The sequence below is a fragment of the Thermobia domestica genome, chromosome 1, assembly GCF_964235325.1.
Source record: "Thermobia domestica chromosome 1, izTheDome1.hap1.1, whole genome shotgun sequence".
Taxonomy (NCBI): domain Eukaryota; kingdom Metazoa; phylum Arthropoda; class Insecta; order Zygentoma; family Lepismatidae; genus Thermobia; species Thermobia domestica.
The window spans coordinates 331,914,690-331,986,778 of record NC_137454.1 but is presented as its reverse complement, the minus strand read 5'-3'; positions in this window follow the sequence as shown (position 1 = coordinate 331,986,778).

Here is a 72,089-nt window from a genome sequence, read left to right as displayed (position 1 = left end):
GCAACCCTGTCAGATAGGGACCAAAGGGCATTAAAACGGATTCTAGCAGCTAAAAAGAAGACCACTGCAATGAAAATTACGTCTGAACTCAATTCCGGCCTACAGAACCCGGTTTCATCGAAAACAGTGCGACGGGAACTTCATAAATTGAAAATTCATGGCAGGGCCCCTGGTCACAGAGTAAATGCAAAGAGGCGTATCCAGTGGTGCAAGGATCACAAGGCGTGGACTCGTGATCAGTGGAAACACGTAATATGGCCCTATGAATCGACCTTCACGTTGTTTCCAACAACTGGTCATGTTTACGTATGGAGAACACCGTCGCAAGCCTATGATACAGACTGTCTGCTCACAACTGTAAAGCATGGGGGTGGTTCTGTTACAGTATGGGCAGTGATATCGTGGTTTTCTGCAAGTCCCATCATAGCCTTGCATGGAATGATGAATGTTAAAGTGTATGAGACCATTTTGGAGGACCAGATTCTCCCATGGCTCAAATATTGTTCCCTGATGGTGATAGCATCTACCAAGATGATTTGACACCCTATCACACTGCAAAAACGGTGAAATCATGGTTTAAGGAGCATGACCAGGAGCTATCACACCTCCCCTGGTTCCCGCAATCACCAGATCTGACATCATTGAGCTATTGTGGTCTGAGTTAGAAAGGCGTGTTCGGTCTCATTACCCTCCACCAGCATCCCTTAAAGAACTGGAGCGTGTTTTGGAGGAACAATGGTACAAAATTCTACACATCACATTTCAGGAGCTGTATACGACCATTCCACGTAGGATCCAAGCTGTCTTGGACGCAAAAGGAGGTCCCACACGATACTAGATATGATTTTCACAGTTTTGCAAACGTTTTAGATTTTTTTTGTCAAACCCCTATATATATAGTCATAAAATAATTTAAATTTAAAATGCTATTTGTGTGGTCACATACAGAATAAAATTACAATTTGTAAATTTCTATTACTGTTCTCCAAATGGATTTAAAGAAGTTTTGTCAAATTTTACAACAACTCTTAGTTATGAAAGAAAACATAATGATCGCTTTTCGGGAGGACCGCGTTGCCTCAGTGGTAGAGCGCTCACCTCTGGTGCACGGGGACCCGCGTTCAATCCCAACTCCCGCCAAGTGAATCTTGTGGCGGGCGAACACTGTGTGCGTGGATTTTCTTGTTTTTTTTTTTTTTTCGTTTCCTTCCTCTTCCTTCATTCCGTAGATTATGCACTTTTTCGTTTTAGCTATTATATCCAATTCCAATCTGTATATATAGTATAATTTGTATATATATCGAAAATATCATCATACTCTCTTGTTAGAGGTAACTAAACCCGTGAATCTAAGTTAAAAAGAAAAAAAGCAAAGAAAAAGTTATTGGAGGAAACTGAAGAGCATAAACACGAAGCACAGTGAGGTTTTGTAAGAGTAAGAACATAACATACGACTAAAATAAAAGAAAGTAATATTTGTAATAATTAATATTTCCAAACCGATTTTAACAATGGCATATATCATTTTAAACAAATTTGTGATAGGATCGATTTTGATTGATCAGTTACACGAGAGTATAGAGTTCAAAACTATAGAAACTGTTTGTTCATAGTTGCTCATTTTTAAAAATTGGTCCAGTCAGTAGCTTGGTAAAAGATCTTGGGCCTTATGCAGAGTCGTTGTGACGCGTGATTAGTGCCTTACTAAGGAGTTCGACTAATATGTTTCCTGCAGTACTCAGGCCTTTAGTATGACGCTAATCATACGTCAAAACGACTCTTCATATTACCCCTTATGTTCATACCATACGCGAGGGTTGTCAAACTATATGTGAATAGGAGGAAATACAGTGCTACCACGCAGAAAGGCACGTGAAGCATTAATTGATATGGTAATGACTTTTTTTTTAAACAGTTGGAAACAAATGAACATGAAAGAAGGAATATAGAGCTACTATGAGCAGACGAAGATCTTGATTAACGCTTGAACATCTGAACTAAGTCTCAATTCATCCTTTTCCTGCATGGTACAACTCTAACATTGTAGTGGTATCTTAAAAATATTTGAAACAGCTTACTTATTTATTATTATTACCACTTCGGATTTTTGAGCCAAATGTCATATTCCAGTTTTAACAGGATTTCTGTTTATATATATAAATATAACTTCTTGTAAGGGGCCCAAGCAAATGCATGCTTTAAAATATAGTTTTATATTATATTGTAGTGAAATGGTGGTTAAATGCCTGAGAGGGGGGGGGGGACGCGTGGCCATCAGGAAAGTGTTCGACCCCTCTGACGTCGTGACTGTGATGGGTATAGGCGGAAGAAATCGACTTTTTGCAATAATTAAAATGAAATTTGGAAACTCACAACGATAAAAAAAAAAGAAAAATTGTTACGCGTGATTTTTAGTTTGGTTTAGAAAATTTTCTTCAGGATACACTGGTTAAACACAAAGTTATAGATAAGGTATAAAGCTCAATCTTGTGCATTTATTTTGTGTGGTACGTACGGATTTAAAGATCAATTAAATTTCAGCCGAAGTCAGCAGGTTGGATGCATGATGGCAATCGTCCTCCCAAAATCTTCTGGGAGCAACATTTATACACTGACTTTGATAGGCCTATTGTTTTTTTTTTTTTTTTTTTTTTTTTGCTATTACTATTTTTTCCTAGATTCCAGTACGTAATACGAGTATAGTTGTTAGTCACTATGTCTGAGTTATCTATCTGAAGCAGGGTCATCGTTTGAGGAAAACAGGAGAGCAATTGTTCCTCTGAGTTTGGGAAATACATATTAATCAATTGTATAATAATATACTAATAAAAAAAAATATTTTTTTATGTGAGTGAATAATCTTGCCCCCATTTAGCAAAATTTGCTGGTGTCGAAGGCAGAGTTCAGGCAACTTATTATTCTAAACTAGTTAGGTAGCAGTAGGGTAGTCAATTTCATTCCCCTGTGGTTCCAAATGGGAAATTACAAACTGGCATTTATATGCTGGAGTAGAGAAACTGGTTGAGAAATAGGATTAAAATTGAATTGGATTCTTAGTTTAGCGCCCCTTTCAGCAGCGAGGCTATATGAAACGTGGTTCTACAACTTAATGTGGAATCTGAACCACATGAGTTCCCGCCGGCAGTCGAAGCCGTGTCTTCCACGCCACAGGCGTCCGGTGACAGTCCTAATGACACTCAAATCCAAGTTTAGGCAAGAACGAACATGGCAGCTGGTCGGTGTTGCTCTTCGGCATTTCTATATTGCACTTATATTATGCTTATATATTGCTTTATTTATTTATTTCATTGATTTATTTACCTTTAAATATGGTATATTGTATAAATCTTATCTTCTCCATGCAAAGAACGGGTATTTCAGTTAGTATAAAATAATTCACCAAGTAGATACCTTGCTTCAGGAAATTGTACTGAAATTGAACTAAGCATTCTTAAGTTTAAAAAAGAAAAATGTGGTATGTGAAGGTATTTTTTTTTCTGGTAAAGTTGACTTTCATATATTCTCATTCCGTCCCTCTTAGGAAGTTTGAAGGCCTGGAGTAGTGTATTTTTGTCTATTTTACGCCGGAGGCTACGTGATTCATTTCTAACCATGGTCACACTCACCAAAGAACAATATTATTATTATTGTACGAATTTATAACTTCTTAATTACTATATAACTCATATATGATGTATAATTCAGAATAGTAGGGGAATTGTTCTATTTATTGAATTGTAACTAGCTTCCTGTATATTTGATTTATTACAGGCCTACAGGCGTTTCTGGTATTTTGTTCAAACAAATGCATTGACTGTGTTCTATGTGCATAAATGATTTAAATAAATCTAAACTTAGGAATTTCTACCTAACAGAGGAATAAAATTTAAAATTAATTTATTTAAATAAAAACTGAATTTGTCGTAGAAGATTGTTCAGAAGATTATTGTAGTCAATAGTTACGGGTTACCATCGAGGCCGAAACTTAAAATCCAGTCTCAATAGCTATCGCCTATATTGACGGCATGATACTTTGTCTTATTTCTGAAAATATAATTCAAATTTTCTAGTGATAACACACCAAATGTTCATTATCCCAGTGAATAATGAAATACAAATGTTCTCCACACTATACGTAATAGATTTTATATTAAAGTAAAATAAAATACAATGATTTTCCATATCCTGCGTTTTCCCATATTGTCATTTTCATTTAATAATTGACACTTCCCCTTTGAAAAAAAAAAATATACTAGTTTCTTTTCCATTCTTTCCAGGAACTGCATGATGTAAACAGACCCTTAAACCACCTTTTAATGCACTGAAACATCAGCAGAGTTGATAATTCAGAATGTTAATTTATGAGAACCACGTTTTCCTTTGTAACCCCTTACAGAGACCTCATCCGATTAGTTATAAGTGTAAATGAAAAATTCATTTTTCCGCTCCATGGTTTCCAAGCTACTCCAACTAAACAAACTGAAAATTAATGACAGAACATCCATACGTATGGATTATTTGTTAATTTACCTGTTTTGTAAAAAAAAAAAAAAAAAAAAAAAAAAAAAAAAAAAAAAAAAAAACCATCTAGCGACACTGCGTGTTTCCTAGTGTACTTCAATCGTTGCTTCCTGGTTTAAAAATATATGCATGAACAAGGCTTCTTTATGGTATAACCATTATTTGTGTATCTCTTCAGATTAAAAAGTTCTACTATCCCAAACTCCAGGTTGCATTGTATATTGGACACCCTCTATTTATATTATGCGAGTAAGGTAGAGCTAGGAAAAAATGCAAATCTGAGTTGATCAGTTACAGGTTTTTTTTTTCCCTCTTATATCTTAAGCTTTACGCAACACGAAAGCCACATTTAACATATGATGCGAACAAATATATACGTTCCGATTCAAAATGGGGTAAAGGAAAAAAAAACTTTGTTTTCTTTCTAGTTTAACGACCCACAATTATGCATCGAGGCTATGGGAGACGGTGATGATAAGACGAACGGGTCTAGGAAAATGAAAGGCGGAAATTTTGGCACCGGAAATTTTGGCACCAGTAGTTTTGACACGGTAATTTTGGCACCGGTAATTTTGGCACCAAGAAGCGAAGCAAACGGAAATTTTGGCACCATTTATAATAGAAATACAGAAAATGTGAGAAAATACTCTGAATGTAATAGATATTTAAATTTACATGTTATTAACTAGAACTGCTCCAGCGCGACGAATCAAACCAGTGACGAATGTACAGTCAGCGACAAAATTTCTTTCTCTTCTGTAAAATTTATTTTGCTTATAACTTTGGAATTGATGGACTGATTTGAGTACTTTTCTGAAATTTACCGAAAACTATATCTGCTTTAAGTTGCTGAATATTGCACTCAAATCTGTTCGTCCATTCGAGAGATATTCGCGGAAGAAATTTTAACATAGGAAAAGAGCTTTTGTTACTGACAGTACAGACACCGGTAAAGATACTATTGGCAGTTTCATTATATATTCAAAGCAAGTTAAAATTCCCCTCTAATGGGTTTGTATTTTACTTTCAAGTGCAAACAATAAAAGCTAATTGGAACCATGGAAATTGAAGTACAGAGAAAGAAAATTAGAAAATACTCGGGATATAATAGATGTTAATGTACCAATTTATTTTCCAGAGGAGATTACACCGAGATTCCTTCCATCGAAACTTCCGGCTCCCCTCTCACGCATATCCCAAAGCCTCATTAAAAGTTTAAGATTGAAATTGAAACAAATCCCTGAACGTGATTGGCTTGTCACACGGCGGCGCTGAAATCCGATTGGCCGGTCAACGAATGTTGTCGAAAAGTAAAAGTATAAATTCAGTATATGATTTTTACTTCATTATTTTCAGTAGTGTCATTAACTGAAAGCATGGATGTGATAAGGTCAACGCGAGGAGGCGAGAAATTGTGTTTAGAGGGGTATATGTATACAAAACATAAGATTTCGAAAGAAAGTATTCGGTGGAGATGTTGTAAAAGAGTTAGTCTACAGTGCCCAGGAATTTTGAACAGTGATTTAAATAAGTGCAATATAGTTTTGATTCACGAACATATACGGTGACGAAGATGCAGTGAAGGTTGAAAGTAAAATACAAACCCAGTGCAGTGAACATAGTGCAGTCTTCAGCAACTCAAAGAAGATACAGTTTTCTATAAATTACAGAAAATTTCTCAAATCAGTCCATCAATTCCAAAGTTATAGGCAAATAAATTTTACAGAAGAGAAAGAAATTTTGTCGCTGACTGTACATTTGTCACTGGTTTGATTCGTCGCGCTGGAACAGTCCTAGTTAATAACATATGAATTTAAATATCTATTACATTCGGAGTATTTTCTCACATTTTCTGTACTTCAATTCTAAATGGTGCCAAAACTTCCGTTTGCTTCGTTTCTTGGTGCCAAAATTACCGGTGCCAAAATTACCGTGTCAAAACTACTGGTGCCAAAATTTCCGGTGCCAAAATTACCGCGCCCCTAGGAAAATTTGGTGTAAGAAACTCGGTGTAGAAAAATTCGGTGTACAGAAAATTCGGTGTACGGAAAACTCGATGTGGGGTAATTTAGGTGTAAAGTAGATTCGGTGTAAAACCTATTGAATGTTACCACTTACGATAACTTACGACACTTCATATTGTGAAAACGAAAACCATAAAATGTAACGAATAACCTATTTCAAGAAAAGCAAATTTATTTATTTATTTTTTATTTATTTTATTATTATTATTATTATTATTATTATTATTATTATTATTATTATTATTATTATTATTATTATTATTATTATTATTATTATTATTATTATTATTATTATTACTATTTTTGCCTTGAGTCCAATACCTCTTGCATGTCTTTTGCGGGGTGTTACTATAAATTACTTTTCATCACACAATAAAGCTGACACTTTTTGTCACAATTAAAACAATTACAGCTATAAGTTCAGAGAATAGTTATAGAAACAACTAAAGACACCATTCATATAGTGCATCATAGACCATATACGGGGTGATTTGTTTTTTAAACTCACGAATTTCATTTGGGTCTAGAATTTCTAACTGAAGTCCGATTTTCATGCGGTTTTTGGCAAATGATCAAGGAAGGATGGGAGATTTATGGAATTGTGTTTACTGGTTTAAATTAATTTGGGGTAATGTAAGCCACGCCTCTAGAAAAACAGCAAATATTCGCCAGTGTACCTTATAATTGGAATTAGGTGAGACGCGGTGTGGAGATTTGAGTTTCTTCGTTAGATGGCAACGTAGCCTAGGTCAATAAGAAACAGGAAACTGGCCGTTATATTGAGAATTATGCTGTGCTACTGTATCAATGTGATCAAGACACAGTTACAATAATGTACTCTTTGGAGCAACGTGATTTTATCGTTAAAAAGTTTTTGGAGAACGGAATCTGTTGTTGCTACTCAAAGGGTATTTACAAGCACTTTTGCCTCACGTTCTGCCCCAGACAGGAACATAATATGATCGTTAGTGAATAAATTGCAAGGAACAGGACCGCTTCTGAGTGAGATAGGGAAGCATCGGACCCCCTGGTGGGTGCTGTGGAAGATGTCAGTTACCGACTCTTTAAGTCGCTCAAGAAATCTCTCTGTCGTTTGTAGTGAGAAACCGGCTATAGCTATTCAACATGTGATTTATGTGTATTACCACTAACACTTAATTTGTATTCTAGCGCTTAATTTGTATTCTAACACTTAATTTGTATTCTTCAATTTCGCTTCAAATATTCAATATCTCATTCGAACTATAAGGTACACTGGCGAATATTTGCTGTTTTTCTTGCGTGCTGCTCGATATTACCCCGGATGAATTTAAACCAGTAAACATAGTCCCATAAATCTCCCATCTTTCCTTGATCATTTGTACCAAATCGAATGAAAATCGGACTTCAGTTAGAAATTCTAGAGCCAAATGAAATCCGCGAGTATTAAAAGAATCACTCTGTATATGCCGTACACATGTAAGATGCAAAAATATATTGATAAAAAAAAAGTCTTAGTGGAACGGGAAATATAAAGCAGGATGGATTTATCAGATAATAGTTGTACAGATAGTTGACTTCTCCTCCAATCAGACACTTCAGTTTGTTTGCCTTAAGTTAAGGCAAACAAGTACTGCAACCCTATTGACTCCTTATTGACTTCTCCTCCAATCAGGCGTAGATACTTCAGTTGAGGCATTTATTTTTACACATTTCAGTAACACAAATAAACTATGTCGTTTTTGAAGACTTTAGATTTAAATATTTATTTATAAAATAGACATAAAATCATTACAACATTTTTGGAAAAACTCGTCGAAATGTAGAATTCAAATTATTTCAGGAACACAATTTTTTAAATTTCTTATAGTAGACAGTAAAAGTATGTTCTACACAAAGTTTGAATTTAAAACTAATACGTTCCTTTATCTTCAAACTTAAAGGAGCAGTTCGACTTAGAAATGCATTTTTTGCAATTTATTTCCATTTGTAGAGTTGAAAATTCTAAAAGGAATGGTGTTTGTTTGATAGCGATACGTTCAGTCGTTAGCGAGTAACAGAGGAAGAAAGATTTTGTGATGACGTCATAGGTGGGCAAGGAGCGAGAGGAGGCTTACATACTACACAGTGCCAAGCATTTCGTTTGTGAGAAGTGCGGTGGCACGTTCTAAGTGCGATTTCCTTTTCCAGAACTGATTGCAAAGACTTACAAATATCATCTGCATGTAGAAAATGATATCTGATGGTGGGCTGTACAAATGTTTTTATAATATTATAAAACGTATCCTATAAAGCATGAGTTCAGCGTTTCAAAAAAAAAAAAATCATGTAAATAGATGGCGGACGAGATTGCTGCAACACCTAAGTACCTTTTCTTTAATCATTCTTCCGATTCCCAAACATAAGTATGTTCATTTTCACGTTTTGTTACAATTTTTAACTCTGACCCTATAATTTTGTGCTTCAAAGTACGTACAAGGGCGCAACATATGAGGAAAAATGAAATAACATCTGTAAATTTTGCCAGAATACGAAAAACACTTCACCGGTTAAATTTCTTTTATTCTCATAGCTGTCCGCGGAACAACTCTCATCACCCGTTTCATCATCATTGTCACATGATACAGAGAAATTAAAAGATGAATCAATGTCTTGAGGAAAAGTCATCGTCACTGAATCCTTCTACAAGCCGGTATATTTCACTCCCTAATTCACATTGTATAGCTTATTTCTAAAGCAGTATCTTCAGAATCATGAGTGAAATCGTCTCAATTACCCTCTAATGCCTCGTCTTGACTACAACCGTCAATTGCGTCTTGTACGATATTTGAACGTTGGTAACTGGACATAGATCGGTGCTTGTTCAATAGCTCGGATTTTAAACCTTTCAATAATATACTTGGAACAGCATTCTTTCTCAGTTTGCGTGTAAATAATTCTCCTGGCATTAGCCAGAAGTGCATCTAGACGGTAAAAACTCAGGGGGGGAGTCAGAACCCAGACTATGATAGGTATATCATGTTTATAAAAACTTTCAAAAATATCTAAATAATAGCTTAAATCAATTTTGTCACTCAAAAACTGGGGGCCTAGGGCCCCGGCCCCAGCCTAGATCCGCCACTGGCATTAACCTTTCTTTCAGTATACTTCACTTCTCGAAGGCAGGCTCTTCAAGATGTTTGGAACACGAGTGATTTTATTTGGTACACTTTTTTCCCATTGATTTTCTTGAGCCATAATTTTTATCGATCTGATGATTTCTCACGACTTGGAAATGTAAAAAAAAAAAAAAAAAAAAAAAGATACTTTATGTCCTCAGCTTTAATTGCGCAAGAATTACAACCGAAAACACAGCATGTGTTAGGCATTTCTGCTTCACTTTAAAGACACAGCACGCGTTGTACTAACATGTGTTTTCTACTTCACACTAGTGTTTCTTTCAGGAAAAAAATCCGGAGGGGAGGCACTTAGTATTCGGAGAGGCACATTATTTTTACACAGTACTATTATATTATATTATAGACGTATTATTTTGGTCTCCTCCGGGGGAATCTCTCAGAGCTCCGGGAGACAGTGCCACCATAAAAATATGTCTGGAAGAAACACTGTTTCGCACAACAAACCGTAATTACCGCTCTCTCTCTCTCTACTCTTTTTTATACTAATGCTGTAGGAAAAACAACTAACAAAAACATCCCTCAAGAATTCATCACAGAGCAAGACTGCTAACAAAACCAAAACACAATCTATTAAATCCAATGCACTATTAAAGGTTTATCAGCTGCGTACAAGGGAATGGTTGCTGACTCACATTGAGTTTCTCGCGTATCCCACCCATGACGTCACCATTTACGATTAATCAAAAACAAGTGCCTGTAGAAGCTGAACGAGACGGCCTAGCAAGATATAAAAAAATACGGGTCTCTTATTTTTTGTTACTCTTTCTATTGCACCAAACTTGTTTTTAACTCGAACTGCTCCTTTAAGTTTCTAATGGATTCTACGGTCTACTACAACAAATCTTTCTTTCCACCTAGCATTCCCCACACCGAATTTTCCGTACACCAAATTTTCCGTGCACCGAATTTTCTTACACCAAGTTTTCCTACACCGAATTTTGCTACACCGAGATTTCCTACACCGAATTTTCCTGCTCCCAAGACGAACGATATTGGTGCTGTCTTGAAAGTAGGAGGAAACGGGAGAAGAAGACCCACGCAGACGGTATTTATCCACCACAAAACCCACTTGGTGGGAACTCTAATGGAAAGCGAGATCTCACTGTTCAGAGGCGAGCGATCTACCACTGAGCTACCGTGGCCCCGAATGCCATTTCTTTTGGGATTCTCCTGAACATAAGCAGAACCATAGTCTGTCATATTCTGATATATGAGCTCCCTCATGGCTGTATGGTTAACATACGCGTCTTTGGCACGGGATAGCCGGGTTCGATTAATGGTGGGATTTCGTCTTGTTCGGATGCATGTTAATTTGTAGACCCACGTCTTATATAACCTTGCTGCTGAACACAACGCTAAAACCCAATTCAACTCAACTAATATTCTCATTTATAAATGTGAGACTCGTAGTTTTTTTTTAAAGTACACTATATTATCTAAGAAGAAATGACGCATAAAATTAAAAAAAAAAAACAATTAAATAATATGTACTAACTGGGATGTTATTGTGGTTAACTGATAAAAATTTTGCTCTGTTGTGAGATCTCACAAAATTTAGATTTCATCTCAATATGTAGAATTATGTATCATATGGTTTCCTATGAGTTTTAGGCTAGACGCTGACATCCAACTATCTATTGCGCAAAAGCTTATAGTATCATGGGTACCACTACTTTATATTATATTATATTGCAATAATGTGTAAATACTGTATTAATTTGATTAAATTTGAGAGTCGCGATTTTAAACAAATTGAAAATTCTGCAACTGTGATCAAACGGTTTGTTTAGTTTCTTTGGTAAATTCAAACTTTCTTTCTTAGGTTTATTATTTGTATATGCAACAATCTTGCAAGTGTGTGCAGCTCCCAAGTTTGTGTGGTGTTCGCCTCTGTTAAGGAAACATAATACGATAGAGTCGTTCTTCAAAATTCTACAATATTGTTAGTTTTCAATGAGGAAAAAAGTTTCTCCAGCGATGAGATATCAAATGATAAATCTAAATGAGATGGACAACATAGTATGCTGGAGTGTAAAAGCTCACATATAATTTTCGAGAAAATAAAAGAAAAAAATTTAAGAATTAGTTCGTATAAAAATCATGCTACTTATTGAGATGAAAGTAATACTGAAATATGTCCTCTTCATTATGACCCAAGCAAGATTACAGTACGTACTATGGTACAGAGATGGTGTGGATCAATGAAAACTTGACCCACGACCCACTGACTCACCACTCATCGTGATCCATGAACCACTGACCCACCGTGACCCACTCTGAACCACTACCAACCATGACTACTCCGGGCCACCACCCACCATGAACCTCTGGAACTCACTCCGACCCACCAAAACCCATCATCATCTACTTTGCCCAAAGATTCACGCCTTCTTCTCTACTGACTAAAGAGTTTACACTTGTAATAAAACAAGGTTGTGAAATTATCAGTAATCGACGTTTGAACTTCTGCGGTGAATCACGCAAGTACCGCTCTGTTACAAAAACGGTGGATCTGACCTTTACGATATAAAATGGTAAAGTGTTTGTCATGGGCCAAATTACGATCAACTTAAATTTAATCATCATATATAGAAGTATTTTCCTGTTGAATTACTAATACTTTCCAGTGGAAAATTGAATGAAATTTGAGACTCCAATCAAGGTATAGTAGACCAACGTAAAGGAGTAAAAATGATGTAGTTTTCCATATAATTAAGCATACCGTACAAACTTCAATTTTCATTAACTAAGCTTACAATATAAATTTTGTCTATTTTTTTCTCACAATTTTATGGCTTAATTGCCTTGTGCTCTGAACGCTCCATATAATAAACATACGATTCAGCAATTATTATAGTAGAAAGCAGTGGATATATAATGCGAAGCACTGTATTTCTTGTTTCTTAATTAAAAATTATTTCTCAATTTATTTTTCAACTAATATCGATCATTTTCGCTTACTTTTAAAATCAACCCACTACCAGTTTTCCATATATAGAAAGATTTATAAAAAATGTTAGAACACGTTCTGTTTATTTTTAATAAAATGTTAATATCCTGAATTTCAGCTCCGTCAGTTGAACAACTTGTGAGATACACAATTTTTTGCAAAAATTCGGACCCCCACTTCCCCCTTTGTATATGTATTATAATGAAATTGATATAACATTTCAGTTCAGACTGGAGCCTAACTATATTCATTTCATTTGGTTTTGCCATTTGGTCGTGATCATCACGTGCAGATAGTTACAGTCATTTTTATGTAATAATTCATATAGTACAGCTGATTCAAAAATATATTTTTCCAGTAGTTAACACCTCTAAAAACTCACAGGCTGTATCTGGAAAGCCAGGTTGTAAGTCCTGTTACTATTATTACAATTATTACCTGTACCTGAAGTTTTTTTTTTTTTCACTTAAATATACATGTATACACTCCTCTTAGATAAGTAAACAGAAACAAATGAAAAAGGAAGGAAAATGGAGGCCTTGAAAGTAAAACATACTTAGAAATTCACCAGTGTTTACCGCTGTCTATAGGGATGCGCACGAATCGAGACAAGTCTCGAGTCTCGACTCGACTCGACTCGAATTCGAGTCGAGATTCGAGTTGAGACAAACTCTGTAAAATTCGAGACGAGTCGAGACAGACGTATTTCTCGACTCGAATTTTCGAGTCGAGACTGTTCGTAAAAATCTCGACTCGACTCGAATGTCTCGAAAATCTTTCTATAATTTTTAATATTATTTTGAAGAAAGTACTTACTCAGAAACAATCTTGAAACTAATTCAAGTGAGCACCCATGCATAGACGTAACTTAGGGGGGCAAGGGGCAACTGCCCCCCCGCATTTCTGAAGTTTAATAGGATAGTCATCCAGTGTTATCTATGAACTGAGCTGAAGCGAATACAACACCATTTTGCTTAATTTTATGTTTTTGTTTCACAGTATTAAGGTCTTGAGGCGACTAACCAGGCCAAGAGAACGGAGAGGCAAGGAAGGGAAAAGATAGCGACTCTGGCCTGACAAAAGGTACCAGGTAGAACTTCAGTCACTCAGTCAGGATGGCTGGTCGGAACAGAGTTCGTGGCCATGCTCCACCTTTAAAATGCTGCTCGTTAGGCATACACACTGCCCAGGGCTTAAAGTGGTTTCAGTGAATAGCCACCTCACCAGAATGCTTATCCACAGTTGTTTGCGAGAACGCAGTCAACAATGAAAGTAAATAATCCATGATCCATGTTCCAGATCTGGTTTGATAGATCATACTAGTCGTTTCATAGACGGAACCAAAATATTAGTTAGAAATTAATGCACAGTTTGTACAGTGACTGTTGTTGCACACGAACTAAATTCTGACAACAGGCTGATTTGCCAGAACTTTGTGCCGAGCGTTCCGGCTCACTTTAAGCCTTGACACTGCCTCTCTACTACTAGCTTAGTAATTGTCACTCACTTTCGATGCATGTGTTCTGAATTGATTTACACCTCACTTTATTGCTTTTTTCGTTTTTAGACATTACATGTTCCTTTACGACGGTAATAATAATTTATAAACTGTATTGTCATGATTTTTTATTTTTCTGTTATATCATAAATGCTTGTAATTTGAATAAATATAGGACTTATTCGGGCATTTCTTTTTTGGGGGGGGGGGAGGATCACAGAGGCAGTGTAAAATTGTGATTGAATATATATTTTAAAGAAATTTCTCATGTTCAGAGATGTTCATATACCTTCTCTCTTACTGATTCTGGCTGTTTCCTAGGCAATGGACAGTTATTAAAATTTTGTCTTACGGTACCTATGCTGATATTATTATAAAATGTTCGACTGTAAACTGTCTTTAAGTCTGAAAAATGTTCTAGAATAACAATGGGAATTGAACTCTGATTTTAATCATATCTGGTAATGTCTTGCAATAAATGTTTTGCCACATCCATCTTAATAAAGGTTAGTGAACTTTGAGCGTGCTGGAGAAAGGGAATGCGGTGTACGTTGATGGTCAAAGGAAGAACAGGTCGGTCTGTTGTCTGGGATACAGGGTGTTTTATAAGGATAAGCAGAGACATCAGAACACGGCTCTTTGTCGGAAATCTTGTGGTCCTAAATACAAAAGATATTTTAATCCTTTGCCTGTGTCACAAAAATAGCAACATCTATTGTTGTAAAGTGGAAAGGGAGAATTGTAAGGTTAAAACAACGAATTATTTTTACTAATAGCCACCCTGGCACCCAAACCAAAAATAATACACTTGAATTATTCTGAAGTTTGTGTTTGCTGTGAGCAAGAGCCCCCCAAAGCTCATATGGGCCCCCATGTATTTTTAAATATGTATATTTATATGCATTTTGTATTGTTATATGTATTTTTTATGAATATACAAACCCACGTCTGGATGGCCCCTCCCCCCAGAGTTACAGAGAAATCGGCGCCCTTGGCAGTGAGCAGTTCGTTTGTTTTTTTCTGTATATATAGCCTTCACGTGTATCGGTGTATAGTGGTTTCATTTTTTATATTTTATCTAGGGTATTTGAAGATTTCTCAAGTTTCACAGGAAGTTGTGACTAATATGCAGTGCTCAAAAAAAAAAAAAAAAAAAAAAAAAAAAAACTTTGTTGGAATAATTTAGTAAGAAGCCGAAACTTAGCAATATTGACAGTGGCAGCGGAGATAATGAAATAGTGACTAAACAATCTACTTCTTGCGTTTCAGAAGATAAGAATTCAAGTGCTAGTGTGAAAATTTTACAAGCAAACAAACAAGTTAATATTTCCATTTCCGATGATACTATAATAATTAAACAGAATAGTTAGGGATTAGCTTACGCACTTTCTTATTACGATAGTCTTGTTCGATTCTCATTGGAAGCTCATTTCGTTCGGGCCCCAAGTTAAAATGAAAGTGCATTTCCCATATAGTTTCGGTGCTGAAAAGAGACGACATAATTTAAACTAAACGATCAAGCAAAGTGATTATTCATCAGCGACCAGTCGAAACCACTCAGAACCTTGAAGTTTAGACAAGACAGCTGCTGCTTTTATTTGATATTTTATTAACAAACATTTTGTTTCTTATTGGCATTATCTAAAAAAGTTTTCTTGTCCGCTAGAAATCTTTTCAGACGAATGGCCACATCAGTTTGGCACGGATTATTCACAGGTGAAATTTTCCCACGGGATCACCCTGATAAATATGTCATAGTTCACATCAGAGTATTCCCCGAGGCGGTAAGTTTCAAACGATCCCGCTTCATGAGGATACCTTATTACAACTACAATGTTGAAAATTGACTAAATATTTATTTGAATATTTCACTTAAAGTTTGACATTTTCAATAATAATAATAATAATAATAATAATAATAATAATAATAATAATAATAATAATAATATGGTATTTTGATCTAAAAGGTGCAAAGTGTTGCAACTTTATAGTGTCCATATAGAAATGCGTGTAACTCTGAAAAGGTTAATTGAAATGTGTTTAAAATTTAAAAGGTAATCATAATTTTAGGACATTTAGGTTGTTATATCTTATTAAGGATAGGGTGGACTGTCCTCATGCTAGTGTAGTAATGAAAGGCTGAATAGTGTATATTTTGGAAAAAGTTTCATTTTAATTATTGACCCTGTTAATGTTATGTACGAATGACATGTTTTGTACCATAAAAAAATAGTTTTATTGATTTTTATCGCATGAGGATTGCTTATAAATACTAAGATTCGCACAAGTCATTCAGCTCAATGACACCTATTGATTGATGAATGTCTTATTTTGGACGTTTTTCCATGGAGCGGCAATTGTTAACTGATAGAAATTAGCGTTGATCACGAAGTATTGCTATTATAATATGATTTTATTGTTGAATCCAAAGAGGCTATATAGACTATCAATAGTAGGAGTTTTTTATACGTATATTGATAAGAACATTTTTTTTCAGTTTAAGGTAGAACTACATCATTATCCTAAAGTATTGCTGAAAATGTCCCTTAGTAAGATCCTTCTACGTTTCTTCGTGTCACTTCTACCCTCTACCCTCTATATATAGTCTAAATCTCTAAAAAATGAAAGCTAGCTCATGGAACTAAATACTACTATGCCTTCCACGCTAATTAGTGCCTAGAGCGAGCACTTGCGATTCAGAAATTTAAATGGACTACAGTGATTCGGGTTCCACTCTAAACTCCCATCAAATCAATCAACCAACTAGTGACGTACACATAATTTCATGAGGGAATAAGTTCAATCACCCAAAATCTCATTGTTTCAAACACATGTCTTAATATAGTAATTGTTTATTTTTTCATAGTATCTTGTTAAATGGGGAGTTAAAACCAGGAAATCCCACCTTTCTGTACTCCACTGCAACCAATTTACATATTACGAGTAAATGTGTAAATTACGAGTATTAATGGTAAATTTCTCCCTACCAAAACGCATTGTAGCACACTTTATTTTGTGAAACATTAAGTATTTTGACGAGATTTTCCAATTTCTTCAAAAGGTAGCTACTTTCTAATGATTGAGAAGAATGTTTGCTATTTTACCTTTATGTTGCGCGAGGGACATTCGAAATCCTTCCTAGAGATTTTATTAAAACAGGTTTCCAGAATTTTGTCTTGATACATTGGACAGTGTGACTTCTAGGTCTGTAAAGGGGAGGACATACAGACCGAATCAGAAAGCCAGTTTTAAGTCATGTATACGACATGAAACGCGCAAATCCGACGAAACTTTTGTTTTGAATTATAACCACAAGACTCTTTACTAGTACTGTTGTTCCAAAGCCAAAAGCACATCCTACCTGTAAACTATCTCTTCACATACATCGTGACGTGATCTCTTCAGGCTTTCCTAAGAAAAAAGGTATTCTATTTTCTATATTGTAGGGTTATATAGGAGAACCCCCGATGAAACACACGCACACGATTTTTGTCTGCCACAAAGTCCACTTAGCGCGAGCTGGGATCGAGGCAGGAACTCTACGCACCAATGGTGGGACGCTCCTCTGGTGTATGAGGTCACCGGATCGATCTCATTCGTGGCAAGTGGACTTTGTGGCGGTCAAACACTGCGTGGATAGTCTCATAGTTCTCCCGTTTCCTCCCATTTTCTTCATTTCTTCATTATCATTCACCTCATCATCACTATTTTCACGTCATTACCGTTAACCTTGGATTCATATTCATGGGACGTTAAACTAAACTGAGTTATCTTACAAAATGTGGAAAAATAATTGCTTGAGCCGTTTTTGAGAAAATTATCCGAACAAACTTACTTCAAGAGAAACTCAGTAAATCGACAGGGATTTCCCCAGAGAAACACTACATGAAGTTGTTGATGAAATACTTGTATATGACACAATCATAATTGTTAGAGTCATTTTCGAAGAAACAGCGATTTCAAGTTTTCAGCTGTAAGAAAATTACTTTTATACGGAAGTAATTATTAAATTCGATGCCCCTTACCCTAGAGAAACTTATACACAACCTTATGATTAAACTTAGGTCCGATACGTTGATACTGACATGAAAGACATGAACTGACATAGCCTTTTCAACATATAAGAGCCCTAAAATATGTAAATCTGTTCAGTGGCGTATTTAGGGGGAGGTGCACCCGGCTCGAGCTCCCTCATTGAGTGCAAAGGTTTTTTTTTTTTTTTTTAATGTACTTGCAACGATAAGAGAAAAACTCACGAAATTGTCACCTAACGTTCTTGTCGAAATGAAGAACAAAAGGCAGCATATCTGCAACAAAATGACCCATCCCTCTTCACCTCCATCTCCAAACACACACACCAACGAACACTTTTAACAAGCGAAAATGTAATTGTAATGGAACGCTTTAAAGCCCCATTTCAATTCGGCTCTCTCTGTTCTTGGCACTTTTCTCCTGAACAGTACAGTACAGGCAGTGCCAAACTGACAGAAGTGCGCTGATTGTTGAAACACAGCGACTGGCGGCTTGGCCGGTCAGCAGCGCCTTATGAAGGTCCCATTAGAAGCAATGTTCCGCCAGCGGTGGCTCAGTGCGGCGACTACTGTGGGAAACTTGGTTTGGGAGTGAGGGGGATGATGGACGGTAGGGTGGGAGAGTAACAGGTACGAGCGAGTACACAGTTCGGTTAAGCGGTCGTTCGGTTGACCGACGTTCGGATAATCGACGCTCTACTGTGTATATATATATATATATACAGGGGCGGATCCAGGATATGATCAAGGGATCCAGGATATATTTTGCCGTTTTATCCAGTGTATATCTGAGCGTCAAGGGAGGCTATAGCCCCTCTTGGATCCGCCACTACACACACACACACACACACACACATGCGTGTGTGCGTATGTGTGAGTGTGCGTAATAGCCATACTTGCATACTTGGATTCATGTTCAACACAAAATAGGAATGTGTTGTATATAGTTTTGCCCAAAAATTTTCAGCCCCTCCCCTTCCATTGAGAATTTCTGGGTACGCGCCTGAATCTGTTGAAATCTGTTCTTTGCACAATGACAAGATCTCCAATACTATCATCATTGGAAAGTTAAGAAAGACATATTGATACGTTAAAATTAAAATTAAAATAAAAATCCCAATAGGGCACGCCAGGCAGTGATTTCCGAAGTGCTTAGGTGATAGTAGAAATATTTACCTAAATGTATATAAAGAAGAAGTAGATCTTATACGTTTAAAAATGTAAGGCTTTTGGATCAGTAGAAATTGTCCCTTGATAAAAATCTGTTTATACTTGGAATCAGAGCCGGATTTAGGGGGATGCAAAGGTGCACATACACCCTCCTTCATTGTAAATATACAGTGCCTAAAATGAGAAGCTACACAGTAAAAAGTGGTTGTATTAATTCAACTCAATTTCAACACAGGGCAGTGGTTCCAGCGTGACTATCACTATGCGGTGTTAGTTCAACACATACCCCGCGGTGTTAGAGTTTAACACAGGCGGTGTGTTACGTCTTTAACCGGTTCATTAACGCTTTTATAGTTCTTCCATATACACTTTCAAATAATCTGCGCAAGTTCCATCTAATAAAGTTGATGCGTTTGTTGCTTCTAGTATGCAATCGCTTAGAAAAAGAAGCAATAAATGCATCAAATGTGAGAGATGAAATTTTGCGTATACCTGGATTTGTTTAAGTATTTCTTTCTACTGTGTTTGTCTGTAGCTTCAATTCATAAGCCTTTATAATTAGATGCCCAACATATTTGACAATCACGCAGAAAACAACACCGAAGATTCTACACTTGTGTTGATTTAACACACAGGCTGTGTGTCATTTCAACTACCGACATTTGACACACAACTCCAAATGGAGAGTGAGTTGTTCTAACCACTTGTTTGTGTTATATTTTAACACAATCGTGTTAACACATAGGCATGTTGTTGAAATAACACAACGATTTTTTACAGTGTAGCAGTGAAAGTAGTAACACTTTCTGAAAACTTCTGCTGCCATGTTTCCATTTGGGTTTAAAAGAAAGTGAAGTTTTGGAAAAATCAACAGTTTAAGTCAATTTTTTGAAGGTTGAATGAAAAGGATTCACCGAGAGCAGACACTTAGCACTTCCAGGGCAATTCTTAATTCACACCAAAGGTGCCTAAAGACATTTTAAAAAATCAAATTTAATTCAAATGTACTGGTAGTTATTAATACACCCCATCAGAAAATCCTGGATCCGGCCCTGCTTGGAATTGGAATGTGCACAAAACTTTACAAATATACTTAGGAATTATTTATGTTAAATATAATTTGTCAGTAGACCCTATGTAAAATAAATAAATAAATATATATATAAATAAATAAAATAAAGAAGTTCAATATGTTGTGACACGTAGTTGATACACAAAAGCTTTTACTTCATTACTATTAAAGATGAACGGGGACGTAATATGGAAGTTAATTCCTGTAAAGGTCGAAGATAACCACAACTTTATTTTCAAGGACTATCCGAACCTTTGAAAGTAACGTTTTTTCTACTGCCTTAATTTAGAACAACTGAGAGATTTTGTAGGGTCATTAAATGGGTATAGTGAACGAAATTTTTTTCATATTTTTTTCTTCTGCTCTGCATGGTAACATTAATTTTCTTATTCCCTATAGACATTATTTCATGTTACAGTGTTTTCTTTTAATAGTTTATTATATTTTCATACTTTCGTGTTAAAGCTCTCTAATGAAATTTCATATCGACGTGTCGTTACAGCCTACAAAAATATTATTGTTTATTTCATCCAAATCCATATTGTTTGTCGAGAGACAAATCGAAATTGTTCATCTAGCGAACTCGCAGCAGATCTGCAAGGAGGATGGGAAGGTGTGATCTTTTTTAATTGCAAGGCATTCGAATATATATATATATATATCACGGGTTGCCCGGTGCAGCAGCCTTTTACAAGAATATATTGTATATACATTTAAGTACAAACCCATTGCCGGCTTTGATATCTTCTCTCCTTCGAAATGAGAGTAAAGTTGCATTTCTTACATTCTCATCGGTATCTTCGTGCTCTACCTAATGACTCTCCAGCACTTTGTGGCACATTTTGTATCTTATTTTATCTTTAACCAGAACATAATTCCTGTTCAGCCTAACCTTCACAAAATGTATATTTTGACTCCGGAAAAATGTAATAGTAATTATTTTCTCTACAATTGCAGTTGCTTCCAGGGCATCTTAAGTTTCATCTACTATTTCAGCATCCCTGAAATTAAATTAACTATCGTAGATCGCCGTTAGTTCACTACGAGTATATCTATGTCGAGAATACTGACTAACTACAACTTCACCGATGTTTCTTCGCTATACAAAGGGATTCAGAGGTTGTGTATAATGGTAGTTTCCTGTATAAAAAAAATGGAAAGAAATTACAAATATAACTAAAGTGTTGTATATGAAAAAGTGAGTTAGATATAACAATGCAGTTTTATTTTTTTGACTTTAAAGCATTTCGTACCACCTATAATATTCCCTCTTAAAATATTTTTATCTGTCAACAGAATTATTTAAATTTACTTCTAGTATCAGTTTAGAAATGTTGGACCGTAAGTGCTACACCACTTAAGCACAGACACATTTAAGAAAATGCTAATAGTTAATAGGGGGGGGATGTAGTAAGGTAACTAAAACAGTTCAAATATAGGATATCCGGTCATTTCTCTTCACACAAGATAATATACTATGAATACCTATGTTTTCATTAGTTTTCTCCTGTCAAATTAAATAACAAGAATCTTTTTTTTTTCTTTTGATGCAATAATAATATTTCATAGGTTCAAAGGTCCGAGAATTTTTGGAGGGCACCTGATTCTTCTAGTTGCGAACGTGCAACTAACTAACCAGTAATGTAGTTGGCGACATATCCCTGCACCAGTGGTGGTGATATTTATTAAATTTGTTGGTCCCGGTAATGTGTGTGTGTTAAATTGTCATATATCCAAACACATACACTTAGATTCTGGGGATCCCAAGCAAAGTTGGGACGTCCATGAGCTCCCAGGACCACTTTTTTTTTTTTTTTTTTTTTTTTTTTTTTAAAAAGATTTCCAAACTGTGCTGTCCATAAGTGTGGAAAAGTGTGAACGTTCGTCTCCTTCCGTCCGTCTGTCAATATATACCAGAGCGAAAACTTTAAGATACGCAAGCGATTATTTTTCAGTCAATTTAGCGTCGCAAGAATGGATTCTATCTCCTCTGTTAACTCTCTATTCACAACGGAAGCTTCTCAGATAAACCATTTCCAGTTTCAACATTAGTACCATGTGTACATAAACAACAAACGTGTTTCTGAAATCGATTCAATGTCTCAAGAGAATACATCATCACTGCCTGCAACAGTCTACTAATACCAGAAATGGTTGAAATTTACTAGTGTTTCAGGTTTCAATATTGATTTTCCTAACACAAAAATGATGACTCAAGAAAGTTTTCTTTTCGGTCTACTCATTGTTCGACGAGTAGATTCCATTTCTTTCTTTAACCCTCTATTCAAATCGGAAGTGGTAGAAGTCAACCATTTCCGCCATAGAAAGCTACGTTCATAGCCATATAACAAAAACGGTAATAGATAGCGACAAGTGGTTTCTGTTAATCGATTCAGCGTCCAATAGAATATATCATCACCATACTCAGCAATTTTACCAAAACCGTAAGTGGTTGAAATTTACTAGTACTTCTGGTTTCAAAACTTGGTTTCGTTGATTAAAAAAAATGTGTTTTATTTCGACTTTCATCTACTTGTTCAACCTGGAAATGGTAAAAATCTACGATTTTTTGGTTACAACACTGATCACATAATTGATAAAATGGAAATAGATAACGATAACTTTTTTTTATATATATATATATGGGATACAATCCTGAACAATATGTTTCACCTCTGATTTTATTCCTCTTTTTCAGAACTGATATCAATTAGCAATTACAGTTTCAAAATTAATCTTCGTAAAACAAAAACAATAAGAAATATCGAGTAATGATTCTTTTTAATTTATTCAGTGTCCGAGGAACAGAATCAATCTTTGATGTTATTCCTCTTTTGCAACCAGTGGTTAGAGATGCATACTTCAAGGTTGAGTACTGAATTCGCAGTTTGGAAGTCTATCCTAGTGTTTCACACTGAAACGAAACTCACTTGTTATTATTATTATTATTATTATTATTATTATTATTATTATTATTATTATTATTATTATTATTATTATTATTATTAGTAGTAGTAGTAGTAGTAGTAGTAGTAGTAGTAGTAGTAGTATTAGTAGTAGTAGTAGTAGTAGTATTAGTATTAAATTTTATACGTTGGAACTGGAACTATCTCCTTGTGTGTCGGGAAAGATTAATTTATACTTACATCACATCACCTCAAAATGGACTAGAACGGCATTTCCCAAACATTTTTACAATCAAGACTATTTTCACTATTTAGAATGTTTTGTGGACCACAATACTCTTTACACTTTGAAAAGCTAATTTATCATCAACATTTGACCATGTCTGCATACATTAATAACAATATACAGTACGTTCATTTTTACAAAAATAAATAAATAAATAAATAAATAAATAAATAAATAAATAAATAAATAAATAAATAATAATAATAATAATAATAATAATAATAATAATAATAATAATAATAATAATAATAATAATAATTTTCGTATATCAATTAAGGTTCTCTTATTTTGTTTTTGTATAAATAAATACACATTCCTTTCATTTAATAATTCAACCGTGTGCGTAGGTTTTCTCGGGGTTCTCCCCTTTCCTATCACATTTTTATGCCACCATTTCATTTATTTCTCATCATAAGAATTTCCTTTAGTCTAGCCGGCATAATCGTGGGACGTAAAACTGAAATATTTCATTTCATCTATATATTAATAGCGGTGTCTGTGAACAAAAAACTTTAGTTCCAAATTGAAAGTGGCTATGATTGTGACTCTTAATTTCTTAAACCACCCGAATGATCTCGATCAAATTTTGACGTACATGCAGTTCTGGCTTAGGAATGTTTTTAACTATTCACTTTGACGTTAGAGCTTAGGCGAGGGGGAGGAGGAGGAATTATACAAAAATAAATAAAACTTAATAATACTTGAATCGAACGACCAATCTCGATCAAATTTTCAACATAGATGACGCTCGTGCCTGGGATGGATTTTACCATTTCACTTTGATGGAACAAAGTTGGCAATGGGGAGGAGGGGAGATATACAAAAATCAATAAACAAAAAAAAGTGCTCAGGTTTGTGAGTTAATAACTCTTAAACCACCCGATCGATCTCAATCAAATTTTCAGTATAGGTGAAGTTCGAACCTGGGACGTTTTTTTATTATTTCATTTTGATGGTAGAACTTAGCGGAGGGGAGGGAAGAGGAGGAGGACAAATATATGAAAATGAATAAAACTTAATAACTCTTGAATCACCCGGCCGATCTCGATCAAACTTTTAACATAGATAAGGTCCGTACCTGGAATGCTTTCATCATTTTACTTTGACGGCACAATGTAGAGGAGGTTAAGGGGGACATATACGTAAAAAAAAAAAAAAAAAAATAAAATAAAATAAAATAAAATAGAATAGAAGAAATATAAAGTAAGTGTTTTTGTGACTTCATCACGCTTAAATCACCGAACCGATCTTAATCAAATTATCAACATAGATGAGGTTCGGACCTGAGGTGGTTTTCATCATATCCCTTTGACGAAAGAACTTACGGCAGGAGGAGAGGAGGGGAGAGATATAGAAAAATAAATAAGACTTAGTAACTCTTGAACCGACCACCCGACCGATCTCGGTCAAATTTTCAACATACATGATATTCGGGACTGGGATAATTTTTATCATGCCATTCCCCCCAACATGGGAAGGGGAGAGGGTTATATAAAAATAACCGAAAATGGCCAATATCAAAGAACTCTTTATTAATAGTAAAAATGGAACATAATACTATTTTCTTAATTTAACCCAGCGAAATTGGGGTGCTTCTTGGATTCGAGGGCGTCTTAAATTCGAGTAATTATCGAGAAATTCTTAATTAAAGATGTTATTAACGTGTTATTAAAGCTACTTTGCTAGTCATAAATATTTTAAATTTTCTATTATATTCAATCATTCAGACAACAATGGTGTCCTGTGTGCGGGTTTGTCAGCTTTGTAATTGAAAACGAAGAAGAATATCTTATACACTAGAGTCACAAAGTTTATAAAATGTCAGTCCTGAAGGAGAAAGTAAATTATGGTTGCGTATGTAATTTTCAAATTATGTTTGGATTCTTAGCTGTAGTGTCTGATTTTCATATCTGATTTGTTTCAATTTTATCTTCTCTCTCTTTTTTGGACCAATGTTCATTTCTAAGAGCACCAGAAGGTTAGATCTCGAGTATCACTTTTGATTCGCGGACTACAGTTTGCAACACACTGGGCTTGAGTATATGCCTATTTACGGAAGGCAAGGGGACTAAAAGATTTGATACTTAATATTGAAGATAGTCGTATGTCCTTTGTATGTCGTATGTCGTTTCAATGTTCAGCTTGAAAAAATATATAAATGATTCTTGATGCACTGCACTATAATTGATTTACATATTCGGATGACACGGGTGAGATCTTAGATTTAATACATACATTTCGCGGATTGCCCAGAGGGAGGTTCTTTTGTCTCCAACTCCTTTAAAGACCTGTTTAGTGTGTGTGTGGTGGCGGGGAAAATATTTTGAGATGACTTGATTTTGAGTTTAACGTCCCGTTCAGCAGCGAGGCTATATGAGACGTGGACCTACTGATTAACGTGGAATTCGAAAAACTTGAGCTCCCGTCGGGAATCGAACCCGGGCCTCTCACGCCAAAGGCGCGTACGCTAACCGCTTAGCCACGGAGGAGCTCAGGAAGATATTTTATTGTTGTTACACAAAGAATATAAACTAGAATCGAATGAGCCATAAATAAACGAATGATAGGAATTCGGAATACCATGACATTGTACTTGGAGTCTAAACATGAATGAGGAGAGGGATAATGTGTCAAAAAGAATTTAACTATATCTTATAAAATAGATTATTACTGTTATTAGATTTATGGCATATCCCTCATATAATATTTCCGACTACACCAGAGGTAGTGGTATTAGAACTCCTACGTATAGTCGAATTTTATATTTCAACGATATGTACGTAAACATTTTTGTTACCATGTCAGTCACTCAATTACTTGTGTTAAAAGCATATTATTGAAAACCATTAGAGTATTGTTCATGTAATACTCATGCAACGAAAATTTTAAAGGAAGGGGGCACGGTGTCTCAGTAGAAAGGTGCTTACCTCTGAAGCATCTAGTCCCTGACTCGATCCCCGGCCACGTAAGTTTGTGGTGGACAATATTTTCGTGGATTTTCTCGGGGTACTCTCGTTTCATCTAACATTCTGATTCAATTAATTCCTCCATTATCATTAACTTGTCTTAATCATCGACTGCCTTAGTCTACGGCCATAATCGTGGGACGTTAAACTGAAAGATTATATTTTTTAAATCTTTACTTTAAAGATAGAATTGGTTTAAATAACTGCCTTGATAGTGCGAGATCATTGCACATGTTTCAAATTTGAAATATTAACAGTTGAAATGAATATTCTCATATATTTTCTTTTCTCTTTCTCCTTTCTTTGTTATTGATATACCCAAAATAAAATCCTGATCTCGAAAATAGGATATAATTTGAAAATTTTAATCAATATGTTATTGCTGATGTGTAGAACAGTATACACATCTATAAAGTATTGAACAGTGAATTCTGTGCTTAAAAATCTTAAGTCAACAATTTCCATACAAAAGTTAGTTGGTAAGCCTGATTGGGATGAAGAGACCTCGAAGCTTCAAAACGACCTGTTTGGATATCCATTTGGGGAGGAAGAGACCTTTTTTTGGGGACGAAGAGACCTTACGGGGACAAAGTGACCGCTTGTGCTTTCTGGAGAAAATTGCAAGAGGTCGATACGTCCCAAAATGGGGACCAAGAAACCTGTTCAAGATATCTTTCTATCTATCTATCTATCTATCTATCTATCTATCTATCTATCTATCTATCTATCTATCTATCTATCTATCTATCTATCTATCTATATATATATATATATATACCGGGATAATGAAAAGGGCAGGGACATAGGATAAGTCTGTTAAGATACGATAAAATAGAAAGAGAGGAGACATGTTGGAATTAGGAGGTTTTTGATCAAAATGGAATATTTTTTCCAACCGCATGAGTCATTTTGGCTCCACACTGGTAAGGCGTTCTACATTAAATGAAAAGATAACATTTCAAGCTCAGCAAAGATACACGCACCACAGGTAAGTGCTCTACCACTGAGTCACCGCGAACCCTTACACTTATACAGGGTGTTTCAAAACAATTCCGACAACTTTTGGGAAGTGATGCCTGACACCAAGGTAATAGAAAAGGTGTAGATCAACCTAGGTGCACAAATGCTTCCTTTCAGAGTTATAGGCTGTCGAAAACATGAAAAAATGTACTTTGAACACTAATATATGCGCTATCCAAAAAGACATTGTTCAAAATCCTAAGATACTCACGAAGCATTTTTTATAGAGGGAGTTTGGCTACGGGCATATAATTTAAAGTACTATCCAACTATTTCTATGAAAATTGTTGCGGAAGTATCGTAGGATTCTGAAACATGGATATTTGGACAAGACCCATACTAGTTCCTAAATGAAGTCTTGACCCGACTAAGGTAGGTCCCATAGTTTTGGAGCTATTGACTTTTAAAGTTCATTTTTTCATGCTTTCGGCAGCCCATAACGCCGAAAGGAAGCATTTGTGCACCCAGGCTGGTCTATACTTTCTGTTTTCCTTGCTGTCAGGAATCATCTCCCAAACGTTGTCGCTGTTGTTTTGAAACACCCTATATATATTCTTGTATATATATATATATGTATATATATAGGCTATATATATATAATCAATCCAGGATATAATCAAGGGAGGGGCTAAACCATATTTTTCCGTTTTATCCAGTGTAAAGCAGGATTGAAGCCCATTTTATCCAGTGTATAAATGAGCGTCAAGGGGGGGGGCTATAGCCCCTATAGCCCTCCCCTTGGATCCGCCACTGTATATATATATATAGTCTTGATTATATATTCTTGTAAATAAATGTTTTCAAGTTTTCATAAGTTTAAACTTTTCTTTAAAAGAATAATTATACATAATTCTTTCTTTATAAAAACAAAGAGAAAATAACGCAATTTATGCCTTCAAATGATGTAGTTTTTCCAGCGAGGCGTGAAAGTAAGCAACTATTGTTTCCCCACACTCTATGAGAAGTTCTGGCTTTACGTAACAAAGAATCTCCACGGAGTAACAAACAGGTTATTGCCTAACTAGTGTTTGAAAGCACAATGCTGGAGTTAGTAGAGTCTACAAGTACTTTAGAAGGGCGAATGAGGCAATTGCCTTCAGCACACACCGTAATTCTCGCGCCTTTAACCTTTATTTTACGGCTGTCAGTACACTGCCAGAATAGTAAATCCGTTCTTTCCCGCGTGGCACTGTACTGACACAGGCGAAATGTTTACTTTGACCCGCGAGCACACATATATTTTTTTAAATGATGTGCCTTATTGTATGAAGAGATAGTCCATAGTGAAAGGAACCAAAAACGTTGGTTCTCAACCGGTGTGCTCACGGGTCAAAGTAGACCTTTCGCCTGTGTCAGTACAGTGCCACGCGGGAAAGAACGGATTTACTATTCTGGCAGTGTACTGACAAGCCGTAAAATAAAGGTTAACAAGCGGAAAGACTATTACTCACCGCAAAAAATATGTTGCAGAATTTTCTTCTACATGCAACAGGTAGCGTTTTCTAAAGGTGCAATTCCTTCATCAGCCTGTGGTAGACTTCAAAAAAGGATACAAATATCTTGATATAAAGACCTTCAAAAAGGATAAAAGGATAAAAAAGGAACTTAAAGAAAATGGTGCTCTTAACTTTCTTGACACAACCATTAAAACACATAACAATAAATTTGTTACTTCGGTATACCGCAAACCTTCTGCTGGTACAAAATATATCAACTTAAAATCATCACATTCATGGCTTCAGAAAGTAAATGTTTGGAGAAACTTTTTTAGGAGAGCTCTTTTACTTTCAGACCTCTCTGAGGATCTCAACAAGGAAATACAATATTTATTTACAAATTGGACAGGAAAATGGTTTCCAAAAATCTTTATTCTTAAAATGGTACAAACAGATACAACAGGAGATCGTCGGCACCCACAATCAACCAACAACAGATGCCGTAACTGACAGATGGATTGGTGTCCGTTTAGTTCCACATTTTTCAGCAAAAATCAAGAAGATTCTGCAAAGACACAACATCAAAATTTCAGAAGTTCCTCAAAATCTATAGATAAATACGTAACCAATTTTAAAGCATTTTTACTGACCCATTACAAAGCAATGGCGTCTATCGGGTGAAATGTCAGTGTGATAAAGTGTAGGAACATTTGTACAAGAATAACTGAGATACCTCGAAATCTCGGAATCTGCAACAGTTATCCGGTCTAGAAATGGATCTTAGAGATTATAACCATTATGTCGTGGAATCATATTTAATTGAAAAAGCAAAAATAGCAACGGAACGAAAAATTAAAGGATGATAATATATTCACAAAGAAAGGCCTTCACTTAACCTAGGCAACGTAGCCTCTAGGCAAGAAGATGGTTTCATTTGTGCTCTTACATAACCTGAGTGTTGTGGCGTGATTTGCACCTCATCTCCATTGTCACACGACTAATTCCTACATCCAAGCCTTCATCTGATATATAAAGGCTAGCATCTGTATTATAAACATAAGCCCTTAGCATTATTTTCACATCATTATTTTTTTTTTACTTTCATTTGAACACCCTTGCTTAATAACATGAATAAAACATTATTCCCTTCTAAATATTTATATTGTGTGATTTTCTGATTATGTGTATCTATTACAACATATATTGTATTTTTTTTGTTTGTTTTTTTTTTTTTTCCTGTTCCATCGAACATATTAAGGCCGCAATTGGACTTAAGTCCTCTGGTTTTTGTTGATATGTTTAAATAAAGATTTTCTACTTTATACCATCCCTTAGACCAACCATTATCCTTGATCCAATAATTGTTTTGATTTCCCTTATCTAAAAGAGGGCGTGACTCTGTAACAGGGTGCTAGTTTCTTAAAAAAAAAAAAAAAAAAAAAAAAAAAATTAGAAAACTTTGGTGTTAAATTAACATACAAATAACACGGTAAAGTGGTAGTTATATTGTTTTTAACGTTGTATTGGTAGAGAACTTTCAGGATATAAATACCAATGAAATACGTTGTTGGCAAAATTGAGAGCAAAGGATTAAAGGCAGCAGTGAAGAGCCCATGTGGCGGTTTAATGGCGGTACTGGTGGTTTCAAGCCGACACTGGCGGTTACATGGAGACCATGTGCCTGTTTAAGGGCGACAGTAGTGGTTCAGACGAGGAGAAACGGTGGATTCCGCCTTATTAATGCCATGGCGGTAAAATTGCGCCATTCGTGTAATTTTATAACGGTACCGCCGCGTTAGCCGCCTTCGGCGCGCCAAATTTTCGACGGCAGGCTAAGTCTTGCACATGGGGTAGCACCCAGGTTTTAAACATCGGCTGCAACGTTCACGTTCTGACGTCTTCCTGTCCTCCTCTCTTGTGCAGACCTGACATCTCTTCTTTGATTTATTCATTAATATCCATGCTTCCCTCACGACGACGCAAAATTTCATGACCTCAGTTACTTGTTTCTTCAGGTTCAAGCTTTGGCACGTCAACCGCAAGGGAGGAAAAATCAGTTCGTTTTCCAACTCGAATAGGAAGATACGTCATTCGTGACTTACGCCTGAATGGAAGTCGGAATGTTGAGATAAGTAGTATGCATTGAGAACGCCTACATTGATTACATTATAAAAAAGAGCTATTGGTCTGTGACGTGTCTGTCTCCTGCAAGTGTGTCCATTGCTTCCATCCCGCTCCTTGTTTGGTTCTGAACTTTATGATTTCTTCTCTGAATTCTCATCAGCATGTGCATCATGATTCATAGTACTGACTGGAATTATATTCTTGTCTTTTTTCAGCATGTTGCGTATTAGGGTCACATTTTCATGGAAGGTGAATTGTAATGTACAAGCTTCTCTTGTCCTGATATTGAACAGTGACAAATCATTTTTTTTTACTCTGCCAAGAACAGTTATATTCTGTAACAAAAGTTCGTTAGCAATTCAAGACTAGTGAAGAACTGGTTTGTTGTGTTATTTCAATTTTTGCCATACATTTTAAGCCCCTTCTTCACCCTTAGAAGACACATTTTGATGAAAATAAAATAAAATGCTCGTTCGAGGTAGATATTAACTGTATCCAAAAATTCAATGTGAATTATTCATCACTTTTATCTTGATGATGAGTCAGTCAACGTTAATTTGAACGTGGAAAGAAAATTACAGAAACTACCTCCTTTATTCTCCTTAGAAGCGAATGGTAAAATCCACTGGGGCACGTGTTTAATTATTTTACATGAAAATTTTATACGCCGAGTTTCATCCTTTTTAACCCATTATCAGCCATTGTCCCTTTTTTGGGACGGTTCTTTTTACTATTTTTTGAAAGTGTTTGGAAAGATATTCTTCAAATATTTCATTTCCTTTCATTTGTTTACAGTCTCTTCTGCATGATACAGAAGTTACTTGCAAACTTTTAATAATACGATGGCCAAGATATGGCGCCACGTTATGTCGAATTTACATTTTTCAGCTGTGCAAACTTTTTTCCGTTTTAGCGTAATATTTGTACTCCATATTCAATAAAATAACGTTTATTCTATGACAACATGTATCTCAAAGTAATATGATCGTCTGCTATGCAACATAAGTGCATTTAGTTAAATTTCTCATATATTTATTTCAAGCGTCCCAAAATTGGGACATTGGCTGGTTACGTTAGTATTGTTTCCTATGTGAGTTATATGTTAGTCTTATCCAATATTGGTAATTCTAAAGATATTAGATGCTGGTGGTAAGTAACGAAGGTTGTATTTCGTAGAACACTGACATTGTATAAGCCTGCCCTCACAGTGCGTGAAATTGTGAATTTATTAGAAAAGTAAGATAGTGATGAGATCGACCCCTGCCCTTTGATGAACAGCAATCAGATGGAGAAAGAAACAAAACGTGGTTTCATGGACCATAGATTTGATAAAGAAAATGAAATTCTCATTGTGAAACGGAATCATAACGGAGATGAACTAACAAATGCATAAAGATAAGTGCAATATAAGTGTACAAACTCCTTTAGGATAACAATAAAGTAATTTAGAATTACATGTATGTAAAACAAATAAGTGTGCAAATGTGTATTCATTTGGAACAATTTCATAAATTTCCCAATTTCAAGGACGTTTGTGAAATACAAATATAAAATGCTTACGTATTCTGCCATTGTCCCAAAAATGGGACGGGTTGTATTTCCTGAACTATATCGGCTATTTCTATTTTAACACTAATTTTGCGTCTTTATATCTCACACAGTTATGAATAAAAACATTTTATGACATTAACAACGATACAAGAGTTTTGGCGGGTAATGGGTTAACTTGAGGTTCAGCGCAGATACTCTACTTTTGGTGAGCCTCGGCTCTGTTGAAAAGAGCTCACCTCTGGTACGTGAGGACCATAGTCACATTCCAGCTCGCGCCAACTGGGCTTTGTGTCGACAAAATCGTATAACTGGATTTTCTCGGGTTCTCAAGTTTCACTCCCATTTTCTTAATTTCACCAATTAATTCATGTTCACCATCTCCCTTAGTCTCTGTGCATAGATATAGAACACTAAACTAGAAATTTTATTTCATTTATTTTTTGATAAACTTTTAACCCTCTCTCCCCTTATGATTCGCATTTTAATCAAAGTGACACTGTCAGTAAATCAATTACAGATGAGGTAGTGATCATTCAAAAATTCATTTCAAATGGTTCAGCCATCTTTCCGTGGTACGATCACAAAAACATCGCTTTCGGTTTTATTTCCGGATAAAAATGAAAAGAGAATGATTGTCTTCGAGAACTTTCACAAAAATATTCATGAGTGTTTTCCCATAAAAATACTCTTGAAGAAATTTTGATGCAATATGGTAGTATATTTGGTATTTGTTTTCACGATACAAATTATGATATGCATTAACAACAACACTTAAGACGTATTGAGTAAGTCTTTTTATTGTAAGAATAAAATTCAATTGACAAGGGATGTAGGGCCTCTTGTGAATACATTAAAGTTGTGTATACACGACGAAGTTTGGTCCTACTAATATGAGGAATCTTATATTAATTTCTTCCTTCAATCAACATAGATGATTTTATACAGGTCTGCAATGTCAGAAAAACATTATCAAGTGTCTCTCTAACTTGTTAAAGGTGTTTTTAACACGTTTGATCAGGTCATTAATTATATGTATCGAAGAGTTACGTTGCACACATTATACGGAATTGAAAGAAACAAGATCCAAAATGTTTTAAATCGGGACTGCTTTTAGTTGTGAATTAAAAAGAATAGAACTGCTGCCTTTAGGACCATTATCTGTAAGTTCTTCAGGGTCATTCCATGCAAAGTGATCGAGAAAAAAGAAAAATTGCCGCTCTTTTTCATGAATGTTTAACATATATCAGAGTGCTTCAAAACCACAATTAATTATTCTTTACAACACCCCATGGCGACGCAGCGACTGCAGCCATTTTCTGTTTGTTCGATTTTAGGCGTTTACGTTGTTTTGAATATCTCAGTATGTATTTGTCCTGCCATATTGAAAATTGCTGGAAAAAATCTGACATTTTAGGAATAGTTAGTCCTTTTTTATATATCACAACACACAACAAAGCGCGTTTTGTATTTTTGAGCAGAAGGGGGTCAAAGTATTAAGTAATTACGTCATACTCTAGGGGTGTTTTGTTCATAAATTAAACTGGAAATTTGTTGTTGTGAAGTAAAATAAAGTAGGATAAATAGCATGCCCGTAATTTGTGGGGACAGGGGGGCAACTGCCCCTCCAGGGGTGCTCCCCGCCCTTCGAGGAGGCCCATTTTAAGACATATTTTTCTTACTCCATATACGATACGAACATGAAATTATAAGTGAAGCATTAAACAGGTTCACTGCATTACATAAACAAAACAGCACACAAGATGTAAATAAAATAAAAATGAGTCCTGGATTCATTTCAGTAAACTTGTCTAATATTAGGGGCCTTAGAAATAATAGACCCCTATTTATTCGTATGGCTTTGAGATTTGTTAATATTGTCAACTTAATTAATTTTTATGTATAGAACGGGCTCAAGGCCGTAACTAACGGCCCCGCAGACCTTGCGGGAGGGCCAACAGGTTCTGGGGGCCTAAAAAGAGTAAGAGAAAGATGGAAAGAGCGGGGCCAATAATTAGAAAAGCAACATTTTCTAGGGGCCCAAATATGCGTATTAATGCTTGCACCCCCCAAGGGAAAAATCTAAGTTACAGCGCCGATGAATGGTTAGTCCAGTCAAGGCTCTCAAGCTCGTTTCTTTTCTCTAGTTGTAACACTGTCTTATCACACCCACAGCAGCACTGGTGAAGAATGCCGCTATCACCAGAAGGCGAGGAAAGTCAAAATACACACTTCACCAAAAAAAAATCCGTAAGTACTCTTTGCTCTTGTTGCTTCCTATATCAATGATACTCAATCATATTTATTCTTGTTTTAACTGTCAATTCATGCAAGAGACTGTTGTTCTTTCATTTGATCTACATTCCCAAGTCAGTTAACACTTATTCGCTGTAAACACTGACTACGGAATGTAGATCAAACGAAAGGCCAACAGTCTTCTGCATGAGATGACAGTTAAAACAAGAATAAAGATGATTGCATATCATTGATATAGCAAGCAGCAAGGGCAAGGAGTACTTACGGACTTTTTTTTGTTTTGTTAAGTGTGCATTTTGACTTTCCTCGCCTTTTGCTGATAGCGGCATTCTTCACCAGTGCTGCCGTGGGTGTGATAAGACAGTGTTACAACTAGAGGAAGGAAACGATCTTGAGAGCCTTGAGTGGACTAAACATTCATCATACTTTATTTTACTTCACAACAACAAATTTCCAGTTGAATTTATGAACAAAACACCTTCTAGAGTATGACGTCATTACTTAACACTTTGACCCCCTTCTCCTCATAACCACAAAACGCGCTTTGTTGTGTGTTATGGTATACTAAAGGACTAACTATTCCCAAAATTTCAGATTTTTTCATCCAGGCCCATTGGAGATATTGGACAGTGAAACATGCTAAATTGGCATAATTCCCCTATTTTACAATTTTTTTCAGGCCTTTGGTAGCAGCTACAGATCCAGAAATTTTTGTGCATTAACTTATGATGCCGGACTACATGTATACACAAATTCAGTCCTTTACGTCAGTTTTTTCCTCTTCCCAAACATGTCTTCAATGTTCAAAAATGTTGCTACTGTATATCCTAATTTCACTTCTTTCAACTGTTTTTAGGTAAAAATGTTAAGAGATCAAAGTTTTAGCTCTGCACAAGTTGGAGACGTCCAGCAATTTTCAATATGGTAGGACAAATACATGCTGAGATATTCAAAACAACGTAAACGTCTAAAATAAAAAAAAAAAAACGCAAAATGGCGGCAGCGGCTGTGTCGCCATGGGAAGTTGTAAAAAAATAATTGTAGTTTTGAAGTATAGGATAAACATTCATGAAAATATAGACTTTTTGGACATGGTCGAGCGGTAAATGCTTGATCAGTTGGAATGGATTGACTCTTCATCGACACCGTGAGCATGAAGTTTTGCATTATGCCGTTGTATATATATATATATATATATATATATATATATATATACCTTATATTTATTTATGTATGTGTGTGTGTTTGCTTATGACTTTATGACTTACGGGAAACTTAGGACTTGATCACCGGAATTAAGTTCTCAATCATTTCTCTATATTTTGCTTAGTTTGACGGACTTCACATTTTTTGTTGCCAAGTTTACTTATTAGATCTATTTTTCGAGTTTAACTTGGCCGGTTCTTAATAAACACAAAGACATATAGTGCAGTCAAATTTCAAAAAAGTATGGAACAAATTAGTAACAAGCTGAAACTTGGTACAGATGTTGGGAATGATGTTCTAAACACTGCATTATGGTCGTAATGTAATCCATGGCTCAATGAACACTCTCCAGCAAGGTCCCCCAACCTAACTCTGTTGGATCTCTATCTTTGGGGGTACTTTAAAGCTATTGTCTACCTGTGTAAAATTATTGACATTAGCTACCTAAAATAGGAGGAAGAAAAGTCTGTTTTGTGGGACCTTGAATAAAGAGTTGAGAAAAATACTTATAAAATGTTTCGTGTGGAGTGTTTTGCTGTATGGGGCGCAAACGTGGACATTACGTAAAAGTGATGAAAATCGACTGGAAGCCTTCGAAATGTGGGTGTGGAGAAGAATGGAAAGAATTAGTTGGATCGAGCGGGAAAAAATGAGAGAGTGTTAGAAATGGTGGGAGAGAAAAGAACACTTTTAAATATTATTAAGAAGAGGAAGAGAAACTGGTTGGGACATTGCCTAAGAAGAAATTGTATCATGAGAGACGTCCTAGAGGGTATGGTGGTGAGAAAGAGAGGGAGAGGGCGAATGAGACTACAGTTAATGGATGATATAAAAGCAGGAAGATCATACGTGAAGACGAAGATGTTAGCGGAGGACCGTGGAGCATGGGAGCTTCTCAGCTGCGGCTGTGACCTGCCAATAAAGGCAGAATACCTATGATGATGAGGTACTTGAAAAGTAGAATCGTTACTGTCTATGAACAAATATCACCAACTATCCTTACGGTTATGGATATGCATGGAACAGAACATGTCATGTGATTGTAATTGTCTCATGTGTGTTCTCTCTCTCTTTTCCTGGTTATTCAAGAATACGTAATGTGAGATGTTACAAAGTTTGTTTTTTACTTTATCTTTACCCTTCAATTCGAAACTTCGCACAGCATATTTCACAGCATTTCATATATAACATATCCTATCACAACTTCAAAACTGTTGCAGGTTTAAGAGAAATAACCTTAACATTGGGTTTCTCTTCAAACGAGTATGTTGTTTAATATGTCACACGATCACGTTGCCATTTAAAATAAACAACTTGATTTCAAGATGGCGGTCACCAAGATGGCGGAGGACAACATTAAGCACGTAATAATGTTTCTCTTCCTCGCACCACCATTTATACCAATTGACTTCGGATCGACTGCATTTACAGTTTCTCAAATATTTAGCCCGGTCCGGATATTGTATTTCACTTAACAAAATATGATCTTTCAATTACTTCGGACATTTGGATATTTCCCAATATGGCGAACGAAGAAGTTGTGGGGTTTTATTATTCATTTTAATAATCTTTACCAACATCTAGGTCAAATTTTAACTTGTTAATAATTACTTTCTAAGTTCAATAAAATTTTAAATCAGCTTGACTTTAGTTTTCGGAATTTTAGAATTTAGAGCTAAATATTTCTAAAAGTATGCTTTTTATGAAAAAAATGTTTCTCTTTAAAAATGTTATCTATGTTCTATAAATCGACACTAAGATTTTGTTATTATGTTCAACCATAGCGAAGATATTGCTATTTTTATCTGGGCATTATTCATTTGAAACTTCCAGCGGCCATTTACCAATATGGCGGCGAAGGTCAGCTGGGATCTCAGTTGACTTTTAGTATGTTGTTTAAAACATCATTCCCACCATCTGTACCAATTTTCAGCTTGTTATTAATTTGTTCCTTTCTTCATTAAAATTTGAGCTTTATTTACTGCACTAATACACCAACTGTTTCACTTTAAAAAAAAAAAAAAAAAAAAACATGTTTTTGGTGTGAATCATAACGTATTCGGACACAGAAGCCACAAATATCACTTTAACTATGAAACGTTTGCTTTTACAAGTAAGAAGGATTTCTTCGTCTATCATATTAAGAAGAATGTGTGTTTTGCCTTAAATAAACCTATTTTTCGTCTATGAGAACACAATCGTAAATATCTTCAAAACCTCCATCCGGTATCAGCTTTGCTAAGCAATACTTCAATCTCTTTAACTTGTTTGATCCGTTAGCACAAGGTTAGGTGGAAGATATACGCTTTATCCCATTTTCTTGCTTAAAAATGTTAAAAATTATAGACTTAGGAATATCAACAGCACAAAACAATCGGTGAATTGACTTTCGATGCTTCTTCTTAACTTTTGTTACCTGTTCAGAATAATTCTTATGTTTCCTTTCATATCTGCACTTCGTTATTTGAAGAAACATCAAAACAAATACTACTTCATCTCACTGTTTTTGAACCACTTGACAAATTCTAGACATAGCCAAACTTTTTAATCAAAAGTGGCCCCGCGTAGCGTAGTCCCGGGTTCGATTCCCGGTGGGGATCACTTGGTCGAAAAAGTGTAACACGCTTTTCCAGGCCAGAAACCCTGAATGAGGTTTCCCTGAGTTTTCCTCATTCACAACAGGCAAATGCCGGGGTGGTACCTAACTCAAAGCTCCCAGGCCGCTTCCTTCCTTCCCTCATCCTTCTTCCTTTCCTTTCCCCGGATAGTGTGCTCGCCGAGGGACGTCATCCCTCAAATCGTGAAGGGCTAAATGGCCTTAGATGCCGAAAGCCCTGAAATTTAAATCCTAAATCCCCTTTTTAATCCAAAGTCAGTTCCATTTTTTCTTTTTAAATTGATCATCATCCTTCAGTTTTTGGGCTTGTTACAATTGCAACAATTTTTGCAAAACATCATTAGCCCTTCACTGTTCAGCAGTTCATTCCTAGAAATTTGAAATTCCTTTACAAGGCTTCATAAATTAAATGTATAGTTTTCATTTTGAACACAGGACAAGCCTAACACTAAAAGTATCAACTACAACTGCTCACATAATTTCACACAACGAGTCGCTTTGATTCGCTGATCAATTGTCTTTACTCTGTACTGAATACAGTTATCCCGGTGAGTTTTGCAGAATGTTTTAAGGCACGAACAAGTCTCCCCTTCCACATTCAAGGACAAAACTAACCCTTTATCGGGCCCTGCTCTACAACTTTCCAATCACACGTTTTTGACACAGACAAAATCAAACATCACAACTATGTTTCAACTGATTGACCAGCGTATGAATTTACAAATAAGAACACTTCATTGGATATAATTCTTTACTTATACCTCTTCTTTTTTTTTTTTTTTTTTTTTTTTTTTTTTTTTTTTTTTTTTTTTGCAAATGTATAACATATTTTCGAACGGAGGGATTCCTTTAACGTTTCCCAATCATCCCCACTCCCTGGAATTAAAGTTTGTCAAGAAGGGAAGTATAAATTCATTTTCACCTTCCGACTCGGAGTTAAGAAATATATCTTAAGATACTAATTTACGTAAATATATTCGGTTTTTAAGTAATATTGAGTGTCTTTCCTATGAGGTTTCCCAATGGTCCCCATTGGATGTACAGTAGAATCAGCGAAGAATTAAAGATATAAATTTACCTTCAAATTTAGCAAATAAAAAAATCCATGATGTTTTATTTGAAAACATGTTCGATTTTGTTGGAAAACAGCTGAATAGTACTCATTCTACCTGTAATATTTTCCGTAAGTAGAAGCTTATTTTTGTATATACTTAAACACAAACAATTTGCTGAGCAAAACAATATATTCACATAAAAAAACTACATACGTGTTACAGTTTCGCCAACTAACACTTTGGCTTCATCAGACACTATCAAGCATCAGATAGTATCTGATAGTGTCTTCACATCAGATAGTGTCTTCACAGTATCAGATAGTGTCTGATGAAGCCAAAGTGTTAGTTGGCGAAACTGTAACACGTATGTAGTTTTTTTTATGTGAATATATTGTTTTTCTCAGCAAATTGTTTGTTTGTATTTAAATCATTCTACCTTTTAAACTACGTATAACTTGAATAAAGAATGGAATCTTACGAAAACAAACCCTTATTATTACTATTCTGTATTATAGTTTCGACAATATGTCATTGCCTCCATCAAATACAGTATGAAAATACAATCTATGGCTACAGTTTATATGTTTCAGAAGTGACTCCGTCACATGTTCCTAAATATATAATTTATAACTTTAGTTTATATTTCGATAACTTCTGATTATATTTGCTATAACATTAGTTTGTACTTCAATAACTTCTGAAATATTCAAGCTATAGGCTTAGATTATACGAGGGATTAATCAAAAAGTAAAGTTACAAAGTCTGCAGTGAAATTTGTATATATTATTTTATACAACCAATACAGCTAACAGATAGTACATACCTTAGGTTATTTTTGACAGCCTTCATATTTTTTCAGGCACTTGTCGCATAGTGGGATTTTGAAGATTCACACCTTTTAAAAAAACTTGTCCTTGCGTTAGAGACCTGCACGGGCCGGACTCGGCCCGAGGCCCGAAGCTCGGTTCGGCCCGTGGGCCGGGCTTGGGCGGGCCGACTGTTATTTCCTTGGGCCGAACCGGGCTTGGGCGGGCCGACTGTTATTTCCTTGGGCCGAACCGGGCTTGGGCGGGCCGACACTGATTTCTCTTCAGGTCGGCGGGTTGGGATTAATTGCAATTCCTTAATAATTATTGACTTTCGTTAAACGATAATTGGAATAAAGCCAAACGTTGAAGAAGTGTGCCCGTGAAAAATGTTACAAAGAATGCAATAGCTATTTACTGTTTGTGTTGCTTAGCGGCTCCACTTTCACTATAGAGGATTTCAGGCATTGCGCGGCAAATTGAGCTCTGACCTTGACCTTCACTGAACCCAAAATATGACAAGAAGGGGTGGGAAAATATTGCCTGTCGCTAATCAATATTGCCATCTTCACTTTATGATAAATATCAATTAAGTTTGATTTTTGTTACAGGAAATGAAGTTTTTGTTCTCTGGATGAAAGGCAAAGTTCTAGAAGGCAATGGTATCATTCGGTAGGCAAGAGTGAGGTTGTGAACCAGACTTTAGAAAATGTTTCTGAGGGTTAAGTCTAGTTTAATACTAAATTTTGAGAAAGATTAAGGCTCGAGCTAAATTTTTTAAAAAATTATCGGGCCGGGGTCGGGCCAAAAACTTTTAAAATTTATCGGGCCCGGGCCGGGCTTGGGCCAAGAATTTAAAAAAGTTATCGGGCCGGGCCGGGCTCGGGCCGAAAATCTCCAAAACTTTTCGGGCCTGGGCTGGGCCGGGCTTAGGTACATTCGGGCTGGATTGGGCTCGGGCCGAAAAATTCGGCCCGTGCAGGTCTCTACCTTGCGTGTTCTGACACATTATCACGATGTCTGAAGCTAAGCGACGGCTTTCTAAGTGTTCCTTCAAGTGCAGCAACAGAAAAGTCTAATGTGGTCATCGTGTTGATCATTCAAACTTCAGAAATATCGGTCTTGTGACCTTAATTTCTGATCCTTCCTCGTACTTTCATAATGTATCTCTGATGAAGACAATTGATACATTGCCTGAACTGAACGCATATATGTAAGTACGTACAAGTATTTTATTTGGAAAGATTTTATTTTCATTCATGAAATACGTAGTGCATTCTTAAATTTCGCAATGATTCTCATTTCCTGGGTTAACGTTCATCGAGAAAGCGGATTTTACGATGGCATAAATAAAGGCCCCGCAGACCCCGCATTGCGGGGCCCCTCAAGTAATCAGGGACTCCAAATCGTGAAGTGGGACGTAGAGAAGGGGCCCCGCTGCACGCTGTCTGCCGGAGGGCCCCAAGCCTTTAGTTACGCCACTGTTTACGCCCCCTCCCCAAGACGATTTTCGAGTTATGTTCCACTATAGCTTTCGTAAAAAATATTCGGTTTGAGAGAATATTGGGAATTATGTTTTAACAGGCTTTCCACAATCAATACTGCTTTGGGAAGAAATCGGCGGGTAAAGAAGGAGTAATTTTACTCCTGCTTAATTTTTAAGAAATACTCCTCGAACAAATCGTGAAGAAATCTCTGAACTTTATGAAATAATATTTGCAAAGGATAAGGCGATAAAAACTTTAGCCCGCTTCTACACAATTTGTGAAATGCATTTTGAATATATTGTATGTTCAATAGATGACACGAACAAGATTTGTAATATTCGTCTAAATGGACTTGGTAGACGTTACAGTTCTGGTCTCACTGTACTAAACATAAAATTAGAAATGTGTTTCTATTCCGAAAGCCTTAACAGCATGTATACAAGTAGCAATTTGTAATATTTTAAATTCATATGACCAATCGTTCCACATGGAAATTATTGTCATAATATGTTTATAACTAATCAAATTCAATATGGTATCAGCTTACGGTGATATTTTTGACTGTAGAATGTTATTTTTGAGTTACGAAGTTGGGAATCCGCAGTAGTGGATGCCTTACTTCTAACGTTCTTTAACTAATAATTGTAGATGATAATAGATACCAATACATGATACGTGACGTAAAGGTGAGGTAGGTAGTACCTTGAGGTCGAATCTTAATTTTCTTATTTTAAGATAGAACTAGCTGAACTCTGAACATCATTCGCATATGAGCATAAATCTCCTTATATTGCAGTTATATATCTCTTTCTCTTCTCTCTACATCATGTATGGAGATGAATGTTTTGACAATAGGTTAAGACACGACTTTAAAAAATAATACGATATACCGATATACGATATCAGTGAAACATGTTGTGGTGTCTAACGTAACATATAAACAATAAATAAAAAACTGAAAATACGAATCTTTTCAGAGATGACAGTGCACTGATGGTTCAAATCTGTATGTTTACTCCCTATACCTATGTTAATTCCCTAGTCAAAATAAAAACTCTTCAAATTTAATCACAAATTCTTATGCAATCATACCTTCCTTGGAGTACTGCGCGGTCACATACCCGTCACGGCGATGTAAAGGCACTTTTTGCGATGAGGATGCATAACGCTGTATCGCGTAACTTTCATAGAGGATAGCTTCTATCTTTCTCTCTTTGTGTTTGTGTATATATGTCATTTCATATCGAAATAAAATTTTGACATGAACATTAATTTGCTTTCTTGTTATGTAGTGCTTAATATATATTTATATTCTAGTTGACAGAGATTGACAATATTGACAACCTAGCCACTCAGTGCCTAATTGCGGGATGCAAAGTTGAGTGCAACTAGGCGCCTTCCACTCACCATCTAGAATGAGTGGGACAAACACTGATATTAACTTGCGAGAGGTTTCTCATTTGGGGATAAATTAAATAACAATACGTCCACTTCATTAAAATAAAAACACTGTATTTCGTTATGTTTATGAGAGAACTGTAAGATTTCGGAACGTTAGTAATGACGGATATTAAGATTCATTTTGCCAGACGAGTACAGAAACGGTCAAGTATTGAGCTTTTGAATACTGAATCGGTGCTACACATACCTGAATAAACTGGTGTATTTCCCTCGTTGTTCCGGCGTTGAACTCGGCTCCTTTAAGCTGAATCTCCTTGCTGGTGAAAGACGAAATGAGCATTGAAGTATGACTCCGTTCCAATGCTACTCTCTGCGTGACGTTCTCCGTTGTCAGGATGATTTGGAATATGAATTATTTTCTCCTCCTGTCATCTGGCTGATTCTCGAATAGAACTTGGTTCTCCAAACTCGAACCAAAGAATGATCACTGTAACTTGATCATAGACTCTACTATAGACTTCCTATCAAATCTCGAAGTACTGTCCACTGTCGAATCTCTACGAACTCTCAAAGGACTCTCCAAGGACTGTTCACGAACTCTCCCAAAACCTTCTCGTCCTCCAGTTTTGTTTCGCCTTGTCCAACCTCCGTCGTCTGCTTTTTCGTCTGCTGCAGCACGTGCAACACCGTTTTCACATGGAGAGACAAATTCCTTCCATGTGTCAAAACTCAAAATTGCAATCCTCGACACGTTCTGATTTCCCGATTCTAAGCAATTCTCTGTACATCCGTAATCTCATGAAATTCGTGAAATCCTACAGATTCACTTTATACAATTTCTAGAATCTGGCTAATGTGAGGAAAGACACATTGTCAACATTTCCTTCCTACATTGCCAGACTCTCAACGATGACATTCTTATACACATGTGTTTACAATAAATTGCTGACACAAACATTAGCAACTTTGTGCAGCTTGCATTTACTCGCATATACAACATTTAATTCCCATAACCTCAATAAATGATTTTGTGACATAAACATAAAATAGAATCAAAATATACAAATTATTTTCCTCGAAAATCGAGTCCTGCTACATGGCCCCCCTTAAAAACTTGGTTGCTCCGCAAACCAAATTCGACATCGTAAGAGGGCGATTTTCCATAAACACCCTGTACATCATTTATATACTGAAACCATTTTGAAAGATAAATATAAACTTGAAATGAAATAAAATATGTATTATTATGCAGAATAATTATATAAATAGTAATCAATATTCCTTCACCTAGAATTATTCAAAAATATATATATATTGAAATTCTTAATCTTTCTCTTAATTCCTAAAATTATAAAATACAACATTTCAAATGTAATGAAGCAAAGTATATCCTCACGACATCTAGTGAGTTTTTGCTGAAATACTTGCACATCACATTTGGTCAAGAGTGATTGTGCATAAATACATATATGTTAGTTTGCAAGTACTCTTGAGTTATCTTCTCCTAGCGACAACGCTTTTAGAGTGTCATGTTACCAAAAACTTCCATTACTCTGTCTGTCCATACGTGCCAACCAATGAATTTATTGGCCGTATCAGTAATGGTTCAACTTCATTCATTTCCACCGCTATGTGAATGGAAATCTAAAACAAAAACTTATAACATAGTTTTCAGATCATAGTTAGTTAATATATTCACATTTGCACTGTAAAAACCTGAAAATATAATTGTTTTATTTTCATCAAAATTTTATTCACTGACATTTTAGCATGAACGGAAATATAATCTAGCCGCAGGGCGTTGGATATCATGTAGATCCTTCCAGCATAGTAACTGCAAGATCATCAGTTTTCAATCAAGTGCGTCAAGGTTAACCTAACTTGTATTCCCTGCCTTTCTATTCGCGCGTCACTGTTGACTGGATAACATCGAGTGTTAATATTCCGTAGCAATTATTGCGTTATTAGTTTTAAAACACTATAATTTATAATATAACGATGTCACACGGATAAAAACAATCACTTTTTATGTTTTTCGGGCACTCAGTTTTTCCGTGTCTGTCGGAATTTTCGTTGAAAACGTCGGTTTTCGTGAATTTATAGTGTCCCATTGATGTATTAGTGTATTTCTCATCTTCTGTAGTGATGTGGTGCAAGTGTGTGTTTTCCCGTTCAGTTTCAGTGCTCTTACTACAATCCTCTATACTACCATCTGGCAAATTCTTAAAAATAGTGATCTCAGTGCTTTGTGGAATAGTTTTTAGTGTAGATTTGCTCTTATTAAAAATAGTGGCATAAATTGGTGATGCATGGGAAACTGCGTAAGTCTCAGACTCATCTCTACCATTTACTTCTACATCTATGTTTGATCTTACATTGTTTTTACTATTTCTTACACTATTTTCATATTTTCTCTCTATCCTATTTAATTTTAACAAAATATAACATGTAATAATTACTATTAAAACTAATACACTTCCTAAAACTAACGCTGATATTAATAATAATATTGTATTGATGTCCATTTCCTTCGCTTTCGGATATTATCTGAAATAGACGAGAAATAGATAAAGTCGGGATAGGCCTACTTAAAATTCGTAGAAAATTACATTTATTATAGTTAATTAAATAATTAAAACTCCTATCTTGTGTCTGCCTTCACTTTTTGCGTTCTAAAATCGCGTATTTTTGAAGCAGTCTTATTTTGTTCTTTCTGTGTCGAGCACCCTTGTTACTTTCCTAGTAATCTTTGTGCATGACCGTTGAAACTTTAGCTATGTGTGAAGTCTGTCAAACCATAACTTGGAGACTATGTTTCACACTTAAAAACTCATGTTTTCACTCTTTTTCTATCATAAATATAGCATTAAATTATACTCGCTATATCTCTCTATATTTAAGCTTATATTACTTATTTCATACGTATTTATGTAGTTTAAACTTTATTTTAATCATTTACGTGGTTAAATATCATTCATTTTATTAAATACTAATTTTTCTTGAATTTCTAAAAATATATTATATTAATTTACGCTCGGAGTAGGATGGAAATTCAAGCTAGCGGAAGCCTCAACGGGGCTGGATAAAGCGACTCCTGTTCGTGTCCGCTCGAGTTCACTCGGAACCATTCGAGTTTACCATGTGCTCGAGGCCTGGAGTGGAGACTAGCGTAGCCTCTCACGGAGCTACTCTCTCGCACGGGTCTCAGTTCTCATTCTTACCTCTAGCTGCTCAGAGTATTCAAGCTGTTTGACGCAAATCCATACAAAATAACATGTGAGCCCTGCTCATAACGTTTACCAATTACGTTCCACAATAAAATTAATACTTTTAATGATTCTTTTCAATCAATATTGATTGATTATTACTAATTATAATAAAATACATTATTTTCTTTTCTTTTCTTCTCTAAAATTTACAAAAATTTTTGGAGTTTAAAAATAATGAATAAATACGTTATTACTACATACACTAAACATTCTTTAACACTATTTGTGAATTATTTCTAGCTTTATCTATGCTTATTTGCATCTTTTAACCTTTTAATTCACCATTTACATATCCTATAAAATTCATTATTTGCTATTTTATAAAACACTTGTAGTAATTATACATATATACTATCTACTATTACTATAATAGTAACCCATTACTAATTCGTCTATTTTTATCTATTATTAACTATTTTCTAGTGTTGTTATTACTAATATTATTACTTTCTACATTTATTTACCTTATCCCTTCTTGAATGTTTGAATGTTTTTAGACTTTATCTATCCTTGATTGATGTCACTATCCTAGATTCTTCTAGGATATCTATTTCTCATCTATTTCTATCCTTATTTCACAATTTTCTTCATTTCGTTCACACTTTATACGGAAATGGGACATCGTTTGGTATACCGTATCACAATACAACCTATCCGGTTTGGGTAGTATGACTATTATGGACTATCATAGACTATAGACTTTGTTTACTAAGCCTTATACCTTCATGTGGTAATGGTGTTTACTATTGGTGATGGCTGTTTGGTGAGTATGGAATGCATGATCTGAATACACTTTGACACATTTACATGTTTGTTTACATTCGATTTCCTAGTTTTTTTTTTAAAATTACCAATACTTAATTCCAATGTTTACGAACTGGTTTACAACCTTTTCTAGACTTTTCTCGCTCTAGTTCACAGAATACAAACAATTTTTATACAATATGATCCTAAATAATGTTATTATTATTATTGTTGTTATTATTATTATTATTATTATGATTATTATGGTTCTCTATTTTCGACTTTATATTTTCTTATCGATTTATACAGTCTGCAGTACAACGTTATTAATGCAATGACTGAAATAATTAATACTAATATAATTGCTGCTATTACATACATTATGTAATTCGTTCTAATTATTAGTAGTGGTACAGTGGTATCCACTTTCAGTTTTAATAAATTTTCAGCTAGATTGTTGAGTTCCTCATGGTGTATACTAAAATTTAATTGCTTTAGCGTCCAATTCCCTATCAAACTTAGATGCTTATTGTTTACGCTTATTACTTTTCTAGTTGGAATCGCCAATTCCCCAAAAATTAGGTTATCGAATAAACTGTAATCAATGAAATACGAGCAATTGTTCCCAAAATTTACCTTCGTCGATGTAACTTCGTGATGTTTACCTAACTTAGTCACATATCCTTCTACCAATGACGAGTATAATACTCCAGCATGAGTATATTTGTACACTACCTTGCCTAGGTATTTCTCGGTTTGTTGTTCGCAACCACTTAACGATCCATTGAACACAATGTTGTTCAAGCATTTAGCTGCATCATCTAGTGATATCTGCTCGCAAAAATACAAGAAACTCTTGAATTCACATTTCGATCGATCTAGTGTGTGATATATTCCATTAGCTAAGTATACCACTTCCGATAACTTATAGTACGTTCTAAAATTATTAGTTAGATAACCCATTGAAATTACATTAAACATTTTTGATACAGTATTTTCATAAACAATAGGCGTTTTTAGTAATAAGTCGATGTTGTTTTCATTATAGTCATATTTCATTAAATAAATCGACGATACTCGATAGAACATTCCTATATCAGAACGATAAATTGAATACTTCAAAATATCATGACTATTTATAAATTTATTCACATCTAAGTTCGACAAAATATGATAGGATAATTGGTTGCTAAGTATGTCGTTGAATATTTTAGTCACTATTTCTCTAGCTAAATGCGAAAATAGATTAGTCAAAATTTTCCTTTGAGCCTGCTGCAAGTAGCAATACATCTCTTGCAGTTTACTCCTTACATTCTGAAGAACATGATGTACCTTAACTACCACACCATGCATTATTGAAATTTCTTCGTTATGCGATATTTTTAATTTGTGAATTTCCTCAGCCAATACATTTTCGTGTTCAGACAATTTTTGAATTGAGGTCGACAACTGTTGTGTGTGTATTAGGTTATAGGTTGACAACCCTATAGACCCAAATCCTAATAGCATAGACCAAATTGAACGTTTAGTCCTTGCTGACTCCATACATTTAGAACTACCATTTATGAATACAAACTGACATGGTATTGAATTTATTATATTAATTCTAAATTGTCTTTCCCTTTCTGCGTATTCTTCTAGAATATCATATGATTCACTGCACACTTTGTGCATCGGCACAGCTTCATGAAAGTTAACATGTAATCGAATAGTTGTATATACCATATTTGACGCATGAACTGCCAACGAATCTTGCGTTAGGGCTATCCCTACGTCCTTCATAGTTACTTGATGATGATCATCTGACTTTCCAAAATGAACCATAACTATCAATTTTATATAGATCACCCACATTGTTGTTTCCATATTCTAATGTTTCCTTTTCAGTCTTGAATAAAATTCTGGAATTAGTAAAACCTAATATTAATTCCTGTTACTGTTCATTTATTTATTTGTTTGTATTTTAGCCTACTGTCAACAATTTATTTATTCCTATGTATTTTATGTTTTATTTTGCTTTCTAGGTATCAACAGATTTTAATCAATAATTTTAATTTTACATTCCATACATTTATTATTTATTCACAATTCTAGTAACTATAATTCAAAAAGTGTCTATCGATTCGGGAAATTTCCTGATGGAGATTAGCATTTCCTCCAATCTCGGGATTAGGGTTTGGTTGAGAAAGTGCCCCCTTTCTGACACTTCATCGGTAGACCCAATTTGTACCATAGTTACATTAGACCCTCTGTTAAAACTTTTTTTTTCACCAAATCGAAATTTATTCATCACCATCTGATGTTTTATCTGTCTCACCATATTTTTCACCATTTTTACTTTCTACAAATAATTTTAATCGTCTTAAGTCTATAGTGTCACTCTTCTTTTCACCATTTTTAGTTTCATACTGTACTTTGTATGAATTATTGTTTATCTTGTCCACTATTACCCCTTTAGTATTGTAACGGTTACCAAAACATGCGGGCAAACCTGCTCTTGGCATTTCCCTTATTAACACTTTTTGACCAATTTCAAAACTCGGTTGATCAAACTTTTTCTCTATTTGCTTCTTCTGAGATCTAAATCTTCTCTGCAAATTTTTGTACGCGAGCTGTCGTGCCTCTTTTATGCTCTGAAGTCTCACCTTATTGTCGACGTATTCGCAAGGAATGTCTAGGTCCTGCTCAAGAAACGTTCTTGGTTCGACTCCATGCAATAGATAGTATGGTGAAAAACCAGTACCATCATGCACTTGCGTATTAATAGTAAATATCAAACTTGGCAAGATCTCATCCCAGTTTGAAAAATCCTTGTCAATGTAATGCTTCATTACTTGCTGTAATGAGCTAATGGCCCTCTCTGCACTTCCTATAGAATAATGGGCGCTTGTATTCGCAAAATGCAATTGCATTCCTAATTTCTCTGCCATTTCTTCCATTATTCGGCTGCGATGAGATGATAGCCTGTCCAGATGGAGCTGAGATGGAACTCCATGTTTCGTAATCAGATCTTCAAAAATTACCTGCGCAACGATCTCTGCCGTTACTGCGGGTACCGCTCTAGCGATAACAAATCTAGTTGCATTATCAACAAACACTAGAATGTACTTATTTCTATTGTTACGAGACAATTTAAAAGGACCAACCTCATCCATCACAACTGACTGAAATGGAGCATAAGAGGGGTACGTCTGCGCGTGAAATGGTACTCGTCCTGTCTTCCTTTTCTGTATCTGGCAACTTATACATTCTCCTATCTTCTCCATGAAGAATTTCTTCATGTTCGGAAAATATATCAATTTTAAAGCACGTCTATAGCATTTCGTGTAAGAAAAATGTCCGCCACCATATACCGAACAATGTAGGTTTTTGAATACTTGTTCTCTTAACGCATAAGGAATACATAATAATAATTTTGTACCACCTGCCATTCGTTGTGTTCTATAAAGCCTATCGTCCTTTACTGTATACCATCTGGCTTGCTTTTCAGCCTTTACATCAGCATCCTCTGGGTGTTCTATTGCATGCATAATCGGTCCGAAAAATGAGTCTTTTCTCTGTAAATCGCCCACATCAATGTCCTTATCGAAAGTCAAATTAACTTGGAGATCTTCGGAATTTACTTTCAACGTTTCTAACTCAATATCGTCTACTGTTGGTTCAATGTCTGTGTTCCTGGACAAAATATCACTAGGATTCTTTTCTCCAGGACAATGCACCGGTGTGTACTTATACTGGGCTAAGTCTAAACTCCATCTCACCAATTTCGGAGCTAATTTAGGTGACGTTTGCAAATACTTTAATGCCTTACAATCGGTGTACAGCTCAAATTCTTTATTGAACAAGTAATAATTAAATGCTCTTAAAGAACTTATCACTGCCAATATTTCTAATTCCACTATGTGTCTGGTCTTCTCTTGTGGACGTAACACACGACTGTAGTACGCTACTGGTGTCCATTCACCATTAGCCTGTTTTTGCATTAAAACTCCACCAATCGAACTAGTCGATGCGTCTGTGTACACTCTCGTGTCCAAATCTTCCCTAAATGGAGCTAGTAATGGTGCATTCAGTAGTGCTGATTTTAATTGATCAAACGCCTGCTGGTACGATTCATTCCATTCGAACTTATGACCCTTTTTCAAAATTGGTTGAAACGCTGATGTGATTTTGGCATAGTCCTTACAGAATTTTCTAACATAATTTGTTAAACCAAGAAAAGATTTTAACTGCTTTACATTATTCGGGGCCTTACATGCTTTTATCGCCTGAATTATCTTCGGGCTAACCTCGTATCCTGCGTCACTGACAATGTGTCCGAGAGCCAAAATTTTCCTTTCTATGAACTGACATTTTTCTACAGATAGTTTGAGTCCGTAATGTCTCAATCTTTTGAAAACTGATTGAAGTACATCTACCATTTTCTCCTGATTATTCGTATATATAAATACATCATCCATATAATAGGAAACTGACTCTGGATTTACATTTGCCAGGGTCATCGCCATTATTTTTGTATATATAGCGGGCGATTGTAAGTAACCCATAGGAAGAACACGATACTGATAAGCTCCTACGCCTGGTATATTGAATGAGGTATACTCCCGTGACTCCTCAGAAATACTCACTTGATGGTAAGCCGATTTGACGTCCAAAATACTAAAATATTTATGTCCTCCCATACACGTTAAAATTTGATGAATCGGAGGCAGCGCAATGCTATGCAGTTTAACGCATTTATTCAAAAACCGACAGTCCAAAACTGCACGAATACCCCCTGACGGTTTTTGTATAAACAACATCGGAGAGTTGTAAGCGCTTGAACTTTCTTCAATTATTCCTTGTCTTAACAAAATGTTAATTTGTTCCTTAACTTTATCTCTTAACGCTATGGGAATTGGATATTGGTGACGTCTAAATGGTACTTTTGTTTCTAACTCAATGTGATGCTCGAAATGTTTTACTTGGCCTAATTCGTCATCCTGCCATGCAAAAACATCCGCAAAATCATAGCACAAACTCTCAATTCTATTCCTAATTTCCGGTTTCGTTTCATTCCCAAATTTCAATCTAGATTTATCAAAATTTCTACGAGATCTTAAAATACTATCTATATCTTCGGTTGATAATCCTTCGTTCTTCAATTGTTCTTCATCCACGCATTCTTCAGCTTTTCCTAGCGTTACATTTGGTCTTAATAAAATTGCTCTATTAGATGGATTAATAATTTCAATCTTGTTATTTTCAGCCGATAAAAGTGCACGCGGAATCAACACATTGTATTGGGCTTCTATCTTCCTGTCCGGTTCTAACAAGTATTCCCTGTTATTCCAAGAACTAACCAAATTCACTTCCACAGTAGTCTTAGACCTAGGTAACAACCGTACCTTATGACCTAATACCCATCTTGGTCTAATACAATGTTTTATTCCTAACGCTGCATTATCAGACACAGTCACAGATTCCTGTTCTTCCCTTTTCCTTAATCTTGGCTTTCCAAATCTCTGCAATGTCAATTTATTCTGACCGTAATTTATTTGGCAATTCTGACTCTGTAGAAAATCATTCCCGATCAAAACTTGATACGGAAAATCCTTTACTACGCGAAATTCCAAATGAAATGTCTGTCCGGCCATTTTAAATCTAATCACAGCGATCTTATTTACTACTAACACATTCTGTGTTATTCCACGAATCCGTGTTGGTCTAGGGATTACCTTCGCACTAGGTGGGACTAGCTTTTCATTTACAATAGATATCTGCGATCCTGTATCTATCAACGCCTTATGACTTCTACCATCTACTTCTATCGGAACATAGAGCATATTATTATCAGTTAACGTAGAGGCTACTATTTCTCTAACTTTTAATTTACCACCTGTAAATGTGCCTCTGTCATTTACAGTTTGACTTAGTTTAAATTATTTGAACTTGTAGCCTGATAATAAGTTGTACCATTTATCTGGTTCGGTACTACTGGAACATACTGTACGGGACTATTTACTTGGCTATGATTTTGGCACCATGATGGACCATTAACACCATTCGCACAACAACTATTCCCTCTTTGTTGCCAAAAACCTGTCTTCCTTCCGCCTCTGTTATTACGCCAATTATTTCTAAATCCTCTTCCATTATTGTATCCGCTAGAATCTCTATTCTTATTATAATTATTATTATTACTATTCCTATTCCAGTTCCTATTTCCATTATTCTTGTAAAAATTTCGTCCTCCATTCCGAAAATTTCTATTTCCTCTAAAATTATTACTATTATTCCTCTGTTGCTTCGAATCACTACCGCTTTTATCTTCTCTACTATTTCGGTCTTGAAAATTAGCAGCTAATGTCAACTGTAATTTCTCTATTTTCTTCTCTAGCTCACCCAACTGAGTGATACTCGGTGGTTCTTGCTTAATTTTTACGTCTTCCCTATTTTTAATCTCTTTCTTTAACAACAACTTGTCTACTTCCACATCGCTATCTTCCTCTTCTACTTGTTCTCTCATTTTCTTTAAAAGGTCTTTGACAGTAACCTTTCCGTTTTCCCGTTTAACGCGTTTCTCTACTTTGCACTTATTCTTCTCTATTTTCTGAAGATCCTCTACAAATTTATCAATTGTGGAATACGAGTTAGTTCCTACTCGTTCCATGAAATATGGCTGAAGACCACCTACAATTATCCCTATTTTCTTTTTATCATCCATGCTAGCGTCTAATCTTTCGCACAAAACTAGCATATCATACACATAATTTATTATAGGTTCATCCTCGAGATGCAACCTTTCTCTTATACGTTCCTCTATATCTAATGTTACATTTGTACGTGTAAATTCTTCTATTATGCTTTTCTGTAGTTGCTTATAACTAGTTTCGCTAACATTCCTTCTCTTTAAAAATACCTTCATCCATTGTCTCCCATTACCTTTGAATACACTAGGCAATAGCTCTTTTCTCTTTTCCTCACTCACGCCTGCCATTTGACACGCGTCGTCAAACTCATCAAAGAAACCAATTATATCGCTATCTGTCTTCAAGTCAAACTTCGGAAGTTTGTTTACATCGGAATAAAATGTTACACCTGTCGCCATTTTATCTTCTTTTGTACTACTCGACTGCTTATTACCAACTACGCTACTTTCAAATGGAAAAATTGATGTAAAATCTTCCGTATACGATTTTGCTATAGGACTGGACGGAAAATTCTCGACGGGTCCTAATTTCAAATTTGGTTTCGCACTTTCTTGCTTTTTCTTACTTGAACTTGCAATATTAAACAAGCTTCCGACCTGTACTCCTTTTGCCGCTTTTTGTGCTCTCGTACGAATACTTTCGTTACTCATTTACTTATTAATTACTTAACTTATTTATTCTTATAACACGTATATTCGAGCTACTTAATCAACTTGTCGGGAGAATCGGATAACTATTTCCTTATTGCAAAACCTTAAATTCACTATATCAATTAACACATTATAATTTAATACCTTAACCTAATTCGAGAAAATACGATCACAATTCTTAAAATTACACTTCATCGTAGAAAGGGTGGGAAGGGTGGGTTTTCGTTACTTAAATCAACTGAGACTGAAACGCAGAACATCTCCTACCATGGGATGGTTGGGAGGGAATTAAATTTACTAAGATCTTTTACAAATAACCTCCGCTAGGCATCGAACCCTAAGCATACTCCACCATGAAGTTAGGGACTTAGTATGTCTACTGGGACCGCTACAAAATGGCCTAAGCCTCACAGCATCTCCACTATGACAACCTAGCCACTCAGTGCCTAATTGGGGATGCAAAGTTGAGTGCAACTAGGCGCCTTCCACTCACCATCTAGAATGAGTGGGACAAACACTGATATTAACTTGCGAGAGGTTTCTCATTTGGGGATAAATTAAATAACAATACGTCCACTTCATTAAAATAAAAACACTGTATTTCGTTATGTTTATGAGAGAACTGTAAGATTTCGGAACGTTAGTAATGACGGATATTAAGATTCATTTTGCCAGACGAGTACAGAAACGGTCAAGTATTGAGCTTTTGAATACTGAATCGGTGCTACACATACCTGAATAAACTGGTGTATTTCCCTCGTTGTTCCGGCGTTGAACTCGGCTCCTTTAAGCTGAATCTCCTTGCTGGTGAAAGACGAAATGAGCATTGAAGTATGACTCCGTTCCAATGCTACTCTCTGCGTGACGTTCTCCGTTGTCAGGATGATTTGGAATATGAATTATTTTCTCCTCCTGTCATCTGGCTGATTCTCGAATAGAACTTGGTTCTCCAAACTCGAACCAAAGAATGATCACTGTAACTTGATCATAGACTCTACTATAGACTTCCTATCAAATCTCGAAGTACTGTCCACTGTCGAATCTCTACGAACTCTCAAAGGACTCTCCAAGGACTGTTCACGAACTCTCCCAAAACCTTCTCGTCCTCCAGTTTTGTTTCGCCTTGTCCAACCTCCGTCGTCTGCTTTTTCGTCTGCTGCAGCACGTGCAACACCGTTTTCACATGGAGAGACAAATTCCTTCCATGTGTCAAAACTCAAAATTGCAATCCTCGACACGTTCTGATTTCCCGATTCTAAGCAATTCTCTGTACATCCGTAATCTCATGAAATTCGTGAAATCCTACAGATTCACTTTATACAATTTCTAGAATCTGGCTAATGTGAGGAAAGACACATTGTCAACATTTCCTTCCTACATTGCCAGACTCTCAACGATGACATTCTTATACACATGTGTTTACAATAAATTGCTGACACAAACATTAGCAACTTTGTGCAGCTTGCATTTACTCGCATATACAACATTTAATTCCCATAACCTCAATAAATGATTTTGTGACATAAACATAAAATAGAATCAAAATATACAAATTATTTTCCTCGAAAATCGAGTCCTGCTACAATATTGACTGAAACTAGGTTATTCATTTTCTTATGTATGAAAGATTAATACATAGAGTATTTCTTTTCTGAAATGTGCGATTTACAATTTCTTAGTGTGGGTGGATAAAATGCTAGTACTGTAATTCTCTCTTCAGTGTAGAAATTCTCTACTTGCATTTTACCGCTAGTTTAGGCGAAATGGGATTAGGAATGATGGGAATTCCCATATGGAGAACATTCCTAACTCCAAGATAGCAGTGGCTAATAAATCGTTAGGTGAGTTGGGAGGAAATAAGGGTTCAGCTTATAGTACTACCCAAGGTTTACTAATTGGCGAACATATGAACAAATTATGTCACTAATGAAATAGCCTATCTGCTCACTTTCCAGTTGTTTTCTTCAGTTGATTTTCTTTTACAAGTTCAGTTTAATGCTATCTTTTGAGGTTCACTAATTAAACTTCCGGTATCTAACATTCCTTAATTCTGTTTAGAGAAACAGCAAAATTGCTAAACATAACATATATTAAGCCCGATTATCTTCCATTTTAAAACACCACCAACTCTCTAGTCTCAAGCCTAGACGTTCAGCAAATCAGGGGTTCACACATCTGTTTCCATGGCAACGTTTCGTTACAACATATGAGAATGTGAACATATTCAAGAATATGAATATAATCTACCTACACTGGGTATTTAATAATCACGAAAGCTTCGGAGTGAATAATTTTAAAAAATATTTACCACAGTTATTGCGCTCTAGAATGTGGCAATATCAGAATACTATAAATTTACAGAATTAAGATTTTAACTAAATAATATGTATTTCAGTGGGTAACAAACTCGAGCATTAGTAATTTTTTAAATGCAATTTCATTCCCATCTGAAGATAGGCGTACCGCAGAAAGTAACGCCTTATCTTGGGCCATGAGTATTCATTTACCTGTAGTTTCACTTGGAGATGGGTAACAGTATTTATTTATTTATTAATGTGTTTGGCTGGGTACAATATAAAACTACAAAATAGAAAAGCACGAAACAATAAAAAATAAAACATGAAAAATACATCTTATAACAAGCAATAAAGTACTGAAGTGTTGAAAAGGCTTCTTGATTTTATGATAATAGTTCAGAGAAGAAATTCATGAGAACGGTGAATTTGATAAGCAGATCTGGGGCGGTTTGTAGCTTTGGCATGTAAATGCGTAGCGTGTGTACTATGTTCGTCAGGTTTAAATCCTTCAGAAGTTGAAGAAATTCTTTAATAGTTTGGATGGTGTCCGCATAGAAAAAGCTATTATCAAGAGACGTCTTCGGTGTTGAAGCTGCAACAGTGTGTGATATTGTAGGCTTAGATCTTGAAGTGAAGGTAGCAGTGGTGTCTTGAGGAGGTGCTGATTATGAGATTGAGCTTACTGGTGTTGTTTTTCTTTATGCTTGTAGAATATATTGTATTCGCAGACATCCGGAATAATTAGCAGAATGAGCGAGTTTACAGTCGACACATTTTGCTAGTGCGCATCTGGTCTTTTTTTCGCATTGGGTCGTCCAATCAGAACCGGGGCACTTAACGTATCGAGACAGAGCTTGGTAAGTTGTTTGCGAATGCCCAAATCTCTGGTATTTGAAGAATTGCAAGGAATGTTTCATTTGGAGTGGTTCAATGCAAACTTTCATGTGCAGGAATAAGTCTTCTTTGAACATTCTGCAAGCTTGTAGTGTCTTCTTCAATGTAATCAAGAATAGTGGGATGGGAATTTTTCTTTTCCCGCCTTCACGATTCTGGGATCGCATTTGTGAAAAGCAGGATATTGGGTAATCCGTCTCCTTGAATGCTGTTGGTATGTCTTCAATACTGGTATCAATTCAGTACCTTGGGAGAGAAATGGCGAATCCTGAAATGGGGGTATTGGGACATCAAGCTGAAGGTTTGGAAGTTCTTTAACTCCTCCTACTACGATTTATTTTCTGAATTTCTTGCCCCTTCTTCCGTTGCATCAAATTTCTTGAAGTATAAGTTATAAAAGTGTATTATAGAAGGTTTATCATTATATAGCTTTCAAAACATCAATATAGTTACAATACGTGATGTTAAAATAGTTTAAATTTTATGACGAGTGTAGCTCATCATTGTTCGATTTGGCACCGGGAGGCCATGACGAGGTAGATTCGTCCTTTCAGTGCAAAAGGTTAAGAGAGCGAGGGCGATTTTTTGTTTATCTAGAAGCTGTAGGAATACTACGGACGAACCGGGGCAAAACGCGGTATCTATGTGTTGTCCAAACCTATCTATGCAAGGGAAACAATTAAAACTCGATTTTTTGAATTTGCCCTTTCTCTTCCAAGGTCCTGAATTGGAAGGTCGCCAATAACTTCTTTGGTGGTCTCAGTTTTCTTCTTAATTTCGGTGGCATATTGTAATTTGTTGTAGGAACAAAAGTTTTGCATGATTTTTTACTCTTCCTGAAGTTCGAAATTATTTTTTTGTAAATAGAAATGTGACCTCTCTGTTGCAATCTTTAGTTACTAATTGGTGTAATTTACAGCCCTGGGTAGAAGGACAATCATATGTGTATGTCCGAGTTTAGGTCACGTCTGAGGATGTCTTCATTCGTCTATTTTCTCATCCTTCCCAATGTCAGTGTTTTGAGTGGAAGCTTTTTCTGTGTCATCCGTGGCTTTTGAAAGGATCTCATATAGGTATTTGATGTTGGTATAGGCACAGGAGTTTGCGATGGTTTCAGGATTCTTCCGGATTTTGGTATATTGTATATAAGTTGGTTGTAAGAACAATTTTTTTCTAAGACTTTGTAGTTTTGCTGAAGCTTAATTCTTCCTGTCCGAACATTATTGTATCCTTACGCTCACATATAAGCTAGTTAAATCACTAAATGGCTAACTAATCGACGTAAACGAAAAATTAAATAATTATTATTAATATACGGAACTAAAAACAAAATATAATAATATTTTAAAAATAGTAGTGTATGTAAAATTAAAAATGAGATTCCTACAACCATTTCAACTCGTATACTCTTAAATTTGGGATGTTAGTTCTATCTCATGCGCAAAAAACTCAGTACTTTTTAGAAGACCTGATATTCCCATAAAGTTGATCTTTCCGTGCAAAGAACGAACATTTCAGCTAGTATTTCATAAATCAACTGAAAATACCCATAAACTGTAGTTTACTCTTTGGACAATTTTCTCGCAGAGGACTTAGCTGATTTTCTTCATATTTCGTATATATCAAGTCGCTTATCATAAGTTAAGTAATTTTGCACAAGCATCTTGAGAACAACTCCGTTGATTTTGTTTATACGAGGCCTGTCGAATAAGAATCAGAACACGGTCCCTAAACAACAATACATTCATCTTACGTTTTCTTCATCCTAATCCCCTTCGAACTAGTTCCCTCCTGTTTCCGCTCACCGAGTTTGGTACCCTTTCTACTACTGGAAACAGACCCGGAATTTCTCATCGGGAAATGTTACACTCTACATTCGGAAAATAATCGCGTTGTACTAGATCTCCTCTCGGATTCTTTCTTCTGGTGCCTTTTGATTTTTACCGGAAAAGTCAATAATCTCTCGAGGCTACACCCGGAAAATAAAGAGGCTCACGAGATGAAACATAGAAACCTTGTGTTGTGGTGAAAAGGGCAGCCATATGAGCAGCATGAATGGATTCACTATTCTGGTACAGTCTTCCGGGCTTTGAAGTCCACAGATCTCGTCATTTCTAAAAAAAGAGTTTCACGTACACGAGAGAAATGTATGAAGAAAAGTCTTTTATACTTCCTTCCTGTAAGTATTTATGTTGCACATTGCTTCGTCAATCGAAGAACCCAATCAACATTGGTTTGATTTTGCTACGCACCTGGAGATCTTTCTGGTTATTCGCGTGTTTTGTCAGACCTTGACAAGGTCGAATGTATCGAAAGAATCGATTGCGACTTTGTTCTCGTTTCCTATCCGTGCACCCATGTCTATCATTTCAGTCACGCCGAGACCACAGAAGAGCACCCAAAATAAACACTCCCCTACAATAGAGTACAATAGAAGATGCAAAGGGAAGTAACGCATTCTGCAGGCTAAAGACGTCATGGATCCTTCTACCATGACGCAAAATGTGACCAACCTACGGCATGTAGTTTTCCAGAAAACAAAACAGGTCGAATGCTTTCTTGACAGGCATTGTAAACCAAAATAAATATTTCATTAATTGTCCTACATTCTGCCACAAAAAGAGCATTTTCTCACTTTTAAAAATACATACATAATGAATACCTTTTCTTACTTTGAGCTTTTTTAAAATGATTTTCTCAATCAAGTTTAGGCGTTGTCTACCTGTTCTGCCTAACGGCCTCCAATACTTTGTAGAACAGGATTTCATGTTCTGCCAAATCTTTTCAAAATGGGACATATATATATATATATATATATATATATATATATATATATATATATATATATATATATATATATATATATAGATAGATATAGATATAGATATATAGATATAGATATAGATATAGATATAGATATATAGATATAGATATATATATATATATATATATATATATATATATATATATATATATATATATATATATATATATATATATATATATATATATATATATATATTGGGTAAATTTAATAGTAATTAATTTCTCAACTGTAGTTGGTTTCGGGGTTAATTGACTTTCGTACTGAAATTAAATTGGCAATTATGGACCATTATTTTTTTTAGTTCGAGTACTTATATTTATGTAACGTCTACTGGCTGTCTACAACATCACTAGTGTTTGTTGGGTGTATACAAAACTTTAGTATTTGTACTAAATTGTGGTTTCCAGTATAAAATAGGAAAAAAAACAATCTCATATGTTTTTGAAAACAAATTATGAAGATAAGTAAGGTCGTATAGAATAAAAATGCGTTATACATAATGATGCAGTTCAATTAATTTCTTTTTAGTTTTAAAACACTTCATACTTGCTGTAATGTTAAACAAATAGTTTTATTTGCTAACAATATTTGTTAATTCTACTTCAAATTGATTCGACTGTAAGGAGAAACTTCTCAAGAAATGACGAATTTAACAATTGCACTTCGCTGTACTGGCCAACCAAGCTGAAATTTAGTACACGAATGAAGACTAGGAAGTGCCAGGTCTTAAATGACGCTACTAAATGTAGGTTTAAACAGCAAAACAACTATGACTTATACATAGGTGGCATCAGAACATGTGTAATATAACAATTTTTCAACTTTCTTTACTGTTGAGTTAAGCGTCAAGTATGTAGGTTAGTATGGTTCACGCCTATATTGATTTATATACTAGAGAAAATATGCAGTTTATTCTTAGGAGTGAATTATTTTCAGATGATTTTCTGAGGAAAGTCTCAGCAGAATTTGCTCATGATTCATAAATAAATATTTTATTAATAAACTGATAATATGGCATAACTGACTTATCCTGAAAAATTTTACGAAGAGTAATTATTCGTAAAATGGGTTATTTCTGTAAGATTTTCTCAATAATGATTTAACTGATTTTGTTCATATTTCGTAAGTAAATATTTTGTTATAGACCTTTCAATATGGCATAACTCGTTTGTCGCAAAAAATATCTACGACAGTTAGTTTATTCTTAGGGATAAGTTTTTTTGGAACGATATTTCAAAAATGCCTCATATGAATTTTGTTCATATTTCATAAACAAATATTTTCGTTAATAACCCTAAACGAGGTAGTTTACTTTTGGTTGTGGGTTTTCTTAAGGTTAAAATTTTCCCGAAATATTTTATAATTTTGTTCACATATCAAAATAAAATGTTTCATCAATAACCAGCACAATATAATTGATTCGAGTACATTCAAGGTATTCTAAACTCGTTATTGTTCTACAGAGGTGGCGATTCAGAAACCAAGGAAGCCAAGTTTCTGGAAAAGTATGCTATTAATAATTTCAACTACTAAACTTCATGAACAACTCTAAATAATTGTCAGTGGAAAGTTACAACTACACAAATCTCATTTATCTTATCACAGCCACCCAAAAATAAAAGTTCTGTTCCCTGGACCCCAGGGTATGGATTTGATGTATTTAGTTACACAGAAATTCTAATTCCAAAAGCCCAGGACCATCGACCGTGCCACTTTTTAATGGTGGTACCGTACTCCCTGAGAAATTTTGGATAACGTAACACAACCATACAAAAAAAAAAAAAAAGTCTGTACACCGGAGCCTAGGACATGAATTTGATGTATTTTGATACAGAGAATCCAACTTTTGAACTCGTAGTATGATTGATCTGTCCATTTTCTTTTATGGGCGAAATAATGTGTTTCTTCCTATCCAAAATCGCTCAAAGTTTTCGCCCATTAGCAAACTGACACCATCAATCGTCTTGGGATTTCGAAATTTGGATTTTCCCTCACTAAATACATCAAACCCATACTATGGGGTCCGTTGAACGAAACTATTTTTTTATATAGCTGTGTTACTTGTAAAATCCTAAAAAAGAATCGCTCAAGTTTGTCACCCATAAAAATGAATTGCCGCAGTCAATCGTCCTGGGGTTTTGAGATTTGGATTCTGTGTAACAAACTACATCGGGTCCACACCCTGTGGTGCGCTAAATGGAAGTATTTATTTGTATAATTGTATTACACGTAGCCTCCCAATCAAAAATCGCTTAAGTTTCTCGCCCATGAAAACAAATGACAAGACCAAACTTTCTGGGGTTTTGGGATTTGGATTCTGTGCAACAAAATATATCAAATCCATTCCCTGGTGTCCGGTGCATAGAACTTATATTAGTGTGTATGTCTGTGTGTGTGGCTGTGTAATTATGTTAAATTTCATTAGCGAATTATTCATGTACATGATTTATTGTAAGTTTCTAGAATAAATTTTACATTTTAATTACGTCTAATAAGTCCAATTTCATTGTCAGTTATTAATTACGTTTCTTAATTGGTCTCTTAAAACATTATTATTATTATTATTATTATTATTATTATTATTATTATTATTATTATTATTATTATTATTATTATTATTATTATTATTATTATTATTTATATTGTACTTAGGAAATTTTACAATTTAATCAAAGTAAACTCTGGCGGGCTGGAATGGTGGTGCTCGCGGGCTGTAGTTTAGAGACCTGTGACTTAGGCTATCACTTGTAAGAAAAAAGCACAGGTTTGTTGCAAGTTCCTAGCTTGAATTATCATCCGCACGGCATTACTTTACACGCATATTATCAATATGTATGTAATTATTTGGGCATGAGCAAGGAAAATAATAACGCATCATAGGGATTCATTTAAAAGAAGAAAAAATTAGTAAGCCTAATGTATATATGTTTTTCTTTGGGCGGCAGGAAGAGACGGGATTGGCGGTGTGTTTTAAACCTACACTGAAATGTGAGTTTTACTGATAAAAGAAATACGACTTTTAGTTTTTCCCTTAATATTTAGATCATTTTAGTCATTTCTACGAAAACCATTTCAAATCGTATATAATCACTAGGTAACAGGAATAAATTTTATAATGAATATCAAAATGGTTGCCGCCATCACAATTAGCATCGTTTTCCATGTTCTAAGCAGAGTAAAAGTAAAATTTGTTTCTTTTTCAAAACAATTAATGGCATGAATATAAATTATATTTTGTAATATTTTAACCTTCTGCTTTTTGTTACCCCAGGTAGAACTTTTCACTAAAATATATATATATATATTGTAATTCAGCAACAGAGCACGATATTCAAAATGTCCTCTTTGTGTGACTTGATTTATTATCGTACTTTCAATGTGATTTAATGGTGACTGGACATTTTTAAGTCAACGTATTTAGAAGAAAAAAATATTTATTTTTTTTGTTTGAATTCCCCTAATAAGTTATTATCAAAATTTATATATATATATCTTAAATATTCATTCTGTACAATGTCTTGCACTCAACGTTGGAAATTGGAAATTAAACCACTTATAGTGGCACCCAATGTTTTATGGTAAAGATTTAACGTTTTGTGTGACCCTAGTTTTATAAAGTTTATTAAAATACGGCTTGCATTATCGTGTATTTCAAGTTGCGTAACTTCAATATAATAAGAGGAAAGGCAACATCTTAAGACAAATTTTGGAAAATTAGAAGTTTCTTAGTTCCTTGCATACAAAGTGATATATTTCGGTGTCATTAGACTACTTCTGATTTTTTAAAATTTAAAATTAGTTGTATTATAAAGAACATCCTCCCATACTTTGGATATCTACCACGTTCTCGCATTCATTCTCCTCTGCACCGGAAGAGAAAGATCATCCAATATTACAAATTGTCTGCAACTGAAATACGCGATTCATTAAAAAAAAGAAAGAAAGAAAGAAAGAAAGAAAACAGTGCTACCGACAGTACAGCACTAGTTACTTGGTATGTATATGAGTATTTCTATTTGAAGCATATGCCATCATTATTGAAGGATATCAATAATTCATTCATTATCGTCATCCCTACTTCCCTTAGTCTGGAGCATAATCATGGGACGTTAAACTTTTTAAAAACGTGTTGTAATACAAATCTTAAATTTAACGTTCTGTTCTATGGCTATTCAATATTACAACTGGAACTTCTTTCCCATGACCTTTCAACAGTTTTGCAGCCATTTTTGGAATCCCGAAATTCATATCATCATCATCATCATATGCATTGCCATTATTCGCAGGTTACTTGCCGTAACTAGGAAGCTTCCATGCTCCACGCCCTTCAGCTAACCTCTTCGTCTTCACTTACGGTTTTTCTGTTTTGACATTATTACCGATTTTTGAAAATGAAATGAAATCTTTGAGTTTTACGTCCCACGGTTATGCCGGTTAGGCTAAAGGAGACGGTGATAATGAGTAATGACTGAAATTGTGGAATGAAGAATGTGGGAGGAAACGTCGAGGAACCTACGCACACGCTGTTTGTCCACCACAAAGTTCACTTGGCGGGGGCTGGGATCGAACCCGGGACCCCAAGCACCAGAGGTGAACGCTCTACCACTGAGCTACCGCGGCCCCACCGATTTTTGAGGCTCATTAATTGTTTTAATCAGAAAAAGGTTAACAGTTATTTCTGTGCCAACCATTAAATTAAAAGACTAAATATCAATTGGATGTCTCTAACCTTAAGGAATGTATATACATATATAACGCTTAAACATATCTCTAATCAATTTAAATGAAAAGTCTAAATAACTAATTTCTTGCCTCTAATCTTAATGGGTTTCGAGTTAAGGTCAACCTTTTATATAAATTGTAATCCAATTCTTTTTTCTTTCTGCCTTTTTCTACTCTTCTAGAGGAAATTTCAAGAAATTATGAAACACTTATCTACAGTATTTATTTTAAATGAGAAATCCTATACTAAATTTCGTGCCTCTTCTTTTCAGAACTTTGGAGATACGAACAATTTACTATAATAATTGCCATCTCAATTCCACCCCCATTTTCCTAACATCCCTCCTTTGTGGTACCTTATGTGACAAATTCTATGCACTGCAAAATTTCAAATTTACAGCGGTTTCACCTGGTCATTACTCAGAACTGGTTTTATTTAGAGAGAAGATTTATGTATCTCCAAATCTCGGAAGGGTGGAAAAGTCAGATTTGGAATATTAGCTTCCAATTTAGTAATCCAAACATGTTTCGCCGTTTTTTTCGCCTAGAAGGGAAGAAAAGAGATGGGAGTTTATATTAGTCGTAGTAGTAATAGTAGTAGTAGTAGTAGTAGTATTTTGTCACTATTTAATAAATTATCATCAATTACCACTTGTATAGCAAAAAGAAAGCCTCGGAACTGAAACGATCATTTTTTCTTTCTTTTTAGTTAATCTTAGCGGAAAACACATAGAAAATATGTTCAATAGACGGCACGCAAGAAGTATTAGAATTAGCTATCTACAAACACTCCTTAGCCATGACTTATTATTTCTACTCTTAGTAGAAGAAGAAAGTATAATTAAATTTGTATTTTCAAATAATTAACGACATGAACATAAATTACGTTTTATAATGTTTTAAGTTAGGTTTAATTCTGCTGTATTTATGTTTATTATTTTAAATATAAAATCTTACTTTTTTGGGTTATGTTCTAGCATAACTTCTGACCAACAAAGTCTTGAGTCTTGCAGTGGATACCTGACTTTTAAAGAACTCAATTTGATTCTGAAGTATAGTCATCATTTGAAATGTCCATGCCTCCAAAGAAAGGGAACAAGTGAGGATGAATCAACTAATTCTTTAGACGAAATTGAATAAAATTAAATTTTAAGTATATGTGATGAAGTAGTAATCGCATGACTTGGTCTCACTTTGGACTTTGACCCCGACCTTTGTGACGTCATAGGTCAAAGGTCAATGACCTTGGCCCAGGGTCAATGACCTAGGGGTACCTAGGACCACCCCCTCTAAATTTTGGCAGGGGTACCATGGCCCACCCCCTAAATTTTGGCAGGGGTACATAGGACCACCCCCCTTAAATTTTGGAAATTGCCAAATCTAAAAATTTGGTATGGTAGCCTAGGACCATAGTATGTACCTCTATTAGTATTGGGTGTCTATGTCGTTCCCTTTCATGGGTAAAAAATTGCCAAAAAGTCAAATTTCGGGGGTTTTTGACCTAATTTATCCCCTTGGATGAGGTGTTATTACCCTATATGGTTATATGGGCGTATACAGGGGTCCATTCCCTTTCATAAGACATGGGTATATTAATGCACCCCTTGAAATTTTTGGGAGGGGTACCTTGGCCCACCCCTTCAATTTTGGAAATTGCCCAATTTCAACATTGGGTATTATAGTACAGGACCCTAATATGTATTATGATAAATTTGGGTGGTCCACCTCATTCCCTTTTTAGGGGTAAAAAATTGCCAAAAATTCAAATTTCGGGGGTTTTTGACCTAATTTATCCCCTTGGATGAGGTGTTATTACCCTATATAGTTATATGGACGTATACAGGGGTCCATTACCTTTCATAAGACATGGGTATATTAATGCACCCCTTGAAAATTTTGGGAGGGGTACCATGGCCCACCCCTTAAATTTTGGAAATTGACCAATTTAAACATTTGGTATTATAGTACCGGATCCTAACATGTATTATGATAAATTTGGATGGTCCACCTCGTTTCCTTCTAGGGGTACAAAATTGTCAAAATATAAACGTAAGCAATACGTTGTTCCACGTGTTTGGTCTTTTGGCCCAATTTAACCTCTTGGATGAGGTTCTATTACCTTATATGGTTATGTATAGGGGTCTATTCCCTATCATAAGACATAGGTACATTTGTGCACTCCTTTAAAAATTTGGGAGGGGTACTTTGGCCCACCCCTTAAATTTTAGAAATTGCTCATTTTATATATTTGGTATTATAGCACTGTACCCTAACATGTATTATGATAAATTTGGGTGGTCCACCTCGTTCCCTTTTAGGGGTACAAATTGCCAAAATATAAACGTAAGCAATACGTTGTACCACGTGTTTGGTTTGACCTAAGTTATCCCCTTGGATGAGGTTCTATTATCTTATATGGTTATATGATTATGTATAGGGGTCTATTCCCTATCATAAGACATAGGTACATTTGTGCACTCCTTTAAAAATTTGGGAGGGGTACTTTGGCCCACCCCTTTAATTTTGGAAATTGCCCCTTTTACATGTTTGGTATTATAGTATAGAACCCTAATATATATTACTATAAATTTGGGTGGTTCACCACGTTTCCTTTGATGGGTACGAAATTGCCAAATTTTAGTACAACCACGTGTTTGGTTTTGGCTCAATTTATCCCCTTGGATGAGGTCCTATTACCTTATATGGTTATATGATCATGTATAGGGGTCCATTCCATATCCCCTTAAATTTTGGAAATTTTCCAATTTAAGCATTCGGTATCATAGTACATGACCTCAACATGTATCATGATAAATTTGGGTGATCCATCTTGTTCCCTTTCATGGGTAAAAATTACTAAAATATAAACATAAGCAATATGTTGTACCATGCGTTTGGTTTTTGGCCCAATTTCTTCCCTTTGATGGGGTTCTATTACCTTATATGGTTATATGGTCATGTATATGGGTTCATTTCCTATCATAAGACATGGGTACATTGACGCACCCCTTGAAAAATTTGGGAGGGGTATTTTGGCTCATCCAGTCGGTTTTAGAAATTGTTTTAATATAAGCATTTGGTATCATAGTACAGGACTTCAATATGTACCACTATAAATTTGGATGGTCCACATCGTTCCCTTTCATGGGTAAAGAACTACCAAAAATCGAATTTCGGAGGTTATTGACACCTATTTAGCACGTTATATGGTTTATTACCTTTATATGTTTATGTTCCCTTTTAAATTTGGGAATTATCAAATAACAAAATTCGGTAAACGTTTTCTAGGACCCATTGGTGTTCCTCTTATGGCCAAATATTCAAAATTTAAATGTTATTGACCGGTTTTATTATTGAATAAGTACAGGATTTATTACTTTTTTTTCATAAGACACAGGTGTATTTGTGTACCAATCTTAAATTTTGGGAGGGGGTACATTTCTTATTGTCGTATCAATAATTGGTAATTGGATAGTATATCATTCATTGGGTAAATCATTGTCAAATATGAGTATGATCACGTGATCAGTTATTAACCTATGATGGGATTAGGAGTCCAGGACATTGGTACATTAAAACTTTGTAGTATAATTTAAGAATTGTCAAATGAAATTACGTCATTGGCTTTGATTATTCACGCCAAATATAAACGTAAGCAAGACGTTGTACCACGTGATTGTCCTTGATGAGGTAGTGTACAGGGATTCATTTCCTTTGTTGTGGTACTTCTTAAGTTTGAGTACACACACTTCTAGAAAACAGTTGGTTCTACTCAGGTAAACAATTGACGGACATTATTGACCTTATTGAACATATAATAATATGATTAACTCTAAGACTTAGGTATATCAGGAGAAGTATTCTTTAAATTTGGGAATGGTGATAAACAGAATTTTAACATAAGGCGCGAAATTAGAAACAATACATTGAACTTTAGTCACAGCTCATAGTCTAAGATCATTGGTGGTGATTGATTTGAAATCTGATAGCTATCCTTATTGAATCTTATGACTCATAGACGAAAGGCAATACATGCTACAACACTGGCAAAGTTATTGTTAATGCAATTTGATTGGTTGATCACTATCTTTCCTGCAATCTGATTGGTTGATCACTATCTTTCGTGCAATCTGATTGGCTGATGATTTTCAAATCTTTGCTGTATTCAGTTTTAAGTTTTGTTTAACATTTAAAAATCTTGGTTTCGTTCAACATTTTGCACTCACTGATAAATATGATCAAAACCGTTTATTTGTTAATCGAATAGTTAAAAACCGGATAAAGTTTGACGGTTAACCGTGAAACGTAAAATTTTTTTAGTTTGAAATTTTTTTGCTTGAAATTTTTTTGTTTGAAATTTTTTTCGTTTCCAAATTTTTTTTGTTTCAAAATTTTGTTTGAGATTTTTTCGTTTGAAATTTTTTGTTTGAAAATTTTTTCGTTTGAAATTTTTTGTTTGAAAATTTTTGTTCGAAAATTTTGTTTAAAATTTTTTGTTTCCAAATTTTTTTGTTTCAAAATTTTGTTTGAAATTTTTTTTCGCTTCAAAATTTTGTTTGAATTTTTTTTGGTTTGAAATTTTTTGTTTGAATTTTTTTTTCGTTTCAAAATTTTGTTTCAAAGATTTTTGTTTGAAATTTTTGTTTCAAAGTTTGAGTTGACATTTTTAAAAGTTTGTGCACTCATTAGTAAAGAACCGGAACTGTTAGAACTAAAACCTCTGGCAACATTGTGGTGCAATAGTACACGTCAGAACCTGGGGTTGTACTTGAAATGAAAAAAACACAATTCATTGAAATGGATCATTTTATTACACTCCACATACATCCATACCAGATAGTGGTTCTGGATATTGTCGATACAATGTATTTTGAACTTCTTGCACTAGTTTGTCTTTAGCATATAATTTTAATTCCAATTGAAGTCTTTTAAGGTCTATTGCAATATCAATTGGTGGAAACTCAATGTCCATTTGATCACAAATAAACTGTTTATCAATACAGGTATGCACTAGCCGGAACTGTTTAGAACAAAAACATCTGGCAACGTTGTTTATCATGGTGCAATAGTACACGTCAGAACATAATAATGCATCGTCATCAGTTTTGCATCATATATAAGTATCGTTCGAGTTAGTATTCATGATAACGTCATCATGGCTACTTGTCTGCAGTTTCTAAACACACGTGATGTGATGAAATCATTTACCAAGATTACTGATTTACAACAGAATGTACCTTATAGAATCTTAGCTAGCCAAATGATCCCTACAAAGTTTGGATTAAGAATCGTAGTGAAGCTTGAAAATGATAAGAATATAATTTTACCAGCAAGATATTTACCCATGGAACCATCAAAACAAGAAGAACTGCTGCGTTTCTTAAATACTGGATCTGTATCTTTATGTTACAAAGGATTCTTGGGTCGAAGTCATCAACTTGAATTTAGTACACAGCCAGATTCGTCAGCAAAATCATGAATTAGCACGTCAGCTGTAGTTGTATGAATGTGGTTGGTCGGCATGACGTCAGCAACTGTGCTGAAATCATGAATTCAAACGTCAGCACATTCCTTACCAATGACGTCAGCAATAATTATAAACCAGCAAATACAGTGTCATCCCACGAAATCATTTGAGCAAGTGCTTTTCAGGAGGAAAGATGTGTACTTCTAACGATAAAGAGTTCATCTTCGCAAGCTATTATCCAATAAATATATTTCAAACAAAACATGTGATGATTGGTATCAGTGCTAGAACATTTGAACCTGTGATTCGATTGGGCAAAGCAGAACAATTTGGTGTACAACTGACCTGTGAAGAATGGCAAATATTATGTTCACGAATCGACCAAATGAACGATTATTTTCATGATGAGCTAAATGTGACCATAGTCAAATCATTAGGCTCAAATCATGAAGTGGTGATGCGTACAGTCCTCGAAGAGAAGATGGTGCTGTTACGTAAAAAGAGTACATTCCATGTCCATCGCAACATGGTGTATCTAACGCAAACAGAATGGAACAAATTCATCAGCGTATTTCAGTGTGTGAAACATGCAGTGGAAGTGTGCAACAAAACTAGTATATTCCTGAAAAAGTACTATTTTGAAAAATGTGTTATGCATATTGTACAACATGTATCTAGATATTGTGATGGTTGTCAACATCGTTCGTGGGTGCATACCTGTATTGATAAACAGTTTATTTGTGATCAAATGGACATTGAGTTTCCACCAATTGATATTGCAATAGACCTTAAAAGACTTCAATTGGAATTAAAATTATATGCTAAAGACAAACTAGTGCAAGAAGTTCAAAATACATTGTATCGACAATATCCAGAACCACTATCTGGTATGGATGTATGTGGAGTGTAATAAAATGATCCATTTCAATGAATTGTGTTTTTTTCATTTCAAGTACAACCCCAGGTTCTGACGTGTACTATTGCACCAC